Raw genomic sequence first — 72089 nt, 5'->3', positions numbered from 1 at the left:
TTGATGACGGTGTTTGCACTATTGAAAACCGTAAGAAGGAGTTGGTTGTTAAGGTGAAAATGACTAAAAATCGTTTATTTCTTTTACCTATCAAAACAGTAATTGTTTGTTCTTTCAGTGGTATTGTTCTTGATGATAATTGGTTATGGCACTTTCGGTCCGGTCATCTTAACTTTTTACGTTCGTTGGTAAAGAAAGAAATGGTTACAGGTTTAACTTTATTGGAAGATTTTAACCGAGTATGTGAAGGTTGTAATGTGGCTAAGCAACGCAGACTTCCATTTCCAGTCGGAAAGTCTCGAAGAGCAACACAACAGTTGGAGATTGTGCATTCTGATCTTTGTGGTCTTATGGAGACTGTATCACATGGAGGTAATCGTTACTTTCTTACTCTCATAGAAATACTTGAATATTTTTCTTGAAGAACAAATCTGATGCTTTTGAAGAAGGCATTTAAAGATTTTGTTGAGAAATGAAGCAGAAAGAGTTTAAAAGTACTTCGCACCGATAGAGGTGGGATACTGGAATGTTTTTTGTTTTATTTTAGAATACATGGCATTAGGCATCAACTTATAGCTAGTTATACTCCGCAATAAAATGGAGTGGCAGAAACAAAAAATCGGATCATTGTTGAAATGGCTCGTAGTATGCTGAACTATAAGAATTCACCTAAATTTTTTTTGGCGGAAGCCATTGCCTGTGCTGGTTACATTCGTAACAGGAGTCCTACCAGTAGTGTTCGCAACATGACCCCGGAAGAAACATAGAGTGGTTTAAACCTGATGTTGCAACTCTTCGTGTGTTTGGGAGTATTGCTTATGCTCATGTGCCAACTGAAAAACAGCAAAAGCTTGACGCAAAAGGAAAAAAATGCATCTTCCTTGGTTACAATGATATAACTAAGGGGTACAAGATGTTTAATCCTATCGATGGTGTTGTTATTATTATTAGCAATGTTGAGTTTTGTGAAGATAAATCATGGATGTGTAAAAGGACTGAAAAGGTACAGTCCGGAGTTGAATGAGATGTCATCGACAATGAAGAAGCGCAAGCCAATGTAGAAGTTCCAGAACCAAATACACCTCCGGTTCTGGATAGTCCTACAACACCAAATAATACTTCAGAAGTTGATTCTTCACCTCAGCAAGTTCCAGCATCTCGTGTTTCAATACGAACTCGTGGTATGCCTGCACGTTTTCAGGATTATGTTGTAACTAATGATAATGAGGAGCCTGGTGAAGAAATTGTTAGTTTTGCATCATTTGCATATTCTGATTTTATTACTTATGTAGATGCAGTGCAGGATGATGGTTGGGTTCGTGCAATGGATGATGAAATTCATTTGATTGAGAAGAATGGCACATGTGAGATGATTCAATTGGAGTTAAATGGATTTATAATACAAAATACAAGCCTAATGGAAGTGTGGACTGACTTAAGGCATGACTTCTTGTGAAACATTATAAGCAAAAGGATGACATCGACTATTATGAAGTGTTTGCACCGGTAGCTAGAACAAAGACTATCCATCTTATCATTTCTTTGGCTGCTCAAAAGAAATGGAAAATTCATCAAATGGATGTTAAATCTCCGTTTCTTAATGGGGTACTTGAAGAGGAAGTGTATGTAGATCAACCAGTTGGGTATGCAAATATAAGCGAAAAAGATAAGGTATTTGAAGAAATCTCTTTATGGGCTTAAACAAGCACTGCGAGCCTGGTACACTCGTGTCGATTCTTATTTTTATGAACATGGTTTTCATAAATGCCCATATGAGACAACTTTATATGTCAAGACTACTACAAATGGAGATATGCTTATCGTTTGTTTGTATGTGGATGATTTGATATTTACCGGAACTAATCCAAACATGTTTACTGAATTCAGGGACGCAATGGTTAGTCATTTTGAGAGGACTAACATGGGTCTTGTGTAATACTTTCTTGGACTTGAGATTGAACAGGGAGATGATGGAATATTTGTATTTCATAAGAAATATGATGCTGGAATTTTGGAGACGTTTAAGATGGACTCTTGCACACCTACATAGACACCGGTAGAAGCGTGTGTGCAACGGGATCAGACTAGTAAAGGTGAGTTTGTAAATCAACTCATTATCGCCAACTAATTCTGAGTCTACGTTAATTAACCGCTACCATACCTGAAATTTCATATGGAGTTGGTTTGATTAGTCGTTTAATGGAAACACCAAGTCAAGTACATCTTCAAGCTGCAAAACGAGTATTACAGTATATAAAAAGTACCCAAGATCAAGGTACTCTTTATTCATCCTCTAATAATTTTGAACTTGTTGGTTATACCGACGTCGATTGGTCTGGTGATATAGACCTTAAAAGTACTTCTCGCTTTGTATTCTATATCATTTCTGGAGTAGTATCATGGTTTTCAAAGAAGCAACAAGTGGTTGCTTTTTCTACCGCCAAAGCAGAGTACCCTGTAGCTGCTGCGACTGCTTGTCAAGCAATATGGGTTAATAGGTTTGCTTGTAACTTTAAAAATGAATCAAGCATCTCCAACATTGATCTATTATGATAATCAGCTATAACCTTAACCAAAAATTCGGCATTTCATGGTAGAGCTAAACATATTGACATTAAGTTTCATAAAATTCGTGATCTTGTCAAGAATAGTGAAATGGTGCTGAAATTTTGCAAGTCAGGAAAGAAAATTGTTGATATCTTTACCAAGCCACTGAAGGCAAATATTTTCTACAAACTCATTTGTTGGGTGTATGCAATTATGAGAAAACATGTGTTTGAGTTTTAGGGGTGTTGTTGGAAGTAAAACTCAAACAGCTAAGTTTACCGTTTAATTTGAATCTCAGTTTGTATAAGTATTTTAACTTGGTCATTTGTTGTTCCAAGTGTTTAGGAATTTTATTAGCAGCCAGCTTCGATTTATAGAAATAACTAGTTTTGTAATAACACCTATATAAAGTTGTGCATCCGGCTCATTCTTTATAGAGGTGAGTTTAAATTTTTTTCAGCAATAAGAAAAAATTATTCCACATATTTTCTCCCTCTTTATATTTTGTGAGTGTGTTTTGTGATTTCAGGTGGACTAACAATAGTTAGATCCTACAAATCTATACGGACCACTACCATTACCACCCTAATTTTAATACAGAAAAACAGGTGAATATGTACAAAAACAAAAGGAAATCGAGGACCTGCGATAGTTCTAAATACTAAAACACCTCTAGCACCCGGGGCTAACCAACAAGGTAAGATGGGGCTTAAGGAGCCATCATAGTAGTTCTTCAGTGCCGAACACGCAAGTCGGTTTAATTTTTCATTTAGTTGTTATGATATACTCCCTCCGTTCCAAATTAGATGACCTAGTTAGTTTTAAATTTTTCCCAAAATAGATGACCTATATCATCAAACAATGAGATATTTCTATAATTAACCTTTTAATTAATTTTTATTAGTATAAGAAATAATTTATTTTAAAAGAAATATGTATAATTTTGTTAGAGCACTGCTCGGTCGAACTAGCAGGCGTTGCTATCTCAAGCTTGTTTGTCAAGTTTAGTTGCCAAAACTATAAGTCTTGATTTCTAATCTACTTATAGCTAAGTCTCGGATTAGGATAGTAAGTGTAGTTGAGATTTAGACTTCACGACGTTCATCGAATGAAGACGAAGAACTAATAAGGGAACTTGTGGAACTTCATCAACAAAAGGTATGTAGAGACTTGAACCCATCTATCACTTAAAAGTCTATCTACTCTATCTTCTATTTGAGACAAAAAGTCGTATTGCTATATAGACTTCAATTATACACATTTGGTGTTTCGAGCCGAGTTTATCTCTCTTATCTATTTCTCGAAATATGTGTTAGTAAGCTTTCGCATTAACCAAGTTCGTCTTTTATTCTTGACGAAAGTCAAAAGATGATCATGTGAAAATCGCCTTGTAACATCTTACATGATTTGTGTGAGAAAATCATTTGATGTAGACTCGGAATGTTTCGTATTGATCATTCGATCACTTGAAAATGGCTTTGAAGCTAATAGTTTGTGTGAGACAGCTATTGTTGTCTTACAAGAATGTTTCAATGATTGAAATGAGGGTTTAGAACATGTAACCATGATTGGATATAAACAGTGTGTATTCACATTTGTGTAAAATCCAAAAACGGGAACCACGGTATGCGTACCCGTATCCGTACGCATACTGGTTGGTTGTTGGAAGTCCGGAAACTAAGTATGCGTACCCGTATGCGTACTGGCGTAAGTTCAAGTTCCGTGAATTTCTGCTGGAGTTTGGAAGTGTAAAATGGTATGCGTACCCGTACGTGTACTGGCGTCACCAAACTTAGTCCAGCTACTTAGGTATGCGTACCCGGTTGCATACTTAAGTAGGTTATGTTCTAAAATCGGTTTGTTCATGAACTAATGCATTTACATAATAAGGAATGCAATCTTTTGCAAACCGTGGCTATAATGTTCATGAAATGATCCGAGTGAATCAAAATCGATTTTGCTTCAATTATGTCTTGTATACTTCTATGAGAATATAAACAATTGAAAAACTCTCTAACTAGTTTCATTTGAACTAGCTATGATAAAGATGAATAAGGTTTATATGAAAGTGCTCATATGGCTAACCATTGGTTAAATATTGTTGAACCAACTAAGTGTAAACGTTTAGGTACGATTACCTTTATCTAAATGATGGTACATTTCATTTGTGTAAAACAAGCTAAGTTCGATCTAACAGTTGAAAAAAATTAGCTTGAATCTAATCAGGTTTTCATCTAACAGTGAATATTGAATGCTTTGTTACCAAGGTAACATTGATTGCAAACCATGATTTGAATATTATATAAAGGAAAACTCTAGCAATTGGGAAACCTAATCCCCACACCTCCTGTGTGATACTAGTTGCGACTAGAGTCGATTCTCCTTTAACCTTAGGCTTTTCACGAAACCCTGTAGGTTAACGACTTGAAGACTTCATTGGGATTGTGAAGCCAGACCCAACTATTTTCTTTGTAGTTGCGTGTTCTGATCTTGTTGTTTTCTATCGTGATTGGGTACTATCTTCTTTAAGATTTGCTCGAGATTTATTCTCCGATAGGCAAGATTGAAAAGTAGTCACAAATATCTTCGTCTCATCGTTTGTGATTCCACAATATCTTGTTTCGTTAATCGATTAAGATTATTGTGAGGTGATTGATAATACTAGGCTTTTCTCCGGGAATATAAGTCCGGTTTATCGATTGGTTCCTGTTCACCTTGATTTATCAAAAGACGGAACAAAACTCATAGGTATATCTGTGGGAGACAGATTTATCTATACAATATACTTTTCTGTGTGAGACAGATTTGTTTATCAATTCTTCGACTTTGGGTCGTAGAAACTCTTAGTTATGGGTGAGATCAGCTAAGGGAATCAAGTGCGTAGCATCCTGCTAGGATCAGAGACGTAGGAGCATAACTGTACCTTGGATCAGTATGAGATTGATTGGGGTTCAACTACAGTCCAGACCGAAGTTAGTTTGATGTAGGCTAGTGTCTGTAGCGGCTTAATATAGTGAGTGTTCAATCTGGACTAGGTCCCGTGGTTTTCCTCGACAAACCGCTTGTGTAGTCAAGAAGGATTGTTGAGAGGTGATTGATTAATCTAGGCTGTTCTTAGGGAATATAATACCGGATTATCAATTGGTTCCTGTTCACCTTAATTTTATATCTTAAGACGGAACAAAAAACCTAGGGTTTTTCTGTGGGAGACAGATTTATCCTTTGATAGACTTTTCTGTGTGAGACAGATTTGTTTATTATCAAGTCTGCGATTTTGGGTTGCAACAACTCTTAGTTGTGGGTGAGATCAGCTAAGGGAATCAAGTGCGTAGAATCTGGCGTGGTTCAAGATGCGTAAGGAACGTAATTGTACCTGGATCAGTGTGAGATTAATTAGGGCTCAACTACATTCCAGTCAGAAGTTAACTTGGTAGTAGAATAGTGTCTGTAGCGGCTTAATACAGTGTGGTGTTCAAATCTGGACTAGGTCCCGGGGTCTGTGTTATTTCTTTTCCTCGTTAACAAAATTTCTGGTGTCTGTGTTATTTCTTTTCTATATTATATTTTGTTATATAATAGAAATATCACAGGTTGTGTGTAGTTCAATCAATTAGAGAATCCAACCTTTGGTTTTTAATTATATTGATTGACACTTGAACATTGGTCTTTGGTACCATTCAAGTTGTTTCACATAATAATCAGGCTCACGGATTTCTATCAGTTTGATTTGCTGATTACATTGTGAAATAGAGATATGAACTCTTGGATATATTTCTCTTGATTGAGTCTGACTGTCTATTTGATTTTCTTGGAATTATATTGGATTTTGTCCATACAGATTGCTAAGAGAAATATTGGGTGTGGTTGTTAGACCCCCGTTTTTTCAAATTTGTTAACCTTGTTTATATTCGTTGCATAGGTGTTTTTAAATGCTTTCCAACTGTATAAAGTTAACGAATATCCGATCTATATTTGAGAGATAAATCATTTCTAAATTTTACTAGTAATTATCCATAAGGGTATAATTGTAACAAATACTTAAAAATTCTCCTTTCTCCTCTTTTCCTTAAGAATTGTGCAAACTACAACTAGGTCATCTAATTTGGGAAGGAGGGAGTAGTTTGTAAAGATAGGCGACGATATTGTTGCTTGTTCACCAGTAATATTCTTTCATCTAACCCAAAATTAATAGGTCCTTGTTGACCGGTCTTAAGAATTCTCGCTTATTCTGATTTATGTGAACTCATAGAGCCCTCCTTGGTATTCAGTAAATTTTGGAAACCAGATTCGCAACACCTTATTAAGCTCATAATGTGCTTCCAAACAGTGTATCTATTTGCAAAAACATATAATAATGTTAAGATTTGTCCAGTTTTTTTTTTTGATGAAAAGGCAAATTTTATTAATCATATAACAGAGTACAAGAGATTTATAATCTCATTTTTGACAAATAATTGGAAATAACACTAGATTTTAAAACTCGTTGCTGAATATTGGAAGACATGTGCCTAAGATGCTTTATCCGAGCTTCTTTAGCAATGTAATCCGCTGCATAGTTATATTTTTACCTGAGCCTGTGGAAGATTTTCCAGTATTGAGATAGTTTCCTGAATGGTATTATCCGCGTTCCAAGGAGAATCCTTGCAAGTCTTGTTGATCGTTTCCGCAAGTGTTTTGCAGGCCGTTGCTATCTAGACACTAGATAATATATTTTCACTTAACCATGAGGAGGATTTTAACAAGGCTGTTGATTCTGCGTGAAAAGATGAGGAGGCCCACTCCGATCCCGCTACAATGTGCACGAAAGATTCATTGTCCGCTGAGTAAAGTAGAAAGGCGTATCCCATCGTTGAATCTTCTTTTTTAAAAGTCGCATCAATAAAGATTATCTAGTCCGTATGTAAGTCGGACCATTTTTACTTGGGGATATTTCTTTCTTTGTTCTTCATTTTTTGTTGGATCTTTCCTTGAGAATTCTGGTGCAGGAATTTATTGATTTTCTCTATGAGATGATTCGGATTTGGAATGATTTTTTTGAAAACCACCAAACATCTGTACTTCCAAATAAACCAAGATATAGTTGCGATTTTATCAGACCATTGTAAGAATTCTTGATCCGTGATCTACTTATTTATCCAATTAACTATGGAGTCCGAACCAATTCTCGTATTCACTGTTTCTAGAGAAAGACCAAACCAAATGGCTCTTGCAAATGGGCAAAACCGAAATAAGCGTCGTTCTGATTCTTGCTCATGTGAATCGCACATTGGGAACTCTATGTTTATGTCCATATTATGAGCTCCGAGTCTTAAATTCGTTGGGAGGGAATTTTGAGCTAATTTCCAGACAAATAATTTGATTCTCGGAATTACTTGTATCTTCCATATTTTTTTGCCATGGAAAGGTATTTAGGCTATTGTCTTCTTGGTTTTGATTTATGATAAAGTTATATACATTTTTTGCCGAGATGATTCCTGAGAGGTGATGTTGCCATCTTATTTTGTCTTGTTCTTGTCTTTTCGGAGAAATGGCTAGAATCTTAGCTTTTATATCTGGTTTAAAATAGGTATTGAGCCTGTCTTGATCCCAAGTATCTTCAGGAGTCATCAACTCATTTACCCTCTGCGGAACAAGATCTTGAATATTAATGGGTTTTTGAATAATATATGTATTAGGCACCCCATTTGTCTTCCCAAATTTTTGTATAAGCTCCATTTTTTACCTGCCAGACAAAATTACCTTTAATGAGCTCCAACCCATTTTAATGCTAGTCCAAATCCATGATAACTTAGAAGACCTAGAGAATTCTAGAGGATGAGATTTTGGGAAATATTTAGTGTAGGATCAGAATCTCGCGACAACAATATTTCAGCGAAATTATCAACAACACAATACAATAGCGTCGCAGAACAATTTCAGGAAGAATATAATAAGTGACGTCACCTAAGATCACGAGAAAGATGTGATAGTCCTGCGAAAATTAGAGAGCTTGCGAAATTAATATTTTTAAGTTTGTGAGAACGTCGCAGACCATACCTGAAAATAAAGGACATATTAGCTGTCATCCATGTATTTCCTTATAAATAGTCGTTCGAGTTGTAAAGAGAGAGAGAGATATATTTTTTGAGCAAGAAACAAGTAAATATGAGAGAGAAAGTCTAGAGCAGAAGTCATTCTTGATTTCTTTATCTTTTCTTGTAAGAACATTAAAAGATTGATCAATAAAATTAAGAGTGTAAACCTAAAAATGAGTTGATTAATAATGAAATCATATCAGGGGTGTAGTGTAGGATTTCCTACAACTACATAATGGCGCTAGAAACAGGGACTGAAGATCGAAAGTTGAAGATTGTTATTGAGAATATTCAAATCAAGAAATTGATTAAATAAATCAGTGAATCAGTTAGAAGAAAGATGAATAGAATTAATGAAGATGACAAAATATTGGAGTGTAATATGATAAAAAAAACGATGATTAATAAATTCCATGAAAACATCAAAGGAAGAATACATAAACGAAATTTTGAAGGAAGGAAAGTTATGGCGGTAGAAAAGACATCACCCTTGAACGATTGGGAAAGGCAAAAAATTACATTCATGGCGACAGATATACCAAAAGAAAATTTGAACCACACATCTCCGTTGGTTATCACAGTGCTTATTACGCGAAAAGAGAAGGAGACAACGACAAAATCCGCAGGAGAATGGATATTGAATAGAACTTTAATCGATACAGGAAGTTCAGTGGATATAATATTTTATCACGCATTCCAGGGAATGGGATTTAAAGATGAAGAAATGTCCAGTTCAAAATATTTTGTTCACGGCTTTGGAAAATCCACAACAAAACCTAAAGGAGAGATAGTGGTACGAATTCCACTTGGAGAAATTGAAACACATGTAACGTTGTGCGTGGTGGATATGGAATCTCCATATAATATGTTATTAGGAAGACCATGGATACATGCGATAAAAGCCGTGGTATCAACGTTACATCAATGTATTAAATTCCCCACACCAAATGGAATAGGAGAAATCAGAGGAGATGTTGACAATGCGAAATTATGTCATCAAATTGAAGTAAAGCATTATGAAGGACAAGAAAAAAAGAAACAATTTCGCAGAAAGTTGGCAAAGGAAGCAAAGAAAGAAGAAGAATTTAGAGTATATATGATAAGGGCAAAAGAAGGCAAAGGAATACCCAGCGACATTTCGGAAGAAGGAGAAGGACCAATGAAAACAATAAAAGAACCAACACCAATGGGAGAACCTAAACCCAGTTACACTGCCGCAGAACCAACAAAATAAATAAACGTTGGGACTATAGAAGAACCTCTAATATTGAGAATTGGAACCAAAATGGATATGGAAGAAGAAGAAAGAACTGTAAACTTGTTGCGAGAATATAAAGATGTTTTCGCAGAAAACATGGATGAGATACCGGGAATAGATCCATCAATTGCATGCCACAGGTTGGAGATTAACAAAAATGTAAGACCATTTAAACAGAGAATAAGAAAAATTGCAACAACTTACCATTCCCAAATAGAAGAAGAACTACAGAAAATGCTTGAGGCGGGAATCATAAGAGAAGCTAAATACCCAGAATGGATAGCGAATATGGTCATTGTCCCAAAGAAAAACAAAGGAATCAGGATTTGCATAGATTTCACTGATTTAAACAAAGCTTGCCCCAAAGATAGTTTTCCGTTACCAGATATTCCTCAAATGGTGGAATCCGCAGCGGGAAATGATAGGGTATCATCTTTAGATGGATACAAAGGGTATAACCAAATCCCTCTCGCTGAAGAGGAACAAGAACATATTGCTTTCTTTTCCCCTAGAGGTTTATATTGTTACACGAAAATGTCATTTGGTATGTGAAACGCGGGACGACATACCAAAGAATGGTAGAGAAGGTGTTCGCGAAATGGATACACAAAACATTAGAAGTATACATGGATGACATGTTAGTAAAGAGTAAAGAATCTAAATACCATGTACAAGACCTGAGGGAGATTTTTGAACAAATGCGGCAGTATAACATTAAATTGAATCCTGAGAAGTGTACTATTGGAGTTGCATCGGGAAAATTTTTAGGTTACATTGTATCAAAATAAGGAATACAGGTTGATCCATAAAAAGTGCAAGCAGTTCGTGACATGCCAACACCAGCAACAATAAAAGATGTACAGAAGTTGAATGGGCTTCTAGCTTCGCTGGGGAGATTCATTTCGCGATCATCAGACAAATGCAAATATTTTTTCGATATACTCAAGAAGGGTGCGAAATTTAAATGGACTGATGAATGTGAAAAAGCTTTTCAAGGAATCAAAGAACATCTTATGAATACAACTATTTTACAAAAAGCAGAATCAGGAGAAGAATTATTGATCTATCTTGCGACGACGTCGCATGCATTAAGTTGTGTTATTGCGAGTAGACGCGAGAGGAGTGGAGAAACCCATTTATTACATTAGCAAAACTTTTAATACTGCCAGAATGAGAAGAATACTCAAAGATTGAAAAGTTAATCTTAGCATTAGTTTATGCATCATTTAAGCTCCGCATATACTTTCAAGCACACAAGATAAAGGTATTAACAAAAGTACCAATTGAATCAGTGATGAAGAATTCTAAAAGATCAGGAAGAGTGGAGAGATGGAATGCACAAGTAGGCCACTTTGATATTAAATATGAAATTTTGTCTTCACCAAAATCACAAGTTGTTGCAGATTTCTTGGCAGAATTTCCTTTAGAAGAAGATGAAGCAGTAGAAGAAATGATGGATGTAGAAGAAGAACATGGAGATCCAAAAGATTTATTAACAGAACCAAATAGATGGGAGATATTGGTAGATGGATCATCAAATGGAGAAGGAAATGGAGTTGGAATTGTTTTAATTTCGCCAGAAGGAATAAAATGGCTTTTTCATTCAGATTGGAATTTGCATCCACTAATAATGAAACAGAATATGAAGTGTGATACATGCCTTAAAATTCGCAATAGAAATGAAACTAGAAAATGCCAGGATCACTAGTGATTCGCAGCTAGTTATTCGCCAAATAAAGGGAGAGTATACTACAAATGAACCATCCTTGAAGAAATACAAGAAGCTGGTTGAAGAATTGTCAGCGAAAATCCCAAAAATAAAATGGAGGCACATTTCAAGAAAGGATAACAGACTCGCAGACGCTTTTGATTTCATCTCAAGCATGATGACAGATCCAACTGCGAGATGCATAAAAATACAAACAATTTTGTCACGATCAATCAATAAAGAAGAAGAAGACGTGGACGTGATGATAATATACAATGAAGAAGAAGAACAAATGAACAATATCGCAGACTGGAGAATGGAACTTCATGCATATTTGGCGAAAGGAGAAACATCAAGAAATAGATTGGAAACACACAAGTTAAAAAGCCGTGCAACGAATTATGAATTAAGAGATGGGTTGCTATACCGAAAATCCTTTAATGGACCATCACTCAGATGTTTGACACGAGAGGAAGGAGAAAAGGTGCTAAAAATGTTACATAATGGGGATGCTGGAAATCATAGTGGAGGAAGATCTTTGGCACATAGAGCAAAAATGCAAGGTTATTACTGGCCATATATGCATGAAGATGCAAAACAAATATCAAGACGTTGCGAAGATTGTCAGCGGCATGGGAAGAAAATACATACACCTGGAGCACCATTGTCATCTTCAACTAGTGTATGGCCTTTTGGAAAGTGGGGCTTAGATATTGTGGGGCCATTTTTACCAGGATCTGGATAAAGAAGATACTTAATAATCGCAATAGATTATTTCACAAAATGGACAGAAGTGAAGGAAGTATAGCATATTCGCGATAAAGATATCTTTACATTCATATTCAAAAATATCATTTGCAGATTCGGAATTCCTGCACAGTTGGTATCTGATAATGGGAAACAATTTGAAGGACAGAATATAGAAATGTTACTTAATGCATTCAAGATAAAATGTGGAAAGTCTACTCCTTTGTATCCACAAGCTAATGGGCAAGTAGAAGCAACAAACAAAACAATTGCAGATATATTAAAGAAGAAATTAGAAGGACATCACAGAGCATGGTGCGAACAAGTACATAATGCAGTATGGGCTTATAATACAACTAGAAGAGAAGCTACTGGAACGTCACCTTTTTGTTTAACATACGGAGTTGAAGCGGTGTTACCAACAAAAGTTGTTATTCCGACAACAAAAAGAGAAGCCTGGGAGAAAAATCTTAGTGCGGGCTTGATTTTAAATAAACTTGATGAATTAGAAGAAAGAAGAGAAAAAACTTTACAGCATATGGAGAATTATCAGCGAAGATTAACCCGAGAATATAATAAACGTGTCAAAATACGCGAATTTCAACCAGGAGATTTAGTTCCGCGAGAAACACCAATATATCAGCGAGAAAATGGTGGAAAATTAGCGAAAAAATGGGATGGACCTTACATCATTAAGGAGATAGTTGGAACATGAGCTTATAGATTAATGGATCCAGAAGGAAGAGATGTTGGTCATAGATTAGACAGACCATGGAACAGATTGTACTTAAAAAGATACTATACGTAAGAAGCTTTGAGAAGTTATGGATTCTGAAAGAATAATTGCAGGATTAATCATATCAAAACAAGATCATGATGTGCGAAATTTTCGCAGAGATAATCACAGAACAACGATATAAAAGAAAGGGGCGAACCTTTATGACGTACACCCTAGTTCGCGAATAAAATTTCGCAAGAGGAAAATGTAAGACCTAAAGCACGTCATATTAGGGGTACCTGTTGCATGGCTCAGGGAAAGGCTACACCGGAACCTGAGTCATGGAGATTTGGGGTCAATAAAGCCCATCCGGGAGAGGCACCTTGGATTCTCAACTTAAGCATATGACTTGGGTTGGGCGACTAAGGTAATAAGGACTCTCCCAAGGATTGCAGATCTGATCAAGGCGCCGAGGTACATGGTTGAGTCAAGAGTGCCAGGGACGTTTGAAGTGTACCTTTCCATTCTTGACAAGTCTTGGCTTATACTGCACTCGGCCTGAAGAAAACCTACTTAGGGTGCAGTCTCGTAACCATAAGCCCTATAGGTAAAAGGGATAAGAGGCTGAGAAAACAACTGGTTGTTGTTAAGACTGGATGGGAGGAGATAACCTTGTATGGTAGAAGTACGCCTCCTTGAAGGGGCAACCAGGGGGGAGATAAGGGCGGCACCCTCCATTAGGGAGCTGATAAGTGTCTTAAGACGCAAATGTCATGAGGCTTTTTATTCGCAAGGATATTAAGGATTGTCATATTTGTGCAACAATCCTGAAGAGGCAATAATACAAAAGAAAAAGATAAGACGATATCAATGGGTTTTCGCATGAAAGTGCGAAGATGTCCTGCGATTTCGTTGCAAGACGGCAATGTCATGGGACTTTATTTTCGCAAGAATATATAGGCCTGTCATATTGTCGAAACATTCCTGAAGAGGCCATAATACAAAAGAAAAAGCTAAGACAAGATCAATGGGTTTTTGCATGAAAGTGCAAGGACGTCCTACGATTTTGTCGCAATGACAAGAGGTGGCATAATAATACCTTTAATTAGGAAGGAAAAATAAGACCATATGATAAAAAAAAATATTTATAAGTATTCGTAACAGATTATTTTTTGCAAGAAAGATAATGAGAGGCAAGTATGGGAATCAATACATAAGAAGCATTATCTTTCTCATCAACAAAATATTAAAAGGAAAAGTTGACTCCAAGGTTGGTTGAAAAATGTAACTCGCAAAAGTGATAAAAATAAGACAGTTCAAGAAGACAAAGCTAGATAAGAATCTCAAGCTTCAGTATTAATTTCAGTAGCATGAGATAACAGAATTTCTTCGCCAATATTCTCGCAAGCCTCTCCTTCATTTCGGTTTTGATATCCACCTTGACTAGCATCTTGATTATCACCAGCAATTACTTCTTCAGGAGAAATTTCTTTCTCATTCTGATTAACACCAGCAGATGCTTCTTTAGGAGGAATCTCTTCTTCATCTTCCAAGAAATTATCCTCTGCACCGCTTTCGTAATCATAATCACTATCAGCAGGACGAGGAACTTCATCATCATCTACTTCTAAAGGATCAATTGATGTAGGAGGAAGAGAGTTGGACAATAAAATGTCATTGACAAGGACTTCAGCCCGGAGATGAACTTGGCGAAGAAGTGCTCTCTGATGATTCCTATCTTGAATATCCTTAAAATAAGCAAGATAATCAAGTCTTCTTTCTTCTCAGTCGCGAGAACCAGTAAGGGTAGAGACGAGCAATGCATTTTCTTTGCGAATTTTGGCATATTTGGCCTCCAAAACAGAAATGGAAGAATGAAGATTCTTCTCAGACTCTGCGAAAGATAGAATACAAAATTTTATTAAGATAAAGAATTCAGAGAGATATGACAAAGAAAAGATAATTAAGGCAGTCAAATTATTATGACTACCTTCCTTTTGCGAAATAAGGTGTTGAATCAAGGACATACAACTATTCTCCCAACGGTCCATTGCGTCATCAAATTTATCTCCAACTAAACCTTTAAGTCGAGACTGAAGATTTTTCTCTTTAGAAATAAGAAAGGCATTTTTCTTCGCAAGAGAATAATAAGATTCTTCTAATTTGGAATATTGTTCTTTAAGATGATTCGCCTTTACACTTAAAGCTATTCTACCTTGAATGAGTGTATCTCTTTCAGCGATAGATGACTTTGTTACTTCTTTAAGTTCATTTCTCAAAGAGCGAAGAGATTGCTCTTGGTTATCACATACTTTTTTAAGAATACTAAGTTGTTGCGAAGATATCGTCATCTTGTTTAAATAAGTTCTCTTCTCTTGGGATAAGGTTTTATTCTCATCTGATAAAGTTTCCATCCCTAAATTAGCTTTAGCTAAAGAATAAGAAAGACGAGATACTTCATTATTTAATAAATCTTGTTTTTGAATTAATTGGGTATTTTCATTGGTAAGATTATTTATATGATCAAGAGAATATGAATAGAGGTTATCTAATTGGTTATATTGATCCATCAAGATTTCTTTATCAACACGGGCTTCTTCAACAACAGATTCAAATTGATATCTTTCCATTATTCGTTTCTGGTTTAAAGCTTAACATGCGAAAGAGGGATTTCAAGGATAATTAAATATGGGAAGGATAAAACCATTAAAAAGGCAAATTAAAGACACAGATAAGAAAATCATACCTCTCAATTCATCATTCTTCTTGCGAAGATTGTCACGATCCAGTAAAACATTCTGAAGCTTCTGATTTTCGAGACGAAGAGCATTACATTCTTTTTCCAAAGCTGTCTGCGAAGCAGCTCTGTCAGAACCCAAATGCTTGCTCAGAATTTCGCAAACATTAGACTTGATAGGATCAATAGAAGACTTCTTGACATCATCCAGAACTTCAGATAAAACTTTGAAGGCAATATCTATCCCTTCCACGGTTTCTTTCGAAAGAGAGAGACTTAGGTAGAGAACTGGTAGAGATAGAAGGTTGAGAAACATTCTCAATGGGAAGAGAAGAGGTTTCATTCACAGCAGGATCAACAAGGGGGGTTTCAATCATTGAGAGTCAGCTGAAGAAATGAAGTCTGAGGCAGCTTTTTCGCGAATTGGAGATAAAGGTTTATCTTGCGAAGATGTCGCAGAGATTTAGAAGAGATGAGTAAGTGGAAGGGAACAGAAGTTGGAACAGTTTTAAGGTGGCGAGATTTCTTGAGGTTTATTAACATCTTTATCACCCTGCGAATTACAATCCAGATAAGAAACAGAGGCAACAATATTGTTATAGAAAAGGATAGTGTTTCTTACTACCTTCTCATTCGCAGACTTTCTTTTATGCGCAACAACCTTATGCTGCGATTTGGGAATGTTAGGGTTCTGAACTGTAAATCTAGTGTTGGAGGCGCTTTTGCTGAAATAACAAGAGTATGGGAATCACATAAACAACATCAAATAAGGCAATAAACAAGATCAATTTCAGCAAAACTCATAAAGAAGAAAAAAGAAAACTAACCTTGATGAATCCATGGAAGACAATAGCAGGGAGATTGTTTCGAAGAAAATTACGAACTATGAAGATTTGCAGAAGAAATAGTATGAAGATGAAGAAGAACTTAAAAAGATTGAAGAAGAAAGAAGAAAAGTTGCAATAATGGAAGTTGCAGAAGAACGATGAAGTTGCAGAGAAAATAAAAAGAAAGAAGAAGAGAGTGAGAAGGAATATATATAGAGGGAATTTCTCCTCGATAAAATAAACACGATTAATACGGAAATATATAAGCGGTTAAAAAGCAACGGTTACAAAAGACGTGTCGAGAAATAAATGGAAGAAAGAATACGTGTGATAAATGCAGAATATGAAGAGGAGAACAGCTGCGACATTTCTCACATCATTCTCTACTTCGCAGAAAAGATATGAGAAGAGGCAAGATGTAGGATCAGAATCTCGCGACAACAATATTTCAGCGAAATTATCAACAACACAATACAATAGCGTTGCAGAACAATTTCAGGAAGAATATAATAAGTGACGTCACCTAAGATCATGAGAAAGATGTGATAGTCCTGGGAAAATTAGAGAGCTTGCGAAATTAATATTTGTAAGGTTGCGAGAACGTCGCAGACCATACCCGAAAATAAAGGACAGATTAGTTGTCATCCACTATGTATTTTCTTATAAATAGTCGTTCGAGTTGTAAAGAGAGAGAGAGAGAGAGATCTTTTTTGAGTAAGAAACAAGTAAATAGGAGAGAGAAAGTCTAGAGCAGAAGTCATTCTTGATTTCTTTATCTTTTCTTGTAAGAACATTAAAAGATTGATCAATAAAATTAAGAGTGTAAACCTAAAAATGAGTTGATTAATAATGAAATCATATGAGGGGTGTAGTGTAGGATTTCCTGCAACTACATTTAGCTTTGAGAAGTTGAGCCCAAAGTTGATTTTGGTCTGAAATGAGACAATTGGCTAGTTTAGTAAGGAGAGCTATGTTAAATTGGTGTGGATTCTTGATACCTAGAACCCCTTGAGAAATAGGCTTGCATATGCTGATACAGGCCTTTATGTAGCCTCCTCTGCACTTGAGTTTATTTTTATTCCACCAAAAGTCTCTTTGGATTCTGTCTATTTGATCCAGCGTTTCTTTAAGGAGAGAAAGCACTTGCATCTGGTAAGTTGGAAAGCCTTGAAGGATGGACTTTATTAGAACTGTTCTGCCAGCTTGAGAGAGTAACCTAGATTTCCAGCCAACAACATCGAGAATCTTTTTAGCTTCGCATCTGGACTCAGGTCTTCCATGCCTAATTCCGTGTCTCTGTCTTTTTCGGTCGTCTATGACTAGATTCTTGGACATCTGGTTCAGGTCTTCAAAGCCTTCCTTGATTCTTATTCCACTTCTCAGTTGTACTGCTTTTCAGCTGTCAATTCTCAGATAGATGTTATATTTTGTTATTACAACAATGAAGAAAGTTGACGGCTAGACATAAGGTTCCTAAACTGACCATCCTTCTCCTTTTTGCTCGAATGTTTATCCTTATAAGTTAGGTAACTCCTTCATGAAGGATCTCAATCTATCTTATTCTTTTATGTAAGTGAAACGTAGAATTTAAAACTTTTGGGTTCCTATATATATTTGTAATAATAAAACATTGTTTTTTTCATATTTTTTGTTTCTTTCAAGACCTTTCAATTTCACCTCATAACTGTATCAACTACTCACTGGAAAATTCTTTCGAAGATTTTCAATATTTTTCATATCTACTATTTTCTCAGTTAATATTATGGTAGTTGTTGATAAAACTTCAAACTATCCTTTATGCCATTTGTTTATTTTCTTTAGAAAAGAGAAGAATATATTAAAAAGAAAAATAGTTACAATATGTACACCGGATTAAGGAAATCCTAAAAAGCCATCAAAACTGGAGATATTACAGTGAAACTATCGTGTCCCCTTGAAATAAGATTTGACTTACAGAGAAGGATTTCTTTCGGAGAACTCCATAGGCATATATTTTGTTTTACAAGCATCTGAATATCCTCCATAGATTTTTCTCTTCCCCCATAACCCTAATGTTTCTCTCGTTCCATATTTCCCAGAATATAGCATGGGGGATTAGCTGTCATATTATTGCTTTTCTCTTGCTTACCTTGTATAGTTTCCAGCTGTCCAGCACTGCGTTGAAAATTTCTGGCATAGTCCAATAAACCTTCAAGGAAGACAAGAAATAATCCCATATAGATTTTGTACATCTGCAGCGAATAAAAAGATGTTCCAAAGTCTTCATCTTCCTCGTTACAAAGTACACAAGTAGTTTACTGAATATTCACTCCTCTGCTCCTTAAGATGCACCTTGTTGGAAACGATCGGTGAAGGGATGCCCATATAATGAGCACCGATAAGAAAAAAAATTCTCATCGAACGGGTTACATGCCAGTTTTAATCTATCGCGCACCAAATCAAAAGGTCTCATCAAATGAGTGACATGCTAGTTTTGTTACACGAAAAAGAACTATCAGTTAAATATGCCCGTAGCATGGGCACAAATTTAGTTAATATTAATTGGGCCGACCGACCAGAGGGTCCAAAGGGAGGGAGTCCCTTTTATGGCCACTTTTCTGTAAATTGTAGAGTAACAAAAATGTGCAATTTGATAAAAATATTAGAAATGGTTACTATTAAAAAACCGAAAATGCCCATCCCTTTTAGTCCAACTATTATACTTATGTATCCTATTTTTTCAGGGGTATAATTGGCAAGTAAATTAGAATATAACATATCTAAAAATTCGTGTCTTGGAATTTTACAAATTTTATCCCGTTGGAAAGGTTTTAAAGAGATACACAATGAGTACAAACAACAATATCAAATTTAGAGTTTTTACGAAAAATTCGGAGGTGTTTATCCTTTTAGGCACAATTTTCGAAAATTGAATGCATAGCCATTATGCAGACCACCATAAAGGATGCACAACACATTATGCAACCATATTTTGGTTTATGCATCAACTAATTTTCCGTTGCAACTAATAAAACGATGTATATGCCTAAAAATATCAATCAAAAAACAAAAAGAAAAGATGCATATCGAATTATGGAGCCACCACAAAGGATGCATAACAGCTTATACAATCGTATTTTGGTTTACGCATCCACTAATTTGGCTATGCAACCACTAAAACGATGTATATGTCTCAAAAATAATATTTAAACAAAAAAAAAGATGTATAATACGTTATGTAATCAGCGATGTTTCGTTTTCTTTCGGCCGTCCCTCCCCATCGTGGCAGCAGTGTTCCAGTAGAGTATACAAAAGTGGTTCAACTTATTTATTTTTTCCTTTTCTGACTCAGTGCTTGACGATTAGGCAGGCGTGTAAACCATTACATAACAGCATGCAATTATATGGGGCTAAAAATCAAGTTATCTCCCATAAATTATGTTCTCTTTGGCTTTTTTAATTTTTATACAGTTCTAAAAGATTGTTGTGGGACACTGCAAATGCGGGAAGAAAAAATTAAATTTAGTTGGTTGGGGGAATCTTTGTTTATATGAACCGGGAGGAAGCATTGCAAATTAAATGGTCGCCAGCTTAGAAATTTAATTGGAGAATTGCTAGTTACTAATTCATATCGACAGAAACCAGGTAGTAAAATTATGGGAAAAAATACGGTTTAGTTCAAAATCCCATCCAAATATGCTAATTAGTCCTAATTCATTCAACTAGGTACAAATTAATCTTTTTTATGGAAAGTACACAAATAACCTTCCTGGTATACAATTTAGTCCAAATATTTGTAGTTTAGTCCAAAGTGACTCATGATGATGTCAGCAGTTTTAAATAATATAAATAAATAAATAAATCAATTTATCTTTCGAACCGCGTGTCCAAAATTCCCAAAAATTATATATTCGTAAAGCTCTTTCCGAGAGCTACAAAAAGAGTACCCATATGACTATATAATTCTCATTTTTAAAAAAACATAGTTTACATTGGTGTATAAACATGTATACATCTACAAAAATACAACCGGTTAACAACCCAAACTCATTACCAACACCAGCTCCACCGCTCAACCGCTTTTAACCCTACTTCTGCAAACAACTACAACACCTCAACCATTCAACTCAATTTTTCATCCGTTTATGTAGCTTTCCAATCTTACCAACACTTCTCTATAGTCCAACGATAGTGTTTCACCTATTGATACAAATTCCAGTCTACCATTATCGAATTTGCATGCCTAATTGAAAACTTTAAATCAAATCAAAATTATACGAGTAATAATAGTTGTACACATGTTGAAATTTTCAACATGCGTACAACTATATGCCTATTAACAATTACCAAGAACAACTGCAGTGTACAATAATGTACATATGATTTTGCTATATATCATATGAAATAAAAGTAAAATAAGGTTCTACCAATAATAAAGATGTTTTATCCCAAAATAAACCTTTTGTTTGCGGACGTTGTCTAGCCCCCCCGAATCTAATAATCTACTACTTCAGGCACTCAAGATTCTAACAAAGTGCTTACTTGGATAAGTACGTCTTGTTGCCCTGTATGTAGTATTATGCATAACTAAAGATTAAGTATTCAAATAAGTATTTTGCTTCATGCACTCACTATTTATAAATCTGGCATAAATATGTGGTTTGTCCTTCTTGTGACATGAGGGCTACTTCAGGTGCACTACTGTCAAAAAGAGTACACACGACATTTCACAAGTTTTTCTACGAATAAACATGGTGTACAACTATGTACACACCTACAAAAATCAACTGAACTTCGGAATGAAGTTACTAACCAAATGAAGACGTTCATTTTCTTTAAAATCAACTAAATATTCTCTCACATACAATCCTTTAAACAATAATGTATCACTGCAACTCCTCTAAACCCCGTAAAATCATTATAACAATAAATATTATGCATAGTAAAAGATCACGATGACTATAAATATGCTTTGACTCATAGTATGTTGTAATTCTAGCAACTCATTTATATAAATATGGTGCACACATAAAGGGCCACAATAACTGATATCATTTTCATAAAAGCTAAACCAAAACGATCAAGAATCAACCAAAATCAATATGCTAGAAAATATTTTAGCCTTAATGAGAGAAGCTAATATGTTGTAAGATTGCTTCACAGGAAAGTGACTAAACTGCAATCTTGTAAGTAGGAAATTACCTTCTATGTGTGTCGACATTGAATAGGAAATACAAAAGAATAAACAATGCACATAAAAATGCATTATATATAACTAGTATACACCTAATATAACAAGCATAAAACAGTGCACTTTTATGTGCACCCATATAACTGGTGTACAAGAAAATACACCAGTTAATTCCTACTATTAGGATTGCGCATAATCATTAAACACAATATATTGACATGAAAGAACAACAAGCAATCAGATGATCCAAAGGGACAAGAAAGAAATAATGATCAGGGGATGTCATGCCATGGTCATTTATACCTGTAATATTTTTATTAGTATGAGAAGTTCCCTCCATAGACGTTTGACAACCATTTCAGTATCATCATGCGATCATGGTTCAAGCAGCTTCAGCATTTGGGATGGATTGTTTTGTTTTCTGATGACGCCGAAGACCTGATGACAACCACATTAGCCTTTTCCTTCTTAAAAATCTCTGTTAATTCAAATCTTATCCAAAGTTTGATTTTCTCATGTATCTTATGTTGTAAAATATTGTGTCCAAAAGGTAAAACGAAAGAAGTTATAGCTGGAGTATGTCAACCTCTAGTAAGCATCATTTGTTGTTAATAACGAATACTACTGATGAAAGTATAACAAACTATTTAGATAATAACAATAAACAAGTGTACAACTGTATACACATTGAAAATATACAGGTGTATCATGTTGTACACATTAATATTCAACATGTGTACAACTATGTACACATATGCAACACACATCGAATGTTAAAGATGCGTGAATATGGCTTTCTTTCATATAATATAGTTTATGAAAGCATTTTTTGTGCACCCTAGAAACAAGCTTATGAAGTCATTTTTTCACATGTGCACCAGATTGTACACCCTAATTATATGTAATCATTACTTAGTGATTGTTTAGTTACTTCTCGCTCTATACTACATTGGTATACACTTTAGCTACACTTTTGACTACATGAACTAATGAACATAAGCATTTTTGTACTGGTCCAATGGATTCGACATGCTTAGAGTGACACTGTATGCACATTTTGATGTTATAGTTCACAAACTAAATATAAGCTAAGTGTTGTAACTCGAAGAACAGAAATATACCTTCGTATGTATATTCAAGAAAGAAATAGCAGGAAGACCAATGCCAACACCATCAAAATTGTACCAACAATAAACCCAACACCGCAGCCAGCACCAACATAACCAATAACCTCCGTATCAAAACCAATACCCCAACCAACACCAGATCCAATCCCTAATCCCATACCCCAAAATGCTCAAGTAGTTGGATAAACTGGATTTCATCTCTCATATCTCCTAAATAATCTATTATCATCAGGACCTACAAGCGAACAAAACAAAAATAATCCCATAATCAAACTTACATGCACATTAACGATCAACAGGTGTAAAACTATGTACAAAAATAAAAATCAACATGTGTACAATTATATACACATTAAGAATCAATATGTGTATAACTCTGTTGACATTAAAAATCTTAGCATCAACTAAAGAATTCATTTCAAAATTTAAAGTACCTAAAAATGTAAGAAAAATCCAAAGGAAATTAATCAATCTAAAATGTTGTACAAGTATTCATGGTTTCTAAAGGCGGGTACGTACCGATATTACTAAAGAAATCAATCCTCCATGAATTTGAAGTCAATACCACCAACACAATGATTAACACATATAAAGGTAAAGCTATAGCTAGAGCTCTAACCAAAGAATCAAGGAGAGAAGAGTTGATATCTTGTGGTTACTGTTATTGATGCATGGACAAGGACAACCTTGGGAGTATGGAGTTGGCTAGATCTTCATTCATTTCACTGGAAGTGGTGGCATCTGCTTCATTATTCTTGGCATATCGTCCAATATGTGCAACATGCAAATGGAATGGAAAAATTAAAACACATATCAAAATAAAACACAAGACATCTTAGTTGCAAATCGATATTTTGAGTCTCAAATTCAACGTCATCCCTGGTCACGTGCCGGTTGACACTGAGACAGATAAAAAACTAAATATCAGCAACCCAATCATGATGGAGTATATATAGGAACTTATGTAGGGGTGAATAGTTGAGTAAGAAACTGGTCACGGAAATAAGAAGAAAAAAAATGGGAGGTTCAACAACTTATCGAAATTTAAGATTGGAGAAAAATCAACATGTATACAATTATGTACACATTAAGAATCAACATGTGTACAATTACGTGCACATTAACAATTCCATACCAAAATAGCTGAAAGTCAGATTTTATGTGAGACCTTCACTCAACACCTATATTTGGGCACATTAATCTTATTTTTTATAACTGCATATATAACAGTATCATGTCAGAGCGAAACAGAAATAATTAAGAGCAACTAAATGCTCTTTCTATATAAAACAAACATGCCAAAAAGTGTCAATACTCGACACCCAATAAAATTAATTAATCCAAGTACAGTACATACACACACAATTCCTAACATTTGACGATGCTTCCAATCACAAAAACTGGAATATATGTAAAATAATGGGTATGCAAGTTGTAATCACATTACTATCCACAGACCCCCATTAGAGTTGAGTCCTTATAAAAGTCATAGTACTAACCATCACATAACCATCACACTCAGGATCATTTACTCTTATAAGATTCATAACACTAATTAGTTAGTAGCTAGTGGCAGTTGAAACAAGGATCCAAATTGGATCATGACATTATTGGAACAACACAACAAGCTTAGCTCCCTATTAATATTCTGAGACTAATTGTTTAGTTAGCCTATACAATATCACCTCACTAGATCATGTGAAATCACATACACACATGCTCATCCAAAGATATTTACTGTGTCGTAAACAAGAATAAAATATTTCTAAATGGACATCATCCAAATCTTAACTCAATTTTCACATATACACAATTTCGACCAAACAGTAGTCAAAACATTTCTACGAGCACTATACATGCACTATTAGTTTGACCTTAAGTCCATATAAACAGTTTTAAGAGATTTCATTGTGCATATTAAATCAATTTAGTAGTTTAAGGGATACATTACTAAATCAAAACTTGTCTGCTACAGATCCATTCTCAAGAATAAGAAAAACAACTAATTAATTCAAACCAAGGAAAAAAACAATAAAGAGATTCAGACTAAAATTTTATCTCGATAATTAAATATGAAGTTAATAGCATGATTAACTGTATAGATCAGACATATCTACATGAAGTAATTAAGAAATCGAGAATGAAACTTACAGTGAACTCTTGGTGTATTTTCCAGGAGACTTTAAAATGAGATCCAACGGAGCTTAATTTGGAGAATAATCGCTCGATACTTCTGAGAATGTTGACATTTCCGACGCTCTAATTTCATCTCTTTTTACTCCGGCGATTTGAATTTTATTTTTTAATTCAGAAGAAGATTTAATAACGAAATCTCTGAAACGTTATCTCCTTGAATTTCCACCAATATTCTGTTATCGCCTCAAAATCACTCTTTGGATCTCTCTCTCAATCTCTCCTAATGTTAAATCTGAGATCTAAAATTAAAAAAAAAACTCGTTCTTATTTCTGAATCTCTCGTAAGGGTAATTTTGGGACTGATTTTTTTTGAATCGGTAAAAGTTTGGACTAACTCGATAAATTTTGGACCAAACTGTCTGAGACGGTTTTTTTTTGGACTAACGTGTAACAGGCTTGAGATGGCAGGACTAGACTATCTAAATCCCAGTAACTTTGGAACTAAACGTCAACTTCTATAAGTTATGGGCTTGTGAGGCCGCGTTTTTGGAGATTGTATAGCTGCAAGGGTAGCATTTTTGGAAGCCAGAAAAAGAACAAACCACTCCATCACTTTGTTTTTATTTATAGAAAATTAAAAGGGTTCTACTGCCAAGTATTAACAAACATAAACTCAAGTAGTGCTTTTATGCATCAACGCCTTTAAGCAGATAACTGTGCGCCATGCAAGGACCAACTCAGCCCATGTATATAATTCATGCATATTCACTACTTGCCAGCTGGTTTTAAAACCAACCGATTTGCATTTTGTGTTTGTCAATATATACTTCCACTAGCATCATCAACCTCGTCTTCTTTTCTTTTCTTTTTTGAAAATAAGACTTATATTACTGGGTCTTCATTAATTTGTGGATTCAGTCTCTTCAGAGACAAACTTATGATGAGTTGTTCTTCTTATGACTGAATTTCTTAGATTAATATCGACACAAAAAACTACAGAGTTGTTGTTATTTAAAATACATATATTATAGGCTTTGACAGTGTCAAAAGCGATTGTAGGAATTAAAAAACTAGGAGTCTGATCATTCCAAGAAGTTGTATTGATTGAGCTTCTTCCCTTCTTTGCTAACAAGTCTGCCACCTTGTTTTCTATTGTGAACACAGAAGTAACGATGGTAGCATCGTGTACACAAACAACATTCGCAGCATAACTAAAGTTATAGAAATGATGGGAAGGTACATAAAGCTACGTGTGACAAATATAAGGGAGACTCTGAGCTTTTGGGCTCGTCCTCGTCTCTCATCATAGGAGTAACTATGATGAATTAAACGATGCATGATGCACAAATGATGAACTTATAAATGCAAAATGTAAATGAGACGATGATTTACGTGGTTCGTCACTAAGGCCTACGTCCACGGAGGTTGGTTTTTCACTATGTATTATATGAGATTTACAATAGATAGTCAAGTGACTCTGAGTAGGGAATGAAGCTAAAGGGCTTATTAACAAACTCATACTTACTCTTACACTTTCTCTCTCCTGAACTATAATTCTTTCTCTCTCAATCTGGTCGACCCCTTCTCTCTTAGTGGAGTTGGGTATTTATAGACTCTTTATGCGGGACATTCTCCTAGGGACAAATGTATCTTTATCGTCTTGATTTATGTGCTGCTCCCGATGGTATCTTGGTAACATCCCGCTGACTCCAACGATAACATAATGTAACAAAGGGTCCCCTCTTTCTCCTCCATAGGATAATTGACACGTATCCTATGTTCGTAGCATTTAATACGGGTGGTTGGGTAGTCCGCACGCGTCAGACAGCTGTCTGCTACCCCCATCACCTCCTTGTCAGTGAGACTCGTCCACGCCCTTGATCTTGGATCTTTCTCGGGATAGAGTAAAGTAGGTTTTTAGGTATTCTATGGTACTTCTCCGCAGTTCATTCCTCTGGTGCTCCTCGATCCTCTATCGTCGGATCAGTCTGATGACGAGCATATGGAGATGACTCATGCCCCTTGAATGTTGGAACGTGGCATCATATCTTGATGTCTAAGCACCATGTGTCTTCCACGTGTGATTCCTCCGACACATGGCAAGTGATGGAATATGTGTATACAATTTTCCCATTTTCTTCTGAGTTGGACGTTGGTCAAAGTTTGAAGAAAACTGTCTTCACAGTCTCTCCCTCTCTCCGTAATAACTCCCCCTAGTTTTTAGGGCACGTTTCCCACTTCTAGTAATAACTTCTCCTCGAATTACGGGACAGTTTCATCATCATTTACTATAAATGTGAGAGAGGCTGCTAGTGAAATAAATTTTATTCCCTGTTCATTCTTATTCTCTTCTGATCTGCCTGTCTCTATCCTCTGAGAGGTTATTGATCATCTTCCAGCCTTCTCTTTTGCTCTTTGCATTTACTGCTAGTGCTTCAATTCTTGGTATTGGTTATCCCTAGCAGTTTTTGTCTTCTTTAGGCGGTTCCAAGTTCTGATAAATCAAGGTGAACAGGAACCAATTGATAACCCGGACTTATATTCCCGAAGAACAGCCTAGTATTATCAATCACCTTACAATAATCTTAATCGACGCGGCGAAATAAGATATGTGGAATCACAAACGATGAGACGAAGATGTTTGTGATTACTTTTTATCTTTCCTATCGGAGATATCAATCTGAAGCCAATCCTTACGATTGTACTCGTACGATAGAAACAACAAGATCAGATCACACAACTACGAGAAAGTAGTATCGATCTGGCTTCACAATCCCAATGAAGTCTTTAAGTCGTTAACCTGGTTTAGAGAATAAACCAAAGGTTAAAGGAGAATCGGCTCTAGATAACACAACTAGTATCACACGTAAGGTGTGGGGATTAGGTTTCCCAATTGCTAGAGTTCTCCCTTATATAGTCTTTCAAATCAGGGTTTGCAATCAATGTTAGCTTAGTAACAAAGCATTCAATATTCACCGTTAGATGAAAACCTGATTAGATTCAAGCTAATATTTCTCAACCGTTAGATCGAAAACTTAGCTTGTTACACACAATTGAAATGCACGTTTCTATGCTTGTGTAACCGTACCAAAACATGTACATTTGTTTGGTTCAACAATAGTTAACCAAATGGTTAGCCATATGAGAAATTTCATATCAACCATGTTCTTCTTCACCATAACTAGTTCAAAGGACACAAATGAACTAGTTAGAGAGTTGTTCAATTGCAAGGAAATCTTATGTAACTACACAAGACCCAATCGAAGCAAAAACGATATGATTCACTCGAATCGGTTCATGAACTTTATAGCCACGGTTTGCAAAGGCATTCCTTAGTTTATATAAACATGAGTTCAAGAACAACCGTCTTTAGATATAACCAACTCAAGTTCGCGGACTGGGTCGCGGACTTAAGTTCCCGGAAGGAGTTCACAAACTCCAGCATATTTTCTCGGGTCGAGAACTTCCGCTAGTTCGCGGACTGGGTTCGCGGACTGAGTTCGCGGACTTAGCTCACGCCACTATTCCGGTTCTCTTGATGAACAAAGTTTGCAAACTTCGGTTCAAGGAATAAGGACTTATACATTTATGTGTTTCCACAACAATGCTTATATCCACCAATGGTTATATAATCTAAACTCTCATTTCAACCATTGAAACATTCTCAGAGGACGTTATATAGTTGTTATTCACAAACCATTTTTCGTCAGAGCAATTTTCAAAGTGATTGAAACATAACATGACTTTCGACACTAGGTAAAGATGAACTTGGCCAAAGAAAAATCTTACCAACACATATTTCGAGAAATAGATAGGAAAGATAAACTCGGCACGAAATAGCAAATGTGTATAATCAAAGTCTATATAGAAAAACGACTTTTGTCTCAAGAATAGGAGATAGAGTAGATAAAATTTTGAGTGATAGATAAGTTCAAGTCTCCACATACCTTTTAGTCGATGAAGATCCACCAGTTCCTTGAGTAGTCCTTCGTCTTGTATGATGATTTCCATGGAGTTCTTGAGCTCAATTACACTTTCTATCCTAGTCCGAGGCCTTAGCTATAGTAGGCTAGAAATAAAGACTTATAGTTTTGATCACTAACACTGACAAACATGCTTGAGATAGCAACACATGCGAGTTTGACCGAGAAATGCTCTAATAATCTTCCCCTTTGTCAATTTTAGTGACAAAACTATTAATACATATGGAAGACAAAAAATAAACAAATTAACTTTTGTAGCTCCTATTCCACATGTCTAATCTTCAACATTACTCGAAATCTTCGTCACTTCCAATAACTCCAATGATCCCAAAGGTTGTAAGTTCAGCATCATCGTTGTTGAAAATCCGTAGCTATAACAATGAGAAAACATAATTTTCGATCATTGTTATACAGTGTCATAGTATCATTACACAGCGTCAAATTTCAATTGTATCACAACTTCAACAATAATACTATGGTGATATGTATCACTCCCACTTAGTCAATACTCCATCTCACATGGAAACCACTTCCCCTTACATAATGATCCGAAAAACATATGTATTTGTAGGTGAACTACATATTAATTCTCCCCTTTTTTTTCAATAAAATTGGCAAAGGTACAAGAACGGGATCCTAATGAAATTTCCGAAAGAGATATTTCATGACCAAAAGGAAGCATCTATCAACTTATTTAGATGCAATCATAGAGCCAAAGCTAAATGCATTCATCAAGGATTTTAAAGATACAAGATAACCCCTATAATATTCCACAGCCGCACTCCCCATAAAGATTTGGCAATTAAGGACAAGTTCAATTAAGAACTCTCCCCCATAATATGTCATTCCCGAAAGAACAACAAGAGCGACCTTAATTTCAAAAGAAAAGAAGGATTTCTTTGGACATATCAAATTACATATAAGTATGAATTTGAATCCAAAATACTCAATTAAATTAACCACAAGAGAATTCATGATTGATTTAACCGGAAATGCTCAACATAAGTGAACTTATGGAGACTTAAAAATACTCAATTAGATTAATCACAAGAGAATCCATAATTAAGGGTTATTTTGTTTTTGGTACTCAGGTTTTGTCCAACTTTTGAGTTTGGTCTAACATTTGTCCAGCTTGGTGTTTGGTACTTGGAAAAAACGTTTACTCGCGTTGACTCAGTTAGATTTTGACTTCTGTTAATAAATTAAATAAAATAAAAAAATAAAAAGATATAATTTTCCAAATTACTGTAATAACCTTCAGTTTTCTAAAATTTACATAGTCCCCTTCACTTTCAAATGACCAAACAGTGCATGGACCATCTCACCACCACCACCGCCACCACATCAGGCGCAGCCGGTGAAGGCACCAAATACATGGATTCAACCAATTTTAAGTTCCTAAAATCAAAGAAAAATCAACAATCGATTTACAACACCCTTTACTACTAAGCACTTCTACAAACACTTAATATGCGTGAATCTATTAATAGAGATGCAACTCTACTGTTGATCTCTAATCTTTTATACATCCTTCCCTGCATTTCATTTCACATTTGGGACAAAGCCATTCTCATAAACCTATTGAAATGCTCAGAAGTTTCTTTTTAAATCAACGACAATGAACGTCTTCTTCGTACTGCAATAGGTTCAGTTCTTCACCTGGTTTCTCTCTTCAAAACTCTTACCTAGACAGTTACAAATTCGAATCAAGCCATAACCCAACATATCCAATTCAAATTCCGTTTCTAACCCATCTTTCCTCCATCAAATAGATTCTCAATCACCCTCGAATCTACTTCGTTTATTCGTGTTAATCGATTTCACCAGTTCATGCACGTCTTTATTCCTTATCTTCTTCTTCTACTTCCGATCTCAAGCAGTTGCAGTCTGAAATGGGATTATATATATGTGATTTTAAAATTGAATCTAATTGGGAGGCATAATTGGTGGAGCTGCTCGGGTAAGTGGTGATGTTGTATTGTGATTTTTTTCATATCTTTGATTAATAAGTGGAAGCAAAACAAAATTGGCTAGCTAGAGCTTACTTGTGATTTAATATTTATTAGAATTTGGATAGGGATGGGAAGAGAGGTGCAGTAATAGGGATTGAAAGAGAAAGTGAGAAGATAGTCTGGTCACCGGTGCATCGACTGTAAATAAAGAAACGGGGAAAAAGAAAGTGATGGTGGTGGTGGCGGCCATGTAGAGAGATGAAGAAGATGGGTTCATCCCAAACCTGTGTAAAGTAGAAGGGTATAAATGTAAACTTATCTAATAATTAGATTTATATAATTCTTTTATATTTAATAAACAGAAGTCAAAATCTAACTGAGTCAACGCGGGTACACGTTTTTTCTAAGTACCAAACACCAAGCTGGACAAAAAACAAAATAAACCCATAATTAATCTAATCGGAATACACATCCAAACTAATCACAAAAAGTAATCAATTTAATTGGTCATGCTTGACATAAGAAAACTTACGGAGCAACAACTAAATAACCAAACAAGATGATTAATTTAGTTGAATATGCTCGACATAAAGTACCTCACGGTGCAACAACTAAGCCAAAACAATAACTCAGTCGATAGAGCTCAATATAAGACACCTTATGGAACAACACAATATATACACAAAAATTGTGGACCGGAGGTCGACCAAATACTGTGGAATAAGCAAGGATTCATTCTATTTTCCATCACCATTTGAACAATCACATAAAATAGACATAATCCTTGTAAAAAAAAAGATTTTAACCTATCTTCCATCAATAATTGACATAATAGGCTTAACTTTTGTATTGTCAAAAGTTCATTCCTTCTTTTATCAACACATGCATATCAACATGAAAGACTTAGCTTTTGACAAGGTATGGGACAATCATAGTTCACGGACGCAAACACACATATCCCATAACAACTTGCAATATATAAAACCATAAATATTAATATCGTAAACATCATCTTCCAAACAATTTTAGAATTTAAACAAATAAATCTAAAAACATGAAGATGAAAACGTTGGACATAGCTATGTGAAATCACAATAATGGCTATTCCAAACTCTAGTATTCTTCTTAAAAACACAAGAATAAAATTCTCATAAGAAGTTTTCCTAGGCATCAAGACAAACTCGTAATGCACATATAAGATGATTTTCCTTAGAGGGTAGAATCAATCTTTTTCACCCGTATTTACACCAAGAATAGCTACCACAGGCATATAAAAAGATTTTCTTAGCAAAGAAGAACATACAAAGTCAATAACGACCATGCACCATAGTTCACAAAGGATGATTGTGAACATTCAAGAATCCCATAACAATGCGTACTACTGCCCATTCTTGAACTTCCTTCTTTGTGATTCACCAACAACATTAAAAGAAAAACTTGCAGAGGCTACAAATTAGCTTAGAAGAGTAGTACTCCAAGAATCTAAGTGCCCAAGTCCAAGAGAAGTGGAACAAGTGCGACGAAACGGAGCAAAACACTCAAAAACAAGAGACAGGACAAATACCAATCTTAACTCATCCAAATTCAAGTTTTCTCATATACATTTTGAAGAGAATTCAAAGAGAAAGATAATGCAAAAAAAATTAGGTCATTCCGAGTTCGGACGAAGAAGATACAGACAAAACAAGTTTACCGAATATCGACGTCTACAGGCAAGTATGTATACGGGTTTGCACACGAATTTTCATGACCTGGAGCAGTATGCAAACGGGTTTGCGTACTTAAACCCCTGGATTTTAATTTTAAATGATGTTATGCATACGTGGTAGGAGTATCATGAAGTCCAAACATTCCGAACTATTATTTTCAAACCTAATCGTTTAAGAACCTTAAACAAAGATCAAGTTAGGTAGAAATGAACAATAAGTAAGGTACATAGATCATCATAAAACTTGCTCAAGTTTAGAGACATACCTTTTTAGAAGAATCCGATCGAATTCTACAGCGTTACCAAATATTCAAAATCATACCCAACTTAATATGTGTGTTCCAGTTCTTGTATTTCCCTCATCATATACATAACATGGCATTTCTGGGTGAGGATGCACTTTCAACACAATCAAGTTGTGTTGAGGTGAACAATGTCTTGATCACCATGGTACCAAGAAAGAATTTCTTTACATCAACTCTTACATCTTGTAGTGTTGAGAAACACCCAAGGAACTGTTTTTATAAGTATATCAAAGAACTTCAAGAGAACCCAAAAAGATTTGTGTTTCTGATTTCTTGTTTTCCAACTTATAAAAAACAGTTTCTGCAGATAGTTTTTAGTACTGCAAAGGGAAACTCTTTTGATAAAAAGAGACGTCCTAGCTTCTTCATAAAAGCAGACAATACTACTGTCTTGATAGGAAGTATTATGAATTGAGCAATGAAACGATTCATGCTTTGAAGCGATATACTCAGATGACTGAGATTTAAACTCCTCTTGTAATTCATTTAGTTTGTTACAATTGAATGAATTACGTAGAGGAGGAGCATTGCTCTCACTGATTAGTAAATCAATGTCAACTTCAACATGAATATTATTCCTCATAACTTGATTTAGCCTGTCAAGAGATTCTTGTTCATTCGGGAGATATAGATCAACATCAGAACATATGCTTTCAAGTTTCTTTTCAATTCCTGAAAAGACTTCAAGGGATTTTAAACCTGGTGGAGGTTTAGATAGAATGTTTTCTACGGATTTTATTAAATCAGACATGGAAGAGATTCTGAAATCCCTGGATCTGGTGGTGCATTTATAGAGATAGCACTTCTGTCCATATCAGATCGTTACAAACACAGACTTATAAGGTCTTTAAACGTGTTTTCCTGCTCTGATACCAATTGAAAAAGCGGGGGTACAACAACCACACCCAATATTTTGCTTAGCAATCTGTATGGACAAACTCCAATATACTTTCTAGAGAATCAACTAGACAGTCAGACTCAATCCAGATAAAAAATATATCAAAGAGTTTATATCTCAATCTCTCGATTTGATATATACTCAAGCAGATAGAAATCTTCGAGTCTTTATCAAATACTGGAGAGATAACTTGGATGGTAGCTAATAAGCATGTAAATGCTACATTTTATACCCGTATTTATACTAGCTAGGTCTTGAAATTTCGCTAATAATTATGTATTAAGACATTTGCAGGAATTATACAGAAATCCAAACACCGGAACGATAAATGTCTAAAGCGACGCGAAATTAGCATTTGCGATCCACGACACCAAAAGAGTCACGGCTGAATTAGTATTGGTCAGGCTTGTTATTTACTTATGTTAGTCGCAACACCAAAGCCAATCAAGGTCGCATCATATTCAGGCAACAAAGATTTTTCTTTGTTTGACCCCAGCTCGTGAAGGCACCGAAGGGTTAGACAATGAGATGGTGGACTACGTGGCAGCATTCTCTTGGTCAGAAATTTCTTCCAAGCAGCTGTTCCTTAGTTCTCTTTCACATTTGTAGAGAATGATACTACTAGAAGCTGGAACACGGACCGAGAGTGGGTTTAATAGACTACAGGCATCAAACGAAGATGGTACGACAATGGACTTAGGGGGATTATCTACATGGACTGAAATGGGTGTTCTGCTGGTGATTAATTTAGTATTGCAGGATGGGTTTCGGATTGTCGAACTGGTGGTAGTCGTTCTAAGGCTCCTACAACAGCAACACATCGATGGAGTGTGTAGGATTCTCAGACGAGTTGGATCATGGTGTTGATTGTCTTCGATAGTTGGAGCAGCTGTTGGTGTTGCATGGCAGAGAGACAAGGAGCTGCAAGCAAGCAGAGTCTGTTTATCAGCTGAAGCTGTGAGAGAAGTTGGGAAGACTCAATGGGTGTCGACTGATTTCAGTCGCTGAAATGCATGTCGACGGTGGAAACAATTGCCGGTAATGGGATTTATTATAGATGCCGAGATTCAGATGGTCAGAGAAGTCCGGCTATTGGTTACACAGGGAGAAACTCGAGTCTGAATTAGGAAGGAAGCTGTTGTTTATGCGAAATACAAGGAACTGGTGGTCGAATGCAGGGGTTTGCCAACAGCACGAGACGGAGTTGGTCTGTTACCGAGTTTTAAAAGTTCATGGGACATCATTTGGAGCAGTGGTCGGACTTTGGGCAAGTCTGAAGGCATTGGACTGGGCCTAGGCAATTATGCTAGGTTTTTGTCGGACTACTCTCAGCAACTAGAAAAGGGAGGAAGAAAAACAGAGAGAGGGGGATCGGCCATAGAGCGGAAAAGAGAGACACAGAGGAAGAGGCGGTCGGAGGCGACGACGGCTGCAACTACAGATCCGTGAAGAAGACAAGGGTTTTGTTTTCACTTCCATTTTCGATTTGCGAGTGATTCATTTTAATATTTTATATGGCTTTTGAGAAAGTCATGTATTGCTAGAATTCTCGTAACTAGGGTTTATGTTGAAACCACGTGGAGGTTTAGGTTATTTTGAAATGAATAAAATTGTGCAAAGACTATTATGATTTGATTAGATTAATTCTTGATATTATTTATTGATTAATCGAAATACGAGTTGTTGCTTCACCGGTTTTGTATACAATAACCTTTGTGCGTAATTATTAGGTTCATAATTTATTTTTGATAATTCCATGCTTGGGTTAATATCTTTGATGGGTTATGCTTAGAAGAGTCATATAATAGTTGTGAATCAATAATTTAGTTTCGTATAATTTTCTCGTTGATGCAATTTGATGGTTCATGCTTGGATTTAGTCTTTTGATCTTCCATGCTTAGGGTATACCAGTGATATTTGCGACTCTAATACATATAATAGGTGATGTCGATAGAACGAACGATAAATAAATATTCATGAATTATGTTTCATTTCAGTAATTGAATAGAAATAGTGGTGGATACTATAAACCCTGGTTACCTACTCTTCCATTGAATTCATTTTGTTACTTTAGTTTATTTTTCTATTATTGTTCTTTCAAAAATCCAAAAATATCTTTATTTGTTAGTCCATTAGAGATATTGATTACGGTATTTCCACCGCTCTTCGTGGAAACGACCCGTACTTGCCTCAGTCTACTTGTTAGACACCGTGCGATTGCGGTTATCACATATAGGCAATCCCGAAAGCCTACCAATTTTTGGCGCCGCTGCCGGGGAGCGGTTGTGGGATATTGTAATTGGTGTTTTGTACATAGTTATTATTTATGTATATAAATTATTTTTTCTTTTCTTTTTATATTTTCTTTTAATTCCTTTTACGCAGTATTTGATTTTTTTCTCAGGTACCTTAGTCTGAAGAGCGGTGATTGGAGTCAACAACATTCCTAAAGTAAGTACTTGATATTCTCACAAAGCTTGTGCAAGGTGAGTTATTGGGAAAATTTTACTTTGTATAATGGTTTCCAGTGAGTTGACTTCTTTTATAGCTTTTTGGAATCTTACCAAAAGAGCTGTGACAGAGGAGTCATCTGATATTTCACAAGAGGAGTATGCATATGCACCTTCTCATTATCAAGAACATGTCGAGTGTGTAAATAATGATTGGAATTATTCTCATAGGTATGATCATTCCGGACCTTGTGAAGGTTATGATCATTACCAACATTACCCTGGTTATGAGCCACAATTTGTTGATTCCAATTATTATTCACACATTTCTCCGTCAAAGTATGAGAGAGATGATCAATCTTACTGTGACCCATCTGCATCACAACTATCTTTGCTAGAACGCCTCAATTTTGACATTGTCGAACATACCAAAGCTAATGAATTATTTTTTGCTGAGCTTAGTAAAACCCAAGCTTATATTGATCAACTTTCTGAACAAACTAATTTATCGATTGCTCAACTAATGCAGTCGGTAGAAGATCGTGGTCTTAATGAGGATACAAGTTATAATTTTTATTATACTCTTGATAATTATGATGAATCCGCTTTAACTAATGAATCAATGTGTATGGAGAATGGTGATGAACTTGATAGTTGTGATCATTGGAATAGAGACATTGTCATACCAAGTGAAGGTGGTGTATTTGGTTCAACTCCTGATCGTGTTAATGATCACTCGCCTATTCAAAAGGATGAGTTTAGGATTGAGGACACCATTCTTTTAGATGGTGTGACATATCAGTGCTATAACAATGATGCTTATGTGTTAATTCCGAGGAAACTTTAGTTAAGTCTAACGAATTAGAGATGTTACACTCTATCTATAAGGTTTCTTTTAATCATCTTCCTATTGATTCCTTGGTTGATGATGTTTATGATGATGATTTAGTACAGGTTTGCAGACCTAGTGGAGAAGTTAATACACCTGGATTTGATAGCACAATTTTTCGGAAGATTCCAAATTTTGGATTAGAACTGCGTGCTTCTCCAATATTACTAGATTATTTTGCATCTCGTGACTTCTCTTTGCATGTGCATGTCTCTCAGATTGTTTCAGCTCCCATCTCTAGCGAACCTTTTGACTCGGTTATTTTTGATCAAAATGATACATCCTTTGCAAAAACCAGATTTGGGGGTGGCTCTTTCCTTTTGATAGTCTCTATATCTTTAAGTTGCTATAGTGAGAGTGTGAGATTGTCATTAATTTTATATATTGTGCTATGGGTTAATCCCCAAATATTTAGGCTGTTGATATATGTTGAGTCTTATTTGTATATCCCAGTAGGTACACCTATGTTCTTGGTTAATTTTTATTTGTTTACATTTAACATTTTAAGATTTCCCATCTTAATTTCTACGTTGGATGACTCAATTACATTGAGGACAATGTAATGTTTAAGTGTGTGGGAGTGGTTATGCGTTTTGATTTTTATAGGTTCTCACTTTTGTTAAAAAAAAAAAAACATGATTTGACCAGCTGTTTAGCGGGTCTTGAAAAAAAAAATTGCATGATATGATCAGCTGTTTAGCGGATCTTTCTGTCTAGCTGTTTAAAAGACATATTTATTCATTGTTTAGTGGACTCGTCTCGCTGTTTAGCAGACATCTTTATACCACTGTTTAGTGGATCCGTCTCGCTGTTTAGCAGACTTCTCTATCCACTGTTTAGTGGATCCGTCTCGCTATTTAGCAGACTTCTTTACACCACTGTTTAATGGTTTTGTCTAGCTGTTTAGCGGACATCACTTTTTATCCAGCTGTTTAGCGGATATTTTCTTTGTTTTGCTTGAGGACTAGCAAAATATAAGTGTGTAGCAAAGACCAATATCCAAGTGTCATTCAATTTAAATTAACAACCAAAAGGTCAGATATTCTAATTGATTGAACAACGCATAGCCTGTGATATTTCAATTATATAATAAAATATAATGCGGAAAAGAAATAACACAAACACCAAAATTTTGTTAACGAGGAAACCGCAAATGCAGAAAACCCCGGGACCTAGTCCAGATTGAACACTCAGTGTATTAAGCCTCTACAGACTCTCGCCTACTTCAAACTAACTTTGGTCTGGACTGTAGTTGAACCCCAATCAATCTCATACTGATCCAAGTTACAGTTATGCTCCTACGTCTCTGATCCCAGCAGGATGCTACGCACTTGATTCCCTTAGTCGATCTCACCCACAACTAAGAGTTGCTACGACCCAAAGTCGAAGACTTTCATAAACAAATATGTATCACGGTAATAGATAAATCCGTCTCCCACGAATATACCTACGAGTTTTGTTCCGTTTTTTGATAAATCAAGGTGAACAAGAACCAATTGATAACCCGGACTTATATTCCCGAAGAACATCCTAGTATTATCAATCACCTCACAATAATCTTAATCGACGCAGCGAAAGAAGATATTATGGAATCACAAACGATGAGACGAAGATGTTTGTGACTAATTTTTATCTTGCCTATCAGAGATATCAATCTCAAGCCAATCCTTACGATTGTAGTCGTACGATAGAAACAACAAGATCAGATCACACAACTACGAGAAAGTAGTATCGGTCTGGCTTCATAATCCCAATGAAGTCTTTAAGTCGTTAACCTGGTGTAGAGAAGAAACCAAAGGTTAAAGGAGAATCGACTCTAGCTAACACAACTAGTATCACACGTAAGATGTGGGGATTAGGTTTCCCAATTGCTAGAGTTCTCCCATATTTAGTCTTTCAAATCAGGGTTTGCAATCAATGTTAGCTTAGTAACAAAGCATTCAATATTCACCGTTAGATGAAAACCTGATTAGATTCAAACTAATATTTCTCAACCGTTAGATCGAAAACTTAGCTTGTTATACACAATTGAAATGCATGTTTCTAGGCTTGTGTAACCGTACCCAAACATGTACATTTGTTGGTTCAACAATAGTTAACCAAATTGTTAGCCGTATGAGCAATTTCATATCAACCATGTTCTTCTTCACCATAACTAGTTCAAATGACTCAAATGAACTAGTTAGAGAGGTGTTCAATTGCAAGGAAATCTTATGTAACTACATGATAGACGCATTTATGTGTCTATTTGTTCTCATTTACATGTATTGTTAGTTCTCGTTTTTGTACTTATTTGGTTATTTTGCGCTTTTTTAGGTGTTTTTGGAGAAATAACCTTTTGCGGCGAAATGGGCTCGAAAAGTGGTATTTACACCCCGAGAGGAACTACCAGAAGCACCCCAGAAGTATGTTGGAGACACCCCAGAAATACCCCGGAGGAACCCCGAAAAAGTGCGGAAAACATCCTAGAAGAATTGCTAAAAAGTTGGATAAGGGGCACCCCATTTCAGGGCATGTACTAAAGGGACTCTCGAAATGGATAAGGGGAGGTCATCTACATAATTCAAATACAATTTTTGGCGGGAAACTGGCAGCAGCGAGGAGCAATTTTTGTGTGAGAATCTTTGGGCAGTTTTAAAGAGATTCAATTGTGGAATTCGATTGGGCTGGACTTACTAGAGAAAAACAGGGTTTGTGTGTGCGTTTGGGTCGAACATATTGGGCTAGAATGTCCGGGAGAAGTGAATCAAAGTTCAACAAGGATACGTATTCTTTCTGTTTATTTTCAAAGATTTTGTGAAGAATTTTGGGAGAGTTTTACGCTGAATAAAGATGTACCTAGTCTTGTTCAAGTCAGAGAATAGTTTGGATACGAGAGAATAGCCAACAGAACCACGTGAATCAACAGGAAAGTGATTTTTCTCCAAACTGTCCGAGAAGAATAATGAGATTATTCTCGGATTTGATCGAGTTTCTAGGGAGTTGGATAGCTATAAATAGATGTGTTTTCATCATAGAAGGGTTAGAAACCATTAGGAGAGAGTTTAGAGGTCTGCAGAGAAGGGAGAATCGAGTTACAGTGCTGCTGCTGCTGCTCGAGGAGGAAGAAGAAGACGAAGAACAGACTAGCTAAGACAGTCGTTCTTCAACAGTCTTAAAAGTGGAACCCATTGTCGTTGTTTTACAGCACTTGAGTTATATCGTTGATTTTCAGCCCTTTCCCCTTTGTAACAGTGGCACTGTAACACCATTACAGCGTTGCAAATTCCTGTTTCATCTTATATTCATCAATAAAAACACCTATTTTAGCCATGAATTTATCTTGTGAGTGTGTTTTTGGGATGAGGAGCTAAACCCATTAGCCAAGGCGACGGAGGAAGCCATTGTTCCACATTAATTGGTATAATTCTAATTTTACTATTTATTTGCAATATTATTATTTGATTATTTGCATGGAATTGAAATTGAAATATTAGTTTTTATTGAATAGTTGTGAATTAATTTGATGAAGCATGCTGGGTTTTAATAACTTTTGATGTTTTATACTTTTGATTACAATTATTACTTCAAAAACATATTTGAGGCAAATATTAGAATTATTTTAAAGAATTGCATAAAATTATTTAGAGTTTACTATTATTTGGTCAATGGTGGAATCCTAGTCTTGGTATTTTCTCTAAACTTTGAATTATTTTATTTATTTCCTTTTAATTTAAATCTAAAAAATTGTTTTCTTCACAAGTCTGAAAAGACCCGTTTTACCACTACTACAATCACTATTTGAAACCAAATTTTTGGCGCCGCCGACGCGGATTTGTGTTTAGGTAGCATTTTTTTTTTATTTTTTTTTTTATTATTATTTTGTTCTTCTTTACGTTTTTGGTTTTTTTTGTTTCCTTGCAGATTTTTGAAGATTGGAGCGAAAGACAATTTTGCCAAAGCTTGTGGTGATTTACTTAAAGTTTGGGAGCGAAAAGCAAAGCTAAAGGAGCGAAAGAAGAAGATTTTCTTATTTTGTAAAAGAGAGAAAAAAAAAGAGAGATTTTTTTTTTTTTTTTTAGACTTTCTTTTTTTTGTATTTTTTATGGACTTTGGACTTAATTTTGGGACTTTATTTTTTTTTTTACCCTACGGAAGGGTACCCTTAAATACAAACTGTTTGCAGGGAAGGACGACGATTACGATATCGTCTCGGCCCCTCGGGTTCGCACAGCATAGGAGTCGTGGCCCGAGTCGACTTCACGGTTCTTCGCCCGTCTGGTACGGGAGGTAATTCAATCACACCCGCGAATCTCCTGCAAGCGGGTTACTGGACTCCTTAAGGAATATTGCTGAGGACTTGAATATGGACTGTTTTTAAATTCCTAGTAAAGGGCAAGGCCTGGCCAACAAGATAAGGGTTCGGATTTCATCACCGCTCCCTTCTTGCCCGCCTTAGGAAAACGAAACCTAAAGCGAACCTAAGCCTAAAATTTGGACTAGAAAGAGACCTATAGGGTATCGAGCTTAACAGGACAATCATTCGAAAAATATTGGTTACTCTTTTAAGCACACCTCGAAGTTCTTGACGGTTTCTGCGAGTTGAATGCGTGACTGCGCCGCATTGGATCGGTGAGGTTTTGGGTATCAAAGCTCCACTGAGCTTCCCTCGCCTCGATTCAACTTGCTTTAACTCGGATTGATTCCAGAGGGGTTTGCTTAAATTGTAACGAATTCCCTTTCGAAGGATTAGAAGCTGGTCTAGAAACAATCTAAGTGGAGCCATCATGCTTGTTGTTTGCTAGAAATCTTTAGGTTTGCTGTGGTAAAGTCGAGTCAGCCTGCTGTGTGATTGCTAGAACCTTCCTGTTAGGATTTTTATTTCTTTTTGAATTTTTTTAGTGTATGCCCGATTTTGTTAGGGCTTGGAAAAGAGATACTCTAGGTCGATTGATTAGCGAAAAACCTAGTAGTTCTTCTGATTAAGCAGGGAGCTCGAAGATTCTTCTTTTGAGAGCCCTGTTTTTGGAAACTTCAGTTTTGAGAATTTATCTCTGAGTGATAAAAGTACCCCTAGTACTAGTTGTGCCACGATGGCAACTTTGAAAGATTACATGTTCCCAACTAGGACCAACCGAGCTTCATGCATTAAATTGCCAGCCACTACGGCTAATTTCGAGATAAAACCTAGTATTCTTCAGATGATCCCTATATTCTTAGGAAAAGATGATGAGAACCCTTATTTCATATTAGGGACTTTGAGGAAATCTGTGGGACAATTAGATAAAGACCTTACTGATGAAGTCTTGAAACTTAAGATGTTTCCCTTTTTTGAGAGATAAAGCCAAGACCTGGCTGAACAACCTACCATCTGAATCCATGAAACATGGCAGGAACTTATGCTGCTTTCTATATGAAATTCTACCCTAAGCATAAAACTGCAGCTGTTAGGCAGAAAATTAGTGCTAGTGTGCAACAAGAGGGAGAGTCTCTTTATAGGTTTTTAGAGCGATTCAATGATCTCCTATCTCAGTGTCCTCACCATGGATTTGATAATATGAAACTGTACAGATTATTTATGATGGTTTAGACTATTCGACCAAAGCCATGGTTGAGTCTATGTGCGCTGGTGAGTTCACTAGTAAAAATGCTGATGATGCTTTTACCTTCTTAGGAGCTATCGCTGAAAAATCCCAACAGTGGGAATCTTGTGTTGAACCCCCTAAAAGACTCTTGGTCAATAGAAGTAGCACCAATATGGTAGATACGAGTTTTGCGTCAGATGCTAAGTTTGCTGCTTGTCCAGAAGGTTAGAAGCTTTGGAAATGGGTCAGACTAAAAATAGGTCCCTTGTTGAACCTAATAGAGCCTCTCAAGTCTCTAGTTGTGGAATAGAGCCCGATAATTCATTTTGGGAAGGTCAGGTTAGTGAAGAACAAGCCCATGCTGTCTATAACAACGCTAGGTTTGAGAACCGTCAGAAGTTTGACCCATACTCAGAAACCTACAACCCTGGTTGGAGAAACCATCCTAATTTCTCTTGGTCTAAGGGCCAGAGTCAAGGCCAGTCTAGCAATTCTCAGCCTCCCCCAGGTTTTGGTTTTAAGAACTCTTCAGGTCAAACCCAGTTTCAGAACACTTCGAGAAAAAGATCTCTACCTTAGAGGAAGCTATCACTATGTTAGTAAGTAACCATGACATGCTATCAAAGAACCACATGAGCTTTCAACAAGAAACTAGGCAGAATTGAAGAATACTTCCCAGAGTCTTGCCAAGTTAGAACTTCAAGTAGGACAAATAGCTAAGTTTATAAGTGAGAGAGAAGATGGAAGGTTCCCTAGTCATACTGATCCTAACCCAAAGGAGAGAAATCGTACAATCATGTGAATGCTGTCACAACCCTAGGAGTGGAAAGAAGTTGACAACAAGGTTGCCATGCCTGATAGTGAACATGCTGTAGTTCACCCTGCTGAGCCAGAAATGAGAGACTGATAGAGTCTCCAAAGAGACCAATGAGGGTCCTGTTGAGCCCGGCTTTGTTCCCAGAGCCCCGTTTCCCCAGCTGCTAGTTCCGACTAAGAGGGAGTCCAACTTTAATGATATATTGGAGGTTTTTAAGCAGGTTAATATCAACCTTCCATTATTAGATGCAATTAGGCAGATTCCCTCTTATGCCAAGTTCCTTAAGGACTTGTGTACGCGAAAGCGTAAGCTCAGTGTCCAGAAGAAAGCCTTCATAGCTAGTCATGTGAGTTCTATTATTCAGAATACCACTACTCCTAAGTATAAAGACCCAGGGTCCCCTACCATTTCTTGTACAATAGGTAATACCGTGTTGAGAAAGCGTTGCTTGACTTAGGAGCCAGTGTGAACTTATGCCATACCATGTGTACCTTAAGCTAGGACTTGGTGAGATGAAACCTACCCAGATGACACTTCAGTTAGCTGATAGGTCCGTTAAAATCCTCGTGGTGTGATCGAGGATGTTCTCATAGAGGTCGACAAGTTTATTATCCAGTGGATTTGTTATCCTAGATACCCAACCTGTCCCGACCCAGAGAACCAAATACCAGTGATTTTAGGTCGCCCGTTTTTAGCTACATCAATGCGATCATAACTGTCGAAATGGTAATGAATTTCTTTTGGTAATATGACTATTGAGCTGAAATTTTTAAATTAGTAAGCTACTCGAGCTAGATGAATCGAGCGTAGAAGAGGAACATGATAGGAACCTTAGTTCAGGAGTCATTACCAAACATCGTATCGAAAGATCCTTAGAGAGTTGTCTATCCCATTTTAGCCTGGATTTCGACGATGGTAGTAACATTGAACAAGTAAATGCTCTGTTGGATTCCATTCCTGTTAGATATTGATATATGGAAATATAGGTTTGAACCATTACTAGCTTCCGAGTCTACCTTAATACCTTGTTTAAAAGAGCCTCCTGAGTTGGAGCCTAATTATACATTTTTAGGCCCACCCGAGTCTTTTCCTGTGATTGTAATCCGATTTGGATAGTGATCAGGAGAATAGGCCAGAGACCGTGCTTCAAGAAAATAAGGAAGTTTTAGAGTGGACCATAGTAGCTATGAAGCAAGTGAGGATGAACCACCTGATTATAACTTAGAGAAAGCAATTGACCTTTTTCAAGAACCCGATGGTCTAGAAATTAGGAACATTGTGACTAGTCTATGTAGAGGCACCCAAAATTCTAAGTTTGGGGGTAGAGAACTAGAAGAATCTCTTGAGCATTTTAAGGACTGGGAAGATCCGGAAATCAAGCAATAATAAAGGTTCGTCTGAGAGTAGTGAAAACCCTAAGTTTGGGGTAGTAATGATTCTTGTGATCGTCAATTATCCCCATTGGAAGTCCCTAACTTGGGACTCAAGCCTAGTGAGGTATTCCTGAGTCTATTCAGACTCCACAACCCGATCCTCCTGATACTGTCCAGGAGAAAATCCATATGTTAGAGACCCGTTTTTCGGATGAATCTGTTTGCCGAGACACTCATATGAAGCCCAAGTGGCACCTCAGATAAATCCAGTTGTCTTGCGAGAAACTTTAGATCAGGTTGTGCTCTATCTGCTCATTTTTCTGATCTTGAGCATTTGTCTCCTATTCGTGGCAGTTCTATTTGGTCTTATGGACCCACAATTGTTTCGACTATTGGTATACGACTTTGGAAGGTGACAATTCTTTTAGAGGTATTTGATGTCTAGATAATGACTATAAATTTAGCATTTACTGGGAGGCTCCCGCTTCATGTGATACGGTAAATCCTTCCTTATTTCTTTCCGTCCAGTGGTAATAGTTTCTCCTTGTTCATGCTTTTAATTTCATCTTTAGAACATTGAGGACAATGTTAGATTTAAGTTTGGGGGTGGGGAAGAAACACTTTTTGTCACCTTTTTGCAATAAATAAACTCCAGAGCTTAGAAATTTATGTGTATTGAGGATTTCACTAACTAATCTAAGTGGATGGAAGCATGTTGGTTGTAGGAGTTGAGGAACCAATCTGATTAGGTGGAAACATCTAGAAGAGTCTATTCATAAAAGCACAAAGCTCAGGTGTTAGAAATAACATGATAGTTTCACCATACCTCGTTGAGTCCTTTTCACTTCTATTTTTATTTTTCTTTTTAAATATGTTTCTAAGTGATTTGGTGGGGCTCACGATTCAAGTTGTTACCAATGCTAGGGTGAATTAGAGTGATTGAAATACCATAAAAAAAAAAAGTTCAAAAAAAAAAAATGAAAAAAAAATGAAAAAAAAGAAAAGAAAAAAGAAGATTGAGACCATACCATTTGACCAAAAGGAATAAATTCAATAAAGTCGACCACTGGTACCCTTGTATATGCCAGTTGTGTTGACCTAGAGTTAGGTTATCGACCACTGGTACCCTTGTATATGCCAGTTTTGTTGATATTAGTCAGACTAGTATCTCAATCCATTAGGATAGGTTCATTTTGGCGGAGGCCTTCAGACAGATATGGGAAACGCCGTTCACTTAGTAAACATCAAACCATATATGTTTTTCTATATCCATCTTCTTGATCTATCCATGTGATTAGTTTTGACTCCGAATATGATGTCCATAGTGCAACTATCTGAGTAGAGCTCTGTCACTTTATATGAATTTTAGTATGCTTGAGTGCAAACTCGTGTACAACAATTGGAATTTTTTATCAGGGTACTTCTTCCTGTAGTCAATAAGTATGCCAACCAAGGAGATTCTTTAGTGCCTTCCAAGGTTCTGCGTAGATAGCTAAGGTCTGGAGTACAGGTTTTGTGGGTATATCTCTTGTAAGCCCTCCCGAGACTATAACTCGGACAGTAGGGACACCTAGGGGTTTAAAGGCTTATTGCATACGTTAAATGCAATCGACGATTCCTGCGACAGTGAGTTAGGATTTTATTTTGTAGTTTTGATTTGCTCGGGACTAGCAAATAATAAGTTTGGGGGTATTTGATAGACGCATTTATGTGTCTATTTGTTCTCATTTACATGTATTGTTAGTGCTCATTTTTGTACTTATTTGGTTATTTTGCGCTTTTGTAGGTGTTTTTGGATAAATAAGTTTTTGCGGCGAAATGGGCTCGAAAAGTGGTATTTACACCCCGAGAGGAACTACCAGAAGCACCCCAGAAGTATGTTGGAGACACCCCAGAAATACCCCGGAGGAACCCCGAAAAAGTGCGGAAAACACCCTAGAAGAATTGCTAAAAAGTTGGATAAGGGGCACCCCATTTCAGGGCATGTACTAAAGGGACTCTCGAAATGGATAAGGGGAGGTCATCTACATAATTCAAATACAATTTTTGGCGGGAAACTGGCAGCATCGAGGAGCAATTTTTGTGTGAGAATCTTTGGGCAGTTTTAAATAGATTCAATTGTGGAATTCGATTGGGCTGGACTTACTAGAGCAAAACAGGGTTTGTGTGTGCGTTTAGGTCGAACATATTGGGCTAGAATGTCCGGGAGAAGTGAATCAAAGTTCAACAGGGATACGTATTCTTTCTGTTTATTTTCAAAGATTTTGTGAAGAATTTTGGGAGAGTTTTACGCTGGATAAAGATGTACCTAGTCTTGTTCAAGTCAGATAATAGTTTGGATATGAGAGAATAGCCAACAGAACCACGTGAATCAACAGGAAAGTGATTTTTCTCCAAACTGCCCGAGAAGAATAATGGGATTATTCTCGGATTTGATCGAGTTTCTAGGGAGTTGGATAGCTATAAATAGCTGTGTTTTCATCATAGAAGGGTTAGAAACCATTAGGAGAGAGTTTAGAGGTCTGCAGAGAAGGGAGAATCGAGTTACAGAGAGTTACAGTGCTGCTGCTGCTGCTGCTGCTCGAGGAGGAAGAAGAAGACGAAGAACAGACTAGCTAAGACAGTCGTTCTTCAACAGTCTTAAAAGTGGAACCCAGTGTCGTTGTTTTACAGCACTTGAGTTATATCGTTGATTTTCAGCCCTTTCCCCTTTGTAACAGTGGCGTTGTAACACCATTACAGCGTTGCAAATTCCTGTTTCATCTTATATTCATCAATAAAAACACCTATTTTAGCCATGAATTTATCTTGTGAGTGTGTTTTTGGGATGAGGAGCTAAACCCATTAGCCAAGGCGACGGAGGAAGCCATTGTTCCACATTAATTGGTATAATTCTAATTTTACTATATATTTGTAATATTATTATTTGATTATTTGCATGGAATTGAAATTGAAATATTAGTTTTTATTGAATAGTTGTGAATTAATTTGATGAAGCATGCTGGGTTTTAATAACTTTTGATTTTTATACTTTTTGAATACAATTATTACTTCAAAAACATATTTGAGGAAAATATTAGAATTGATTTTAAATATAGAATTGCATAAAAACTAGGGATATTTAGACTTTAGGTCTCAACTTTGTGACCAGCTTTGAGTTTGGGTCCTATCAAAAGTTTAATTAGAGTTTGGGTCTCAGGACTCGAGTTGACCGTCTTGACTATCCATAAGAGAGTTAAATTGATGCACGTTTCTTGCGCATGCTATATTCTAACCTTCTAAGACTTTAATACCCTCAATAATTCATGTTTTCGTCGTTCATATGACCCGAAGAATAAAAGCTTGGTCGAGCAAGTTCATGAGGGATTGTTGCAGTCGGGTGAGACACGAAACTGATGGCTCGAGTTTGCCAGTTTGAATCCATGAAATCAACCAAAGAAAATAACTTGTTGTCGATCAAATCGATGATGAATCCTGTAGATTAGGCATGTTTTTAGAATCCGTAAATAATTAGGAGAAACATGGATTTTTTTTTAAATTCAAGATGACAAATACAAAGATCTCTAATTGAAGTTGTAAACAGGGTTTGGGTTTGAATCTGTTTGTGGAATTGGTTAAATTTTGATGGAAGGGATTGGTTTGTACAGTTTCCAAGGTGCAGCCGTACTCGACCCTCATCATTTTTCGAGACGCATATTAATGGTGATGGGTTGATAACGAATACCCATTGGTGTATCTAGTTTTCAGTCTGAACTCTGAACCACTTGGATCTTAAATCTCTAAAGAATAAGAGGATGAAGTTAGTAATAAATTAAAAGTTAAGTCTGAATTTGTAATTTCAAATGTTTAACTTTCTTATGGACGGTAAAGACGGCCAACTCGAGTCCTGAGAACCAAACTCTAATAAAATTTTTGATAGGATCCAAATTCAAAGCTGGTCACAAAGCTGAGACCTAAAGTCTAAATATCCCTAAAAACTATTTAGAGTTTACTATTTATTTGGTCAATGGTGGAATCCTAGTCTTGGTAATTTTCTCTAAAATTGAATTATTTTATTTATTTTCCTTTTTAAATTAAATCTAAAAAAATTGTTTTCTTCACAAGTCTGAAAAGACCCAGTTTTACCACCATTACTACAATCACTATTTGAAATCCATCACTACACAAGACACAATCGAAGCAAAAACGATTTGATTCACTCGAATCAATTCATGAACTTCATAGCCACGGTTTGCAAAAGAATTCCTTAGTTTATATAAACATGAGTTCAAGAACAACCGTCTTTAAATATAACCAACTCAAGTTCGCGGACTGGGTTCGCGGACTTAAGTTCCCGGAAGTAGTTCACAAACTCCAGCAGATTTTCTCAGGTCGAGAATTTATGCCAGTTCGCGGACTGGATTCACGGACTGAGTTCTCGTACTTAGCTCACGCCACTATTCCGGTTCTCTTGATCAACAAAGTTCGCAAACTTCGGTTCAAGGAAAAAGGACTTATACATTTATGTGTTTCCACAATGATGCTTATATCCAACAATGGTTATATAATATAAACTCTCATTTCAACCATTGAAACATTCTCAGATGACGTTATATAGTTATTATTCACAAACCATTTTTCGTCAGAGAAATTTTCAAAGTGATTGAAACATAACATGACTTTCGTCACTAGGTAAAGATGAACTTGGCTAAAGCAAAAACTTACCAACACATATTTCGAGAAATAGATAGGCGAGATAAACTCGGCTCAAATATCAAATGTGTATAATCAAAGTCTATAAAGAAAAACGACTTTTGTCTCAAGAATAGGAGATAGAGTAGATAGACTTTTGAGTGATAGATAAGTTCAAGTCTCCACATACCTTTTAGTCGTGAAGATCCACCAGTTCCTTGAGTAGTCCTTCTCTTATATGATGAATGCCATGGAGTTCTTGAGCTCAATTACACTATCTATCCTAGTCCGAGACCTTAGCTATAGTAGGATAGAAATCAAGATTTATAGTTTTGATCACTAATATTGACAAACATGCTTGAGATAGCAACGCATGCGAGTTTGACCGAGAAATGCTCTAACAGTGATGGTCTTATATCTTTGTATATTTTCCTTCCTCTTTTATCAGTTGTACTCTTTTATAAGTAGGGTGCTTTTGCCCATCTAGCTATACAGAAAGAGTTTATTTCATACACAGTTGTTGTCTTCCTCTATGCTCATGTTTATCATGGCATCAGAGCCAACAACGATCTGAGAATCCATTCTTCTACTGCATAATATTTGAAAAAATTCTTGACTTATTTATTCAGAGAAAGTTATCTTTCAATCCCTGTGGTTCTCAGTCTTTTTCCTTAAAACCCTAAAACCAGAAAATCAAACTACTTCTTCAAATCTGTTAACATGTCTCGAGAAGATTTCCAACATATCACTGTGAGATTAGATGGAACAAATTATACTCATTGGTATTTTCTTATGAACAGTTTTCTCAAAGGAAAAAGTATGTGGAAATACATTGATGGTACAGAGAAATGTCCTAAAACCAGCAGCACCACCAGCAAAGACAAAGAAAATGAACCAGCAGTTGATTCCAATGAAACCTGGGAGATCAACAATCACAAAATTTTAACTTGGATCGGCAATACTGTAATCACCTCAATCAGTATGCAGGTATACACGAATAAACTTTGTTCAAAGATGTAAACTTGAACAAGATATTCGTTCCATGAAACAATCACATGATCATTATATCTCTGATTTTCATTCTAAAATGTCCTTAGTCTGGAATCAACTGGCTCTTATGGAACCAAAATGGACAACTGATTTACAATTGTGGGAGAAGTATAGAGAAGAAACAAGAGTGGTGCAACTTTTGATGGAAATACAAGATGAGTATGAGTCAGTTAGGGGTGCTATTCTTCATCGTTCACCTCTTCCATCTGTTGAGTCTGCATTATCAGAGCTTATTGCTGAGGAAACACGGAAACGTATCAAGCCAGAGCCTTCAGGAGTATTTGCGATGTCTTCTTCCCGACCAACTTTCAACTTCCAGAGAAGTAATCCAACAAATAATCCAACACAGCATGACTTGTCTTAAGTTCAACGTAATAATTGCAAGAAGTTTGGTCACTTAGCTAGAAATTGTACTTCTCCACCAGTTGCAGTGCCGCAAGATACACCTACAACTCAATGCAACTACTGTAAGGAAATAGGACACTCCACAAGGAATTGTACATCTCCATCATCCAGAAGCATGAGGAGGCAGAATTCATATGGTGGAAAACAATATTTGGTGGGAAAACCAGATTCGCTGCCACATCAGCTTCATATATTACACCAGTTTCATCTGTATCAACTCAAATTGCACAACCAACATCTAATACAAACTGTGATTCAGTAACTCTGGTGCCAAATCTTGCTGAGATATAGGAAATGATCAAACATGCACTTTCAATTGGTAGCAACTCTGTTGCTACATCTGTTTTCTCAGCTCCATCAGATATTTTCTCAACTGGTTGGTATCTAGACTCTGGAGCATCAAATCACATGACTTATGAATCAAAAGTCTTTGATAATATTCATCTTATTATAGCTCATAAGATACATACTATTGATGGATCAGTTGTTACGGAAAGCCATGTTGGTGTGATAAAAGTCTCGAATAACATATGTGTGCCAGGTGTTTTACTTGTTCCTAAAATCACAATGAATCTTATTTCCATTGGACAATTATGTGATCAAGGATTTAACATCTTTTTCTCTCCTATTGGTTGTGCTATCTAGGATCTCAAAACAGGGAAGCTAGTTGGGATAGGTCGTAAAGTTGGTCGATTATATCTAGTCCAGTCTCTAGTCATTCCTTCAAAGATGCGAAGTCATGTTATTGCTTCAACTACTACTCCATCTCACACCACCACATCTCAGTTCATGTCTTGCCCTCTAGGTTAGGTCATGTTTCCTTTTCTCGTCTTTCATATATGATCAATAAGGGTTTACTAGGAGATACTCAGTTAGATAAATAACCAAATTGCATCTCTTGTAAACTGGAAAAAAAACCAGCTCTTTCTTTTAATCTTAGTACTTCTATTTCAACTGAACCATTTTCTCTTATACATTATGATGTCTGGGGTAAATCTCCAATTATGTTAAAGGGAGGTAATTTGTATTATGTCAGTTTTATTGATGATTATTCGTGTTATACATGGGTATATCTATTCATCTCTAGAACATATTTTCTTAAGTTATATGTTGATTCTCAATCATGATAAAAACTCAGTTTGGTAAAGTGATCAAAGTCTTTCGTGCTGATAAGGGTGGGGAATACATTTCCAATCCATTCAAAGAATTTCTTAAAACCCAAGGCACCATTCTCCAACTGTCCTGTACTGAAACTCCAGAATAAAATGGAGTTGCAGAACGTAAACACAGTCACATTATAGAGACAACTAGAACCCAGTTAATTTCTGGTTTAGTCCCTTCCAATTTTGGGGGAGAATCAGTCCTTACAGCATTTTACACTATCAATAGAGTTCCAACAGTTGTCATAGGAGGAATATCACCTTATGAGCGCCTCTATGGTAAGAAACCAAACTATTACGAGCTTCGAGTCTTTGGTTCAACTTGTTTTTTTGTTCCTTCCAGAAAATGAACGTCATAAACTTGGTCAAAAGAATGTCTTGTTTGTCTTTCTTGCCTATGGTATTGAACAAAAAGGGTATCGTTGTTATGATCCAGTTAATAGAAAGCTTCGTGTCTCTCGTCATCTCACATTCTGGTCACTTCCAAGCAGAAAATCATCATCTTTTGAGTCTTTCACCCACTCTGATCCATTTCCTAGTGAATCCAATCCTAGCACTTCCTCTATATGTACTCCTGAAAGCCCATCTCCTCTAGTTGATGATCCACCAAATACTGATGATCAAGACCACTCTATGACTCAACCCAACAGAGCAGACCTAGCAAGAGATCCTGAGGGTGATGTTTAGCCACCTAGAAATCGAATATCACCAGCTAAGTACTCAGATTATCATTGTTCCTTGTCATCTATTATGTCATTTTATGAACCAAGAACTTACAGAGAAGCTGCAGCTATCCCTAAATGGCAAGATTCAATGAAAGAGGAATTGACATCACATAGAGAAGCTGGTACATGAGACATGGTAGATCTCCCACCTGGAAAATCAGTTGTAGGCAGTAGATGGGTTTTCAAAGTTAAAACCAACTCAGATGGCACTATAGACATGCACAAGTCTTGTGTGGTTGCTCAAGGTTATACTCAGGAATATGGGATTGACTATGAGGAGACATTTTCTCATGTTGCTCATATGGTCACTGTTCGTACGCTTATTGTTGTTGCTGCTGTTAGACAATGGAACCTTCATCGGATGGGCGTCAAAGATGCTTTTCTTCATGGAGAATTACAAGAAGAGGTATATATGCAACCTCCTCCTGGTTTACCTCATGCTCCAAACCAGGTGTGTAAACTTCATAAACCTCTTTATGGACTTAAAAAAGCACCTCGTGCATGGTTTGAGAAGTTTAGCAGTGCAATTCTTGAGTATGGCTTTACACAAAGTTTTTACGACCCTGCAATGTTTACTCGTTCATCAGCCAAAGGGATAGTAATTTTTCTTTTGTATGTAGATGACATGGTTATTACTGGCAGTGATTGTGAAGGAATTGATAATCTCAAAACATATCTCAGTTCTTGTTTTCAGATGAAAGACCTTGGTTTCTTGAGTTACTTTCCGGGCATTGAAGTACGCAAACCCAACAATGGATACTTTGTATCTCAGGTTAAGTATGCATCTGGAATTATTCAACAAGCCGGCATCACTGATACTAAGATTGTGGATACTCCTCTTGAAGTCAATGTGAGACATAGTCCAACAGACGGAACTCTATTATCCAATCCCACAATGTATCGACAACTGGTAGGAAGTCTCAACTACTTGACTATTACTAGGCCTGATAATAGTCATGCAGTACATATAGTAAGACAATTTATGTCTGCTCCTCGCTCTACTCATTTTGCTGCTGTTCTTCGAATTCTATGGCATTTAAAAGGGACTTTATATCAAGGTCTTCAGTTTTCATCAAAGTCTGATCTCACTCTAAGAGCTTATTCAGATTCTGACTGGACAGGAGATGTCACTGATAGACGATCAATTACAGGATATTGTGTGTTTTGGGGAGATTCTTTTATATCTTGGAGAAGTAAGAAACAAACTATCGTTTCTCGTTCTAGTGCTGAAGCAGAATATCAAGCTCTTACTCATACCACTTCTGAAATCATTTGGTTACGGTAGCTTCTTGGTGACATGGGAGTTCATCTTCATAAACCTACACCTCTGTTTTGTGCGAACAGGGATGCTATACATATCACTCACAATGATGTTTTTCACGAAAGAACTAAGCATATCGAGATTGACCGTCACTTCACAAGGTATCATTTCAAGCATGGCACAACTACTCTTCCTTATGTGAAGTCTGAGTTTCAAATTGTTGATTTTTTCACTTAGTCTCATCCCGCTCCTCGTCTCAATTCTTAGTTTCCAGACTCAAGATGTGTTGTTGTATACCACCTTGAGTCTGAGGGGAGATGTTAAGATATTACAATATCTTGACAGCCTTTGTATATATCTATGCAATTATAGAGTATGTATTCTTGTTATCTAGATGTTGTACGATCAGTCATGGTCATATGTCTTTGTATATTTTCCTTACTCTTTTATAAGTAGGGTGTTTTTTCCCATCTAGCAATATACAGAAAGAGTTTATCTCATACACAGTTGTTGTCCTCCTCTATGCTCATGTTTATCACTATTGATATACACATTGAAATTGTTTCCAACTTGTGTGAGGAACTCAGCATTGTCCATGGTAAGACAAGCTCTGGTTTTTGGTGGTGTTTTCAGTCTGATTCTGATTGCAGCTGAAAGGGGAGTTGATGATAATGGATTCTTATCATATGGATTGTTTGGATTGGTGATTTGTGTTTGTGGGTTGTTCACTGTTTGTTTGCCAGAGACGAGAGGTGAAATCATTTGTGACACCATGGATGAAGAAGAACAAAATGCTAAGATTACTAGTATACTTAAAGCATCTAATTGCAAGTCCCTGGTACCTCATGGTGTAGAATAACTTGGTAGTGGTGTCTTTGTATGTTCATGTCTAAGATCAATTTTCAGTTGATCTGTTTCCCTAATTTTGTAACGAAGTAGCTCATGTGTAGAAACACCTGTAATCTTCATAAGTCGTAAAGCAGACGTGTCGATCCGCTAAGCGATGCACAGTATTATCGAAGTGTCTCTTCAGATTAATTATCAATCTAAGTTCAATTATTTTGCTGCCTAAATAAGTGAGCCCCTGTACATTGTCCGATTAATTTGCCTAGTTGTCTGAGGCAACAACAGCCACTAAAATTGGTTGGAACATGTCCAATCAAAATACTTCCTAGGGTGTTTGCCTTTGGATTCAAGGCAACAATATCAACCAAAATTGACTGGATATGCCAGCCATTTGGACCGAATCAAGCACGGATTGGGATCAATCCTGGATCGAAAAACCTTTTTTTATTCTCCTTCAGAAATGACGTACATAGTAGCATATACTGACAATATGCATACATGGCTCCGACCAGGAAATGCATGCTGCACATGCATGGTTCCGACGAAAAAAGTAAAAAGTTAGTCAATATGGTATGTATTTAGGTAAAACAAGAGAGTACGCATGCATAGCCCTGGCATGGGAACGACTAATTATGGCTCACACCATTCTGCTGCAGTCACATTATAATTGTTGAGACATAATAGTTGCAATAACGATGAGACATGGACATCAGACATGCACGGCTAGAGAGCTCTTCTAATGCTTGGTATTTGTAAAACATAATTATATTATTCTTCAAGACTACAATTACATCATTTTTATTTCCATCTACATAGAAATAAAGAATCAGAAAACCTAAATGCTACATCAGTTTATTGTCCATCTGCACAAAACGGTTTTCACAACCAAAGAATATAAAATGGCAGGAGTTTTTCCTTCTTTTAACGATATTGTGTTGGAAAGATATACTTGAAACCGAAAAGCTAATCATACTGCCAAGTTGAACTATTTATCTTTTCTGCACCAGAAAGCAGTCCGTACTAAAACCGCACGCATAGAAAGTTTCACAAATATTTCTCCCTCATAAGGTCTTACTATGCACCGTTGCTTCAATCTTCAAATACATCCGAAAGAAAACACTAGATATCTGATATTTGAATAAAAAGAGTCATAAGTGCAGAATATTACTACTGTACCGAATTGATACCAATGGTCGTGCTATCCAAACCTGATGTTGTGGGCTAACAGAGGTGTGAAATAGTTAAAATTTTGAGGCCTACACTGCTTATTGACTTTATATAAGACCAAATAGTTACATACGGATTAATTAGTACCACCTATTCAATATGTGATCATCCTTGGAGTAAAAGTGTACTGAACCAAACAGAGAACTAACACCAAAAGGGAGGAAAAGGATGCGAAGAACCTACCTACTTATACGGTCGAAACTGCTTGCTGTAGCGGTTGGACCTCATTTTGTTGATTGTCAAGGGGCATGTACTGAGACATTATAGCCATGATTTCTGAATCCATGTATGACTGCAAGTGAAGTAGGACATTGGTTGTTGGAATGTACATGTACTTAACTAGAAAACTCTAGTGCATGTTATCCAAAAAGAAAAGTAAGAAAAACATACAGAAAGGTATAGATTGTGCTTAGTCTAAATTTGTGTCCAGAAAGGGAGGGCTCTGGAGTATCTAATGTTAAGAGCATCTAGAGACACTTTAACATGTATAAGTTGGTCATGCCAATAGAAGAATACATTTTCCCTTATGTGCGCCAGTTAGCTCCTAGAACTATCTACACTTGAGATTTCTAGGAGCTCCGTAAGAGCTAGCATAGCTCATTCATCTCTGCCATGTCATTATATAACAACCTAAGTCTACGAGTATCGCTTTAGTTAGTGCACCGAAAGCACTTTCAGAGCTCCACCCTTACTTTTCTATCAACAGTAAAGAATTATACAAGGGCAAACCGATTAAGTCGGATCATTGTCTCTGTAATCTATGGATACTAGTACACATACCCTCAGCCTGTATTTGTAGAATATATAACCCCCCATGCCTGCACCGACTACTCCAGACACCACCAAGAGTGTAAGGAACCATCCAAATCTCGACGAATCTCTTCCTGTATGATAGACGAACATGGGTCAAAGAGAATGCAATATATACACTAGAACACATTAAAAGGATTTCATGGAAGACCTTATAAATTTTTAATGTGCATGTTTTTCAAGTATTTTACATTCCTTATTTCTTCTACACTGCTTGCTTTCTCCAAGTAAAGAACACTTACATGTGAGAAGCAATGTTCATTACTGATGATCCGCGGATCGAAGTATAAGTACACATGAAAACTCAGCAAATTCTATAACTTAATTGGAATTTCAACTTTTTTAACCATTCATTTGTTAGTAAATTTATCGGAGAAACCGCTTAAAAATGTCTCCACATTGGGAAGACATGCTCGCGCATAGTCATAATGTTTGCTTTCAAGTGTATATTTCAAATAAATGTCAAAGGAATGGTCATGTAGAATAGGTCATTATGTTTTGCGGCACAAAATAACACAAGAGTGCAAAACTTTACATTTGATTTTCAGTGTAGAAAATATTTTGATCACTTACCTATACAAGTATCTTGCTCCAATATGTATAAAGAGTCACCTTTGCACTTACAGTCATATCCACCCCATGGATTTTTACAAGTGCATCCATCACACCGACAAGCACGACTCTCCTTACATTCATCAATATCTAATGAACACAATGAGAATTCTTGGTATAGTTTTCCAGACTACGAGAATTCTAAATGTAATTGATGTTTCCAAGAGCTAAAAAACAAGATGGAACTGTGGGGCGGGGTACCTTCACATTTCTGACCATCTCCTCGGAATCCACTTGGGCGACGACAGCCTGTTAACTGGAATTCCTATTTTGTGTACCAAAGAAGAAAATAAAACCCTGAATTAAAAATAGATGGTGCATGAAAATAGATCAACGGTCATGAGAGCGTAAAACCATTGGAAGACTAAAAAAGGAGGGATAATGTGACTGAACCGCGCAAGCTGAAACAGTCAGTCCATTTCTTGATTCAGACCAGCAGCCTCCATTGTTCATAGTGCATCTCGCCGGCCCCACACCTGCCAATGAAGGAAAAGAAAACACAAATATTTGTCTAGGTGATTGTCTATATATGCATATTGTCTAGGTTATAATTCTTCATCTGTTTAATGGTTTGTATTGCAACTGGTTATTTATAATAGTAGTTATTTACTTATGTCTGACTTGTGCTGGCACTGTAAAGATGTAGTATTCTTTCAAAAAAGCTTGCAAATAAAATAAGAAATGTGTTGATAACTTGGTTCGTAGCCACATAAGAGGAGTGTGTACCTTCACAAGATCGATAACCATCTCCACGATATTGAACACCATTCACGACTGGGCACTGGCAGATTCTGCCCCTGAACATGTCCTGAAAGAAACAAGTGATCCCGAGATCGTTGATTATCTGACAAGTTAGTATGCTATTTCACCTTAAATCATGGCAGTAAGTAACAGAGTAGACAAACCACACTCTCTTTAACTTTAGGTGCGTGTGAATTAAATCATGGAGTACTTCTTAAATAGTACCTTGCATGCGGTTACATTAGATCGTGGGTCTCGCCAACAGCCACCATTGTTCTCAAGGCACTCATTAGTCTCAATAGCTGTAACATCAAGGGATAAAATGAATCCAAGTCCAAGCTTACATTTTTTCTAGTAGGTTATAAGGTAGAAGAAAGTGGATAACAACCTCCACTCAGGCATATTGGAAGATCACTTGTTTCCTTAAATCCTGCACATACAGCCTTCAGCACTGAAGTTCTCTCTAATTTTCCTTTAGGGAATGCAAATAAAGGAGTTGTTAGTAGTTGTGTACATGTTTTCTTTAATGAAAATTAAATTGATAAAGGATCAGAGTAAAGTAACAAACTACAGAACCTAACCCTGGCCTGGAACATGGAAAACTATGACTAGGAAACTATACATAGTGGAGTATACTTAATCAAGGTTAAAAGATGTTGCTAGCTAGAGAAGTAAATTGAAAGGTGATCTGGATGTTGGCAGTGAAAAACTCTAATCTTTTTGACAGAACGGCTTAAGTCTGAACTTATTTTAAGATAGATATACGGGATCCATGCTTCTGATTTACCACCTAACATAGATTTTAAGAAAAGAGGAAAACTATGTGAAGTTATAAGACAATAACCAGAAATTGTGATGGTATGTGAAGAAAAGAAGATAGTAAAACTATCTATGTTATTTATGATAATCATTTTGATTGAACATTTGGTAGCAGTAACCAGTTCAACTGTATGTTGCTAGCAGATAAAAAATTTCTATAAGCTCATTAATTTTTGATGCAGAAAAAAAAAGCAGTAACTAAATGAGAGCTGCAGCAATTTTGTGCGACAATGAACAGTATTCCAAACAGGAGAAGTAGTTATACAATTGCATGACAAACCTCGATATTGTGCATTGTTAATAACTAGTGTTGGCAAGATTGTAACATCACCCCGAGATCCTCTACCAATCTACACGTAACAAACAAATAACATAAGCAAAAACACAGTAAGCTAATGAGTTGGCATATCCAGAGTGTTGACAACCAGAATTATCTCCACAACTGAACACCTCTGATCTGTAGAGATCTGATAGTGTCCTATGTTAATGCACTCATACGGTCTCTTCATTGATTTAAGAACCAAATGTGAAGATTTAGGTATTTGAATAACTTTTATGAGTGAGAGAACACACTTCAACCACATATTGAGCGGTGGTTGGCATCATCTAACCAGACCAAACAACAAATGATACCTGTTTGGAGTATAAATTACGAAGCAAGCTAAGTTATAAAGCAAACCTGCAGATCTTGCTCAATCTTTAAGACTGGATTATCTACATCCACCTCAGGGTCACCCATGCACTTCTTGTTAGAATACGGGCATCCAACTCAAAACTAATTGGCTATGAGTGGAGAGGCCCTAAGGATTATAAATCGCAGGATCTTAGATTGCCCTGACAATGTGGGACTAATAATCTCAACACGTCCCCTCACGTGTAGCCTCGTTGGGTCTAACATGTGGACAATAAATCGGGTGACGCGGAGTAAAGGCACCGTCAAATGACTCGTCGCAAATAGCCTGCTCTGATACCATGTTAGATTTACAAGAATAATATGGATTAATCTCACAATTGTTGAGACTGATTATATTTCATTGTGTATTTATATGAATACAAAGTACTGAGAATTGACGAAAGATTCAAAACCTAAGCTAAACAATAATAGCGTGAATACTGGATAGTTACAGCTAGTTACAACAAATTACAACAAGAATGAGTACATAAGACTCGGACCTAAGCTAAAGACTTGCGCCTGGTGGTGACTGCTGACTGTTCAACTGTGGCAAGACTGATGGATGGTGGTGACTTACATATACACGTCCAATGCCCCCCCCCCCCCCCCCTCAAGTTGGAGCGGGAGGATCATGAGGCCGAACGCCCAACTTGCTGACAAGACGTCTAAACTGGTCCACTCCAAGTGGATTGGTGAAGAGATCAGCTAATTGAGCTGCAGATGGAATATGAGTTGGTTTTATGAGACCAGAGAGCAATTTTTCTCGAACAAAATAACAATCAATTTCGATATGTTTAGTTCGTTCGTGAAAAACTGGATTTTCAGAGATGTTGATAGCAGCCTGATTATCACAATAGACTGGAATAGGCTTCAGAATAGGAACACGAAGATCAGTAAACAAATAATGCAACCATTGAAGTTCAGAAGTTAACCTTGCTAGGGCACGGTATTCTGCCTCAGCGGAAGATAATGAAATCGTTGGTTGTTTCTTAGATTTCCAAGAAATAGGACTGTTTGCCTAGCATTGTGAAATACCCTGTTGTGGATCGTGGAGTTGTTGGACATCCTTCCCAATCAGAATCGGTATAACCAGCAAGAGACAATGAGCTATTCGCAGAAAGAAAAATACCATGACTGACAGTTCCTTTAAGATATCGAACTACACGATGTGCAGCATCCAAGTGACCTGAGCATGGTTGCTGCATAAACTGACTCAGACAATTAAATGAGTAGGTGATATCAGGACGAGTCACCTGAAGATAAAGCAGTCGACCAATTAGGCGACGATAAACACTAGGATCAGGTAGAGGATCACCGGAAGTTGGAAGTATCTTAAGGTGTTGTTCCATAGGAGAAGGCGAAACCTTAGCACCTAAAAGACCAGAATCCTGAACAATGTCAAGGATATATTTTCGTTGGCAGAGAAAAATACCTTTGGGAGAGCGAGAAACTTCAATTCCCAGGAAATATTGCAAACAACCAAGATTTTTGAGAGAAAACTTAGATTCAAGTTTGTGTTTTAATTCTTGAATATCCGTGTCACTATTACCTGTAATAATAATGTCGTCGACATAAACTAAAACATAAATGGATATCTTACCTGAATGAAAAATAAAAAGAGAATAGTCAGCACGAGATTGAACAAAACCTTCATCAAGTAAGGATGCAGAAAATTTAGCAAACCATTGACGAGAGGCTTGCTTGATCCCATATAAGGATTTGTTGAGTTTGTAAACACGATTATCTCCCTTTTTCTGAAAACCCGGAGGGAGTTTCATGTAAATATCTTCATGAAGATCGCCTTGTAAAAAGGAATTATTGACATCTAGTTGATGGAGAGGCCAATTATAAACAGCAGCAATGGAGAGTAAGACACGAACGTAAACTAGTTTTGCAACAGGAGCAAAAGTGTCATGATAATCAATTCCTTCCTGTTGCGTGTACCCTTTAGCAACAAGACGTGCCTTACGACGCTCAATCGTACCATCCGGTCGATACTTGATTTTAAACACCCATTTACAACCAATGGTTGTTCTTCCTGGTGGAAGAGTAGTGATAGTGAAAGTATCATTGTCATTTAGAGAAGTATGTTCTTTGACAATAGCATCACGTCAGTCTGGATTTTTAATGGCTTCTGTAAATGTGCGCGGTTGATCATTGGTGATAACAGATGACAGGAAGGCACGATGTTGTGGAGCAAATTGAGAAAATGATAAATAGTTAGTGAGGGGATACAGAGAAGTAGAAGTGCACTGTTGTGCTGAGAAAATAAAATCTTTTAAGTGTGAAGGACGATGACATTCTCGAGTTGATCGTCGTACAGATGGTTCTATATTAGGTAGTACGACTATATGCGAATCTGAAAGAACAACCTCAGTAGTAGGAGGAGGTGAAGATATTGTGCGAGTAAAAGAACTCGGACTATATGATGGACCAGAAGGAGAGGATAATGATGTGTCAGCCATAGGAGATGGGGCAGATGCTAATGGTGTATTATCAGTACCTGGAGTAGGACTGGATGAAATTAACTCCAAAGATGGATTGGTAGATAATGACTGTATTGGAGATGATGATACAGGAAAAATATTACGAGAAGGAGTGACAACAGAATCTGTTGCTGGAGAGGAAATAGATTCTAGAGATGTAGTGATTGGGAAGGAGGCAGTGGTACCGGACGTTTGAGTGGGATTTGAGTATGGCGGAGGCAAAGTTAACTCCTCATAGAAAACGTCAGCACTTTGCAATTCAGTTGGAGGGAGATCATTTGAATTTGAAAATTTAACATCCTTAAAAGGGAATAAGTGTTCGTGGAAGATAACATCACGGGATACAAAAGTGGTCTTTGTTTCGATATCTAAAATTATATACCCTTTGTGATTGTAAGGGTAACCCAAAAACACACCCGGCTTCGCTTGTGGATCGAATTTGGATTTAATATTTGTGTTCCGAGCATAACACAAACATCCAAAGACACGAAGATGGAGATAGCTAGGAGCACTACCAAGAAGAACTTCATGCGGAGTTTTATGTGCCAATAGAGGAGTAGGCATTTTTTTTATAAGATAACAAGCTGTTAATACACATTCACCCCAATAAGTGATGGGTAATTGTGACTGAAAACGCAGAGCTCTGGCTACATTAAGTAAGTGTCGGTGTTTGCGTTCGACAACACCATCTTGTTGAGGAGTGTAAACGCAACTGCGTTGATGATGAATGCAATTTTCCTTAAACCACGTTTGAAATTCACGGGAGAGAAATTCCAAGCCATTGTCAGACTGGATTCTTTGTAATGAAGGGAGAAAAGGAATTGAGGTACCGGTAGATATATGACCGATTTTCTTAGAATACTGAGTAATAACAAAACTGGAGAAGTAATTAATGAATTTAAAAGTCTCATCCTTTGTGTGCATAAGGTAAACCCATGTACAACGAGAAAAGTCATCGACTATGGTGAGAAAATACTTTGCACCGGTGAGTGATGGTGTCACAAAGGGACCCCGTATATCGCAATGAATAAGTTCAAAACAACGTTTATATGAAATGCGATTTCTATTGAAAGGTAATTTCGTTTGTTTTGCCAAAGGGCATACATCACAAGTACTAGAAAAATTGGAACTAATACAATCAATAGAGCGACATAAAAATTTAAAACGATCAATACTTGGATGGCCAAGACGACAATGCCAAACATCTAATGGCATTTTATTATTAAAAAGAGATTTGTGTGATGTTGTTGGTCCAACCGAAACTTGAAGTTGGTAAAGTCCATAAACATGATTACCCTGACCAATCACTTGATTTATGAGTGGGTCCTGAAAGATGCAATGATCTGGAGTTAAGAGAGCATCACAATTGAGGGATCGCGTGAGTTTACTTACAGAGAGCAAATTAAACTTAAAATGTGGGATATGATGCACATTTGAGAGTTTAAGAGTGGGTGAGAAAACAACTTCACCGATATGCTTAACAGCAGCAAGAGAGCCATCAGGCAATTGCATTTCAATCAAAGTGTTGACAGGAGAATAAGAAGTAAAGTATGATAAGGAATTACAGATTTGGTGTGTTGCACAACTGTCAATAAACCAAGGAGAAATAAAGGAAGTGTTAAGTATCTTACCAGTTAGGTTCACTCGAGGTTCCATAGGAGTATCCTCTGTAGGAGGGTTTAGAAGAGTTAGAAGACTAACATACTGGGACACCGAGAGAGACGGAACAACCAGAACTGGTTGTGAAACTTGATTTGGTTGAGGTGCCAAAATTTTAGCTTTAGCAGCGACATGGAGACGATTGTTGTTGAGACTAATACATGGACAATGTGGGACTAATAATCTCAACAGGCCCCCTCACGTGTAGCCAATTGGTTTTGAGTTGAATACGGGCATCCAACTCAAAACCAATTGGCTCTGAGTGGAGAGGCCCTAAGGATTATAAATCGCAGGATCTTAGATTGCCCAGAAAATGTGGGACTAATAATCTCAACACTTCTGAATCTTCTCGATTGGAAACACTAATGGATCACACACAAAGAACATTATGTAGGACCAAATTGAAAAACATAAATGTTACTTTTACCAGTTACACGTACCAAGTGAGCTCATAACATCCTCGGCGCATTCTTTACTATACCTTTTCTCCTTCATCGAACACCTAATGTGGAAATCTGTCACGTAATCCCACCATACCCAAGAACGATTACTTTCATTGGCGACTCTGTGGACACAAAGTTGCCTCAGGTTCTCAACAACTACATCTTTGCCTTCATACCCTTGTCCAAAATCCTGTTCTGGATCGGGTGCACAGTACCTCCCATGATTTATACACTGAGACTTGCATTGTTTGCTTAGGATAAAAGCCTCAGGACAATATCACGTTATATAGTGAGGTGTAAATTGAGTAAAACCACCCTTCTCAAGAATCTGAGCATGACCTTTAAAATTCTTGACGAAATTCATATGTTCGTCGCAGCGGACTCCACACTCACCATTGCTATTTGTCCACAACTCATACTCGACTCTCTCGTCCGGATGTGGCATAGATTCTGTCCAGTCCAATTTTATCATAATGTCTTCTCCTTTCAATAAGGCTTTCTTCAATGTCTCACTAAAAGAGCGATCAATCAAAGCCGGTGGTATTTTAATCTTATCTATATACCCTTCAGAATCTCTACTCTCCTTTGGAGAATTCATTGTTATCAATGGTTCGTCTATGTTGTCAGCTACTAAAACTGCTGCTGCTCCAGCTTTTTGTGCATTCCATACTTTCAAAGCAAAGTAGCACTCTGCAGGATCAAAGTAAAACTGAATTAATACCCATTCCTCAATCTTGAGAATTCGTTAAGAAAATCGATTGCGTTGCGGTGCCAACCCCTATTTCCTCTATCACACTTAGCTTATTTGTTGGTATTTGTTTTTCCTTACGCAGTTAGCATTCTGTTTCTTAGTTTAACAGATTTCTTTAGTTAGTTTGCTTGCTTATCAAGTTTATTCAGCTATATATAGCTCGACCCTAAGCTTGTAACTTATCAATTATCAATTATAAGAAGTTTATTCAATTCGTTACCAAAGGAAGAGACTTCTAATCCCAGGAAAAAGGGTTTTATCCTTGTTTTTCTTAGTTCTTCGCAGCTTATATCCAGTTTAAATGTTTAGAACCCTAACACCTGGATCAGAGCAGGTTTAGATCATACCTAAATTTTCACCCAATTTTTTTTTTCTACACTACAATGGGTCACGACTATACAGATAATATAAAATCCGTGAACGATGGCACTACTGAGCTGTCTAAAAACTTGATAACCTAGTTACAGGGTTAGCTAAACAAAAACTTGAGGAAGACGAGAGGAACAAGACCAAAGCTGTTGATAAAAAACAACAACGGGAAGAAGAAAGAGTTTCTCGTCAACAGGAAGCAACAACAACCAACAAAACTTTAGCAGATGCAATAACCGCTAGCATGACTAAAGCTCTCACACAAGCTACAACATCTATCAACACTCAAGTAACCGCTTCGCTTCGTGCTGTTTTTGCTGAATATCTGCCTCAGCTGGCCAATACCAATGGTGGTAGCAATGATACTCCTCCACCTCCTCCTCCACCCCCACCTCCACCGGCTGCAATACCAACTTCCATCAATCTTAAATTTCCTACCTTTGATAGAGATGATCCTGATGGATGGATCTTTACTGCTGATAAGTATTTCAGTTTCCACCAAGCATATGATGCTCTTAAAATCACTATTGTTGCTTCTAGTATGAAGGGTGATGCTAATGTGTGGTATAGTTGGAAGCAAACTAAAGTCACCATTGTGACATGATTGGAGTTTTGTGCTCATCTTCGTGCACGTTTTGTACCTGAAAAGTTTGTCGATGCTCGTCTGGCTATTAGTACAATTAATGAAGTAGGTAAAGTAAGGGAGCACATACCTGTTTTTGAGAGGTTATTGAATTTTGTTGATTTTCCAGATGATTACTTGATCAGCTATTTTATTCGTTCTCTCAAACCTCATATTGGTAATGTGGTTAAATTTCTTACACCACAAACTTTGAATGAAGCTTTTACTAAGGCAATTCATCAAGAGGAAGCTTAAGCAACAGTTAATAAGATTAATACACGCCAACCTTATCGTCCGCCTCCGCTTCGAGGTGACGCATCCACCTCTACCACTCCAATCAAGAAGCTTTACTTCCTCCAGGTTATAAGAAGCTTACATGGGAAGAGATGAAAGAAAAACGTGAGAAAGGTATTTGTTTCAATTGTGATGCTCCTTTTAAATCTGGTCATGTTTTCCCTAATAAGCCAAATTATTTGCTTTTGGAGATGCATCCTACTTCTGTTAACGATGTTGTTGAAGTTGAGGATATCACAGATGACCAACAAATTCATGAGGATCCTCCTCCACCGGAATCATCCCCAACTATTTCTTTGAACTCACTTTTAGGCTCTACATTTCCTAATACAATGTGAATTACTGGATATGCAAAATCTAGACCCCTCACAATTCTCTTGGATTCAGGATCTACGCATAACTTTTTGCATCCTAGCATAGCTAAGCAATGTGGCTTTGTGGTTTCTTCTACTACCGATGCTTTACGTGTAACAGTGGGTAATGGTGGTCATCTTGAAACTAAGGGTATTTGCACTATCCCTATCAACTTGCAAGGTACCGTTTTTCATATTGATTTCCATCTGCTAGATATTAGTGGTTGTGATGCGGTTTTGGGAATCCAATGGCTGCGAACATTGAGAGATATTACTTGGGATTTCGGAAAATTGACAATGGAATTTAGCATTCAAGACACTGTCATAACATTAATTGGTAATCAATCATCATCTATAATTATTATGGACGTCTCTCCCATGCAACGTTTATCATCTATTGAGAATTATGGAATTCTGTTAGAACTAGTTGCATTAAATACTTCTGCCGCCAAACAATCATTGTCGCCTGAAATTCAACAACTGCTATCAAATTTCAGTGATATTTTTTATACTCCAACATCACTGCCTCCAGAACGTGTTCAAGATCATAAAATTTCTTTACTACCAGAAACTGGACCTGTGAATGTACGTCCATACAGGTATCCACACTTTCAGAAAGATGAAATTGATAAAATAGTAGTTGAACTGCAACAAGCTGGTTTCATAAGACCTAGTTCTAGTCCTTTTTCTTCACCTATTCTTATGGTTCGAAAGAAAGATGGTTCGTGGCGCATGTGTGTAGACTACCGTGCTCTTAATAAGATAACCACCAAAGATCGTTATCCAATCCCAGTCGTAGAAGAATTATTGGATGAATTGTATGGTGCATATTTATTTACCAAGCTGGACTTACGATCAGGTTATTACCAGATTCGCGTTCATGAAGCGGATGTTCTAAAGATAGCTTTCCGTACGCATGATGGCCATTATGAATTTTTGGTCATTCCCTTTGGATTGTCCAATGCACCAGCAACTTTTCAGAGTTTAATGAATGAAATATTCGGGCCTTACTTACGCAAGTTTATGTTGGTTTTCTTCGATGATATTCTGATATATAGTAAGGATTATGATACTCATATTCAACATCTAGAGATGGTGTTTGAAATCTTAAGACAACACAAATTATTTGTTAAGGAATCCAAATGTACTTTTGCACAAAAGTCTGTTGGTTATCTAGGCCATGTAATTTCGTCTGATGGTATTTCCGTCGAACCAGAGAAGATAGAATGCATTCTTTCTTGGAAGATTCCTTCACAGTCAAAGAACTTAGAGGTTTTCTAGGCTTGGTTGGCTATTACAGAAAATATGTGAAGGATTTTGGGAAAATTAGTGCTCCTTTAACTCTACTTCTTAAGAAGGATGTATTTAAATGGACAGAAGAAGAAACTGCTTCTTTTAAATCACTACAACATGCTTTAACTACTACGCCTGTTCTTATACTACCTGATTTTTCAAAAGAATTCTATATAGAATGTGATGCTTCTGGTGGTGGTATTGGTGCTGTATTAATGCAATCTGCACGACCTGTAGCTTTTTACAGTAAGCCCTTATCTGGTAAGAATCTCAACGTATCTGTTTATGACAAAGAAATGCTTGCTATTGTCTCTGCAGTAAATAAGTGAAGACCCTATTTGCTTGGTCGACATTTCAAGATTTATACAGATCATAGAAGTTTGAAATAATTTTTGGAGCAACGTCTTTCTTCCATTGAACAACAGAAGTGGGTTTCAAAATTATTGGGATATGATTATGAAATCATTTATCGCAGTGGCTCAAAAAACAAAGCTGCAGATGCTTTGTCTCGACTTTTTAATCCACAATTATTGGCAATAACTGCACCCATTTTCTCTGGCGTAGATGACATTATTGCGGAATGTCATAATGATCCAACTTTACGGGCATTAATTGATCAGTTGCAACTCAACCCTAATAGTAAACGTCATTATTCTTGCTTAAATGGTGTGTTGCATTATAAAGGAAGAATTGTGGTTGTTTCTTCTTCATAATGGTGTAAAAAACTTCTCCATGATTTTCATTCTACTCCATTGGGTGGTCACTCTGGTTATTTGAGAACTTTCAAGCGACTGCAACACAATTTTCACTGGTCTGCCATGAAGCATTCAATTAAGGAATTTATTTTACATTGTGAGACTTGTCAACATAATAAAACAGAAGTTGTGGCTCCTCCTGGCCTTTTAATTCCTCTTCCGATTCCTTCTGATGTTTGGATTGACATCTTTATGGATTTCATAGACGGCTTTCCACTTTCTCATGGTAAGACTTCCATCTTGGTAGTTGTTGATCGTCTCACCAAATATGTGCACTTTGTTGCATTATCTCATCCATATTCTGCAAGCACCATAGCTGATGTATTTGTGCGCGAGGTAGTGCGTCTACATGGAATGCCAAAGACCATCACAAGTGATAGAGACCCTATATTCATGAGTAATTTCTGGTAAGCTTATTTTACAATGCAGGGCACACAACTATGCAAGACTTCAGCTTATCATCCGTAAAGTGATGGCCAAACAGAAGTGACAAATCGTACACTGGAGTGTTATCTTCGATGCTTTGCAGGAATGAAACCAAAAGATTGGTTTAAGTGGTTAGCTTGGGCCGAGTGGTGGTATAACACCAGCTATCACTCTGCCATTTAGATGACTCCATATGAAGCTCTTTACAGCCGCCCTCCACCAGTAATTTCAGCTTATTTACCTGGATCAACCCTTGTGCATGATGTGGATTTGAACTTACGTGCTAGAGATCACACAATCAAGCTGTTAAAGTCTCATTTTTCTGTTGCACAAGATCGAATGAAGAAATATACTGACTCTCATAGAACTGAACGACAGTTTTCAATTGGTGATTTTGTTTATCTACGTCTCCAACCTTACAGACAGATAACAGTTTCTAATCAGTCTTTTTCAAAGCTATCACCCCGTTTTTATGGTCCATTTAAAGTTCTTGAGAGAATTGGAATTGTGGCATATAAACTGGACTTGCCTAGCACTAGTAGAATACATCCAGTTTTTCATGTATCTCAGTTAAAACTGAAGTTAGGCACTACTTCTGCTGTTGAAGCCTCGTTGCCTTCCATTATTGATTATGATAAATGAGATCCAGAAGAAATTTTGGACAGACAGATGTATAAGAAGGGAAACAGAGATGCTACAAAGTGGTTGATCAAATGGAAGGGTCATTCCAGAGATGATGCAACTTGGGAAGATGCTTATGATCTTGTTGCACGCTTTCCACAGTTAGAGGCTTGAGGACAAGCCTTGTTTTAAACAGGGTGGGATGTAGCGGTGCCAACCCCTATTTCCTCTATCACACTTAGCTTATTTGTTGGTATTTGTTTTTCCTTACGCAGTTAGCATTCAGTTTCCTAGTTTAACAGGTTTCTTTAGTTAGTTTGCTTGCTTATCAAGTTTATTCAGCTATATATAGCTCGACCCTAAGCTTGTAACTTATCAGTTATCAATTATAAGAAGTTTATTCAATTCGTTACCAAAGGCAGAGACTGCTAACCCAAGAACAAAGGGTTTTATCCTTATTTTTCTTAGTTCTTCGCACCTTATATCCAGTGTAAAGGTTTAGCACCCTAACAGATTGTTTAATTTAAACAAGAAAACAACAAGTACTTTCTGATTGGAAAACATCACTGATATTAAACTCACTGTGTAGATCAAGTAACTAGTAACATACAAATCAAGATAAACATAATTACTGATTTGGGAAAAAAAAATTAATCCACCCCGAAACCCGCTTTCTCTCTAGTGAAAGTGGCTCCCCCTAACAATTATCCTATTTTAGTCCGTTTCAAAAATTTACCAGTAAACTCAAATTGAAAGATCAAGAGTCTGATGATCATTACTAAAAACTGCATGATCTATATAAATTCAAGTCAAAATTTTCCTGCTCGATACATAAAGAAGCAGACGGTTTTCGGCATCAGCACATCTGGACATGGCTATACCAGTACGTACCACGGCCGTACTATAAAGAAGCGTGTAGATAAACGTTTAATTCTAATGATGATTAAGCATTAAATGAAGAAAACATAAATTACTGATTAGTGTTAATTCTATAAAATGAATGATATTAATGAAACGAGCGAGAAATATTAATGAAAGCTTAACTGGAAAAACTGCATACCTCCACGATCAAGGAGAAGAAAAATGGGACCAGAAGAAGAGTGAGATTTGAAAGGATTTACACCGTCAAAAGGGTTACAACCAGTTGCTGATGATTTATCAGATGGGTAAACGATATTACCTATCATTGTACCTCCATAATCAGGAATACCAAAATTACCAATAGCACTATCATGTTTAGAACGTAAATTATCAGGTGATAAAACTGATATACTACTTTTCTCTACTATAAATCTACCATTAACACTAACTAATAATATCAATGATACCCGTACCATCAAACTCATTGATATGATCACAAAACCCATTCTTTTCAAATCCTGGTTTCAGAATCAGAGTTCTTTTTGGTTTGGTTGTTGTTTTAATAAGGAAAATTAAGACAAGAATAAGAAGGATAGTAAGTAGTTGTTGCGGAAAGCGAAGTAATAGGAAGAGAAGAGAGAATGATTCGACCAGTGTTTGTCGTTTCTCCAGAATTGGTCTTCCAAGTGTATATATAGGGAGAGAGACAGAGACTCTCTCACTTACTTGAAGTTCTTTTCTGTTTACGTAAACAAAACGACATTGATCTCAACAGGTTCACGAGGTAACCAAGGTGATAGCGATGGAAAAACCGATAAAATTGTGCAACCCCAATATTTTTACTTACAGTTCACTAGGCATCACAGTAAAGTACCTATTATTTTTTATTTTTTTTGTTTGAACCGTATCATAGTACAGTACAACAACTACAGAATAAAATTGAGCATATTTTGGTGAGAGATGATACACTTATCGTGGGTTATCTCATGGTTTGTCCCGAGGATCGGATCCAACGGTGGGGAGGGGCGCGATTATAACATCTGGGTTAGTAGCGGGCTAGGGTTGGGAAAGGGGGGCCACTCCCCTCCTCACACGAGATAAACCGCGGTAGGTTAATCATTTTTACATTTTGGTTCCACGACGACGGAGCCATCACGTTTTGGGTCTA

The 72089-nt window shown here is 36.7% G+C and overlaps 2 protein-coding genes and 1 pseudogene across 2 annotated transcripts; 2 read left to right on the top strand and 1 right to left on the bottom strand.

Moving 5' to 3' along the window:
* The first annotated feature begins 51408 nt into the window (after nt 1–51408).
* Nucleotides 51409–52961, top strand: LOC113355660. The gene is made up of 5 exons (XM_026598574.1): nt 51409–51615; nt 51760–51919; nt 52036–52131; nt 52392–52553; nt 52618–52961. The coding sequence occupies exons 1-5, from the start codon at nt 51409–51411 to the stop codon at nt 52959–52961; spliced, it is 969 nt and encodes a 322-aa protein (XP_026454359.1).
* A 171-nt stretch (nt 52962–53132) lies between these two features.
* LOC113355653 (uncharacterized mitochondrial protein AtMg00810-like) lies at nt 53133–54284 on the top strand. Its single transcript, XM_026598570.1, has one exon. It carries the CDS (start codon nt 53133–53135, stop codon nt 54282–54284), a length of 1152 nt encoding a protein of 383 aa, XP_026454355.1.
* Nucleotides 54285–55840: 1556 nt separating this feature from the next.
* On the bottom strand, nt 55841–65942 carry LOC113355643 (annotated as a pseudogene).
* Between the last annotated feature and the right edge of the window lie 6147 nt (nt 65943–72089).

The sequence above is a fragment of the Papaver somniferum genome, chromosome 1 (assembly GCF_003573695.1).
Source record: "Papaver somniferum cultivar HN1 chromosome 1, ASM357369v1, whole genome shotgun sequence".
Lineage (NCBI taxonomy): Eukaryota > Viridiplantae > Streptophyta > Magnoliopsida > Ranunculales > Papaveraceae > Papaver > Papaver somniferum.
The sequence above is the reverse complement of the archived record's forward strand: the minus strand, read 5'-3'. Positions and strand labels throughout refer to the sequence as shown.

Coding starts and splice junctions, on each gene's coding strand:
- LOC113355660 (XM_026598574.1), top strand. CDS start 51,409: ATGATCAAACATGCACTTTCAATTGGTAGCAACTCTGTTGCTACATCT. Junction 51,920..52,035: donor GTTCATGTCTTGCCCTCTAG/GTTAGGTCATGT, acceptor AAAAAAAACCAG/CTCTTTCTTTTAATCTTAGT. Junction 52,132..52,391: donor TCCAATTATGTTAAAGGGAG/GTAATTTGTATT, acceptor ATGGAGTTGCAG/AACGTAAACACAGTCACATT.
- LOC113355653 (XM_026598570.1), top strand. CDS start 53,133: ATGGTAGATCTCCCACCTGGAAAATCAGTTGTAGGCAGTAGATGGGTT.